This window comes from Cetorhinus maximus, chromosome 21 (assembly GCF_964194155.1).
Source record: "Cetorhinus maximus chromosome 21, sCetMax3.hap1.1, whole genome shotgun sequence".
Taxonomy (NCBI): domain Eukaryota; kingdom Metazoa; phylum Chordata; class Chondrichthyes; order Lamniformes; family Cetorhinidae; genus Cetorhinus; species Cetorhinus maximus.
In genome coordinates, this window is record NC_135899.1 from 86799076 (window position 1) to 86860023 (window position 60948).

General features: G+C 42.6%; 1 protein-coding gene across 1 annotated transcript; it reads right to left on the reverse strand.

Moving 5' to 3' along the window:
• Window positions 1-30333: 30333 nt before the first annotated feature.
• stx12 (syntaxin 12) lies at window positions 30334-59893 on the reverse strand. The gene is made up of 10 exons (XM_078567386.1): window positions 59821-59893; window positions 48232-48418; window positions 45062-45131; window positions 41997-42090; window positions 39788-39925; window positions 38859-38911; window positions 37845-37950; window positions 37195-37267; window positions 36059-36141; window positions 30334-32373 (listed from the first exon to the last, which is right to left on the reverse strand). The coding sequence occupies exons 2-10, from the start codon at window positions 48341-48343 to the stop codon at window positions 32281-32283; spliced, it is 822 nt and encodes a 273-aa protein (XP_078423512.1). The 5' UTR covers window positions 48344-48418; window positions 59821-59893; the 3' UTR covers window positions 30334-32280.
• Window positions 59894-60948: the final 1055 nt, after the last annotated feature.

A 60948-nucleotide genomic window follows, 5' to 3' on the forward strand; every position in this document is an offset into this window, starting at 1 on the left:
ATCACACAGTTATGCTTGGGATCATCCCATCTTTCATATATAAAACTCTTTAAAGGGTTGAATATGCCAAAGCTTTCAGTGGTCAACCTCACAAGTCCAGGGACACATAGGTCAGTTGTAACACTTCAACAGCTGCCTGGCTGAGATCAGTTAACTAAGCACAGTCCACAGGACCTGGGTCCTTTCAATCTGAGTTCAAATTGAGTATGCGAGGGGTGACTTAATAGAGGTCTTTAAAATGATGAAAGGTTTTGATAAGAGCGGATACAGAGAGAATCGTTCCTCTTGTGGGGAAGAGCAGAATTAGAGGCCGTCAATATGAGATAGTCACCAAGAAATCCAAGAGAGAATTCTGGAGAAAATTCTTTCCCCCAGAGAGTGGTGAGAACGTGGGACTCTCTACCACAGGGAGCGGTTAAAGCGAATTGTCCAGATGCATTTAAGGGGAAGCCAGACAGGCATTTGAGGGAGAAGAGAATAGCGGGGTACGATGATAGATTTAGATTAGGAAGATGGGGGAGGCTCAAGTTGAGAATAAAAGCCAGCATGTACTGGTTAGGCCGAATGGCCTAATTCTGAGCTGTATATCCTACTCTGCTCAAAATGAAATAATTTAACAGCATCAAAAAGAAAGGGTCCAAAGATCTAACCTGACAAAGGAACATATTTTAAACCTGCCGGTTATTGATGGTCACAGCGCTCGTTAACATGCCAGATAACTGATACGCCCAGCACGCTTTACAGACAGCGTACAACCCAGTAAAGGAGACTTCCTGCCTCTCAGCTTAGCAGCTGAGAAACACCAGGCTCCATCTTTCATCGCTTCTGAAGCTGTGATTTGTTTCGCCGTGATGAAAATTTCAGTGCTAATGTGTTTACCCATGCTGGTATTTGTTTGGTACAATGAAGTCTGTATTCCACCTCCCCCCCCTGCCCTCCACCCCCGCAACCCCCCTGCCTCACAGCAGCAGGAGGCTCAACCACCATCTGGCCTGCAGGTGCAGAGCTGTTCAATCGGGCCTTACACTCACTTCCCCGCAGCCGTGTTTTGAACTTTCTCTCTCCTTTCTTCACTTCCAATTTCCTGGCATCTATTTGCGTTGGACAGTTTTCCCCCGTTTAAAGCAAAATCAGCTTCCTTTTCAAACGATGGGTCTAATCTCATCAAAACCGTTGAGGTTCAAAAAGAACCATCACGTATGATGCTTTCCAGATGCAGTGAAGTCTGACGGAAAGCGGAATAGGTGGTTACAGAATAATTACTTTGCAAAAAAAGTATTGAATGACTGTAATATCGTTTTTGATCTACAAACAGTCGTCCATTTACTTTAAGGATTCTCAAGTACGTTCTCAGTTATAGAGTGGCAGAAAGCAAATATACAGTGAAGCCTATGCAAACCTCAAATATCGCACATTTTTCTACGCAGGATTTGAACTGCTTCCTCCTCTTGCCACCTGAAAGAAAAGCAAAGAATGGCAGAGGTTTTTTAAAAAAAACTGCAATCAAAACATCAGGCATTTTCTTTGCATTTTTTAATATTTTGCCTTCCGCTAAAAAAAAATGCATCTAAACGTTAACAGAGAATAATTGGAATAGCTAGAAAACATGTAGAATGCCAGTGATCAGTAGAGTGATACGCCTAATGATGCAGATCAAAGTTATCAGTCCTTTCAAACCCTTTCCTCACAGTACATAAAATATTGAAATTGGTGGCTACAGCGACCTGATTCTGATAGTTGGCTTTTCCTGCAAAGAATAAATTTATATCATGAATGAGGCAAAACGATGCACTGGAGGTTTCATACCCTTTTTTTTCTATGGAAACTATTAATAGTTCAGGCATGCTGTGGAACACCATGAAGTGAACTCTCCAAGCACAGCTATGGTTGGTGGAACTTTTTCTCAAGGTCTGCTCCATTGGAATGGGTACAGTGGCCAGAGACCAATTGCTCCAGGGAAGTCCGCTGGGTCTGGGAAACCGCAATGTCGAAAGGATATTTGCAGGGTTTGAGGGGAAAAATCCTGAGTGGTGGGGTGGGTCGAAGTGGATAGCTTTCATAGTGCCAGTATGAACATGATGGGCTGAATGATCGCTTTCTATGCTGTCTGATTCTACGAGTGATAGGAATGGACTGTAAATGCTAGCCTTGCCAATGATGCCCACATCCAATGAAAGAATAATGAAAAGGTGCTGTTAGATAGAACCATGTTACTAGGATCTCTCCACTCGTGTGTAATTGAGATAACCTTGACTCCTAACAGCTTACCCTTGGCTTTCGTTATTGGTTTAACATTTCACAAGCAGGGTACACAAGTTATGGAAGCCCAGAGGAGTTTACAACAATAAATCTGACAAAGGCATTCCAGGGAGGAGACTGGACAGTATTAGGACAGCGACTGTGTCTAGAGCTAATGGTGATTCCTGCAGGCAAGGTAGATGGTTGAGAATGTGAAAATGTGCCAGTATGTCTCAAATAACATACCCTTTAATTTTTTTTTGTGTGCAGCCAATTTTTTCAATGTGAGGTGCCTTTAATTTTTGTGTTAATTGGGTGTCGTATTGCCTGTACATTGTTGTTGATACTTTCATGAAGAATGCGTAGACATTTTCTGGTATTTATAACTCCTGTCATGCCCAGTACAGGCATGAAGATATTACAAATGTTCAGACCATGTATTTTTTTAAATGGACACAACACTTGTTAAGGTGGTTGACAGCACACCATGTGACTTTGGCATTCTCAGTTCCAGGCAAATATCTCTTTAAAATATGAAGAGTCTTAGCCACTTGTGAAACTCACAAGTCCTTTTGTTGAGGATGATGCTGTGATGGTCCCTCAACTCAAAACACTCAAGGTGTGAAAGGCCACAACATGGGATTTGTGTCAGTCTGACCCGCTACCTTATTTAAGAAAGGTCTTTGGACTTGTATAGGTCACATGGTTAAGGCAGCCATGTTTTTAATCTGCTGTTATAAGTTACAGCAGAAGCTGTTCGGATCAGAAACCTCAGAAATACCATCTGAAACATCATCTCAAAAAAACCATTGAACTGGCTGCAAGACAACCACGCAGCCAAGGTAAAATAATCATACCTTGGAAGTAAGAGAAGTATTCTCTCTCGCCCCGTCCCATCTTCAGGTCTACCTGAGAGCTAACCTCCTGGCAATTCAATTACAAGAAGCCTCACAGCTTACTGACCTCCACTCCAGCCAAAGCATGAATTCATCTAAGAAACTACAGGTCTGCTGAGAAAAAGACTGAAACAAAATATTACTCGTAATCATATTTCATTTTCTTTACCTGTATCTATCTTTTGTGTGTGAGAGACATCGCTTTAAACCTCCAGGGCAAGTGTATGTTAATAAATTGTCTTCTTTATTTTTAAACTCACAAAAGCTCACTGCTGGAAATTATTTGAATTGGGACAAACCGTTCTAAGGGTAAGAAAACACACTAACTTCACACATAAAAACACTTTGATCACAGAAAATAAGAAAACACATAAACTTTGTCCGTGACACTCATTAAACTTAGGTCTAATGGTTTATAATGGCAAAAACAAGTTCGGTAAATATTACACCCAGTAGGATTCTTCAACTCATTCACTATAAATAAGAAAGGAGTGAAAAGGAGAGACACTATGAATAATGTGCAGTTCATCCTGTCACTGTATGATGCCTCTGGACAACCAAAGTAGTGAAACTGCTCACAGTTTTCCACTTAAATTTTGCAAAAAATAATTAGGATTGGAATAAAAACATACAAAAAAGGAATTTTTACTGGCAAAGAGGTAAGGAGGATTTTTCTTTACTTTAAATTGCAAGTTAATGCCCAGATAGCTCAGTTGGTAGAGCATCAGAATTTTAATCGGGGGGTCCATGGCTCCAGTCCCTGTCTAGACATAGTCTTGCCCGCTTGATTGGCACCACATCCACAAACATTCACTCCCTCCACCACTGATGTACAGTAGCAGCAGTGTGTACCATCTACAAAATGCACTGCAGGAATTCGCCAAGACCCCTTAGACAGCACCTTCCAAACCCACTACCATCTAGAAGGACAAGGGCAGCAGACACATGGGAACACCACCGCCTGGAAGTTCCCCTCCAAGCCATTCACCATCCTGACTTGCAAATATATCGCCGTTCCTTCACTGTGGCTGGGTCAAAATCCTGGAACTCCCTCCCTATACCACAGGGACTGCAGCGGTTCAAGAAGACAACTCACCATCACCCTCTCAAGGGCAATTAGGGTTGGGCAATAAATGCTGGCCTAGCTAGTGATGCCCACATCCCATGAGCGAATAAAAAAAATCCTTCAGACTATCACAAATAAAGGTAAATATATTAGACAATTGAATGATGTTTTTGTGAATTTTTACAGAAAACAGGGTGAGTAGGGGATGTTCACCTTGATGGGCTGTGGTGTGGGATACTTTCCATTCTGGTCTATCAATGTCAGCAGCAAGCACTCCAGAGGCTGGTCCCTCGAATTCCACGGCATCTCAAGCCCAATTTCTGTGGGGAACTGGGCCAAATTCTGCAGCGCCAATGAGCCGCACATATTTATGTCTCGCAAATAGTGTAATGGCAGCAATTTCCGGACTAAAAAGGAAAACTGCAGTCTTGAGAGAACGGCAATCGAACTCACAGTCGCTGATGAGAGAAGGAAATGGAGAACAGCAGCGAAGCGGGAGCTGAGGCAGAGATTGCGGCAACCGAATGAACAGGAAATAGAGGCCCAGGCAGCCAGCCGAACAGCCAACTCCCATGCTTGCCACCCTGTGAATCCATAACTAGCCACCAGCGCACCCAATCTGCCAGGTGCCAGGCAGCCCACTGCTACAGAGATGGATGTCTCCAGTTACTTAGGTTATAGCAGCAGGAGCCATAGAAACTTGCAAACAGGAGACCACCATTCGGCCCATCATATTTAGTGCTGAGTCTTTTGCAAGGGCAATCTAAAACTAATCGCACGGTTCTGTTCTTGTCCCGTGCACTTGTGAGACTTTGTGGGGAGGCGTAGGAGGGTGTATATGATTGAGATAAAGACTTGGGGGGGAGATGTAGATAAAGGGTTAACATGAGAAGCACATGATGCTGATGTAATGTTGACGTAATGACACATGGCTAAGTAACAGAGACCTAGAGAGAGAGGAGAAGTACGGCCTTGTGCAGAATTACTGAGATGTACACAGAGCTGTAAATAAATAATAATGGTTTTTACAAACTAGTCTTGAGTAGCTTAATTATGGAAAGGAGACAAGCCCTGAAGAACCCCATCTAGACCGTGAGCACACGACGAAACATCTGTCATTCTATCTTGCAATTTGCACTCCTCCCTTCCTCTTAAAAAGTATCCATTCCAATTTCTGCCTCCTAAATTACATCACTGTCCTTTCACTCTTTGGGTCTCCAGTCTTCAGTTAGCTTTGCTCTTGAGGAGGCATTGTCTTCTCTCTTCCATTGAGGCTGAATTTCATGGAAAACTGGAACAGTAAGAAAAGTCCTGTAAAGGGGTTTCTGCTGTGGCTAAAACAAAGGAACGTTATTGTCTGTTTGCCCCAGAGTAGACGAAGAGGAACAATTTCCTCTGGTGTGGAAATCCAGAACAAGAGGGCATAATCTTAAAGTTAGAGCTGGGCCATTTAGAAGTGAAATCAGGAAACGTAGTGGGCATCTAAAACTTGCTGTCCCCAAAACATGGTAAACGCTAGGGCAATTGGAATTTTCAAGACCAAGATCCTCATGTTGCCTCTATTCCTTTTGCCAATCACCCTGTCCCCTCTAATTATCTAATTATCTAATCAACCCCTCAGATATTGGAAACGCTTTCTCTTTACTTACTCTATCTAAACCCTTCACGATTTGAACACCTTATCAGATCTCCTCTTAGTCTCTCCGTTCTAAGGAGAACAGGCCCAGCTTCTCTAGTTTATCCACGTAACTTCAGTCTCTCATCCTTGGGACCATTCTAGTAAATCACTTCCGTATCTTTATGTCCTTCTTAAAATGTGGTGCCCAGAATGCGACACAATACACCAACTGGGGATCAATTAGTGTTTTAATGCTTTGCATAACTTATTGCCTTTTGTACTCTATGCCTTTTCACAGTGCATTATTCTGGATATTCCTGCTATCATTGTTATTTCGTAATAACTAGGTTGCAGTTAATGAGTTACAGAAGCATGTTGAGCACTGTCCAGAACTCCCCACCTATTAGCTAATCACTCTGTCAGAAGTAAACCGTAATATTATACAGTTTGTCTTTAATTTGTTCTTGGGATGTGGGCGTCGCTGGGCCAGCAACGATTGCCCATCCTTAACTGACCTTGAGAAAGTGGTGATGACCCTCTGCCTTGAACCGCTACAGTGCACCTGATGTAGGTCCACCCACACGGTTTTTAAAGAGGGAGTTACAGGATTTTGACAATGAATTTTGACCTAATAAACATTTCAAGCTGATTCTTGTATGTAATAAATTAAGGTTTCTAATCTCTCTTAACACTAACACATCACAGGAGTTAACTAACCAGATGAAGGGGAGAGCTGTAGCCATATTGTCCAATGTCTCTACCTGTTGCATTAATATCTAATGAAACTAAGCTTTCATACTGAAGCACAGTTGTGATCTTCGATTGGTGTTTGCAGTGTAAAATATCGGTGCTAACTTTTTGTTTTTGAACAAGCTGAAGTAGGATATGACACCAGTTATTTGGCAACTTATTCAAGAGCTGTGAATCTGTAGCTGGTAATTGTTAAACCGGTATGTAATTCCATGTATATGTAAAATGGATTATGTGATTTCCCCCATGACTATCTCACTATCTCTGCTCTGACTTTAGTGCCTTGGCTCATTGCTTCCATAATGCATTGCAAAATTTTGCTATCAGAACAGCAAGTGCAGGATGCAGAATTTCATAACCTGATTGAAATTCTTAGAAACTAGTTTTATTGTAGCTAGCACTCTGGGAGTACCTGGAAACTGAGGTGGAGCGGCCTGATTCCAGTCATTGTCTTGGTTTAAAGATAAGAGCATGCTTTAATGATTTCCAGATGTTGGTTTAAATTGTGATATTGGACATGAACTAATGAGGCCGCCTTCCATCAATAAAGAGGTGTCAGCTGTGGCTCAGTTCATAGCACCCTCGCCTTTGAATCAGAGGGTTGTGGGTTCATGTCCCACTCCTGGAAACCAAGAACTGTGATTATACTCGAAAGAGTTGCAATCTGTGACTGTTGATAACTCGAAAGAGTTCCATCAATAAAGAGGTGTCAGCTGTGGCTCAGTTCATAGCACCCTCGCCTTTGAATCAGAGGGTTGTGGGTTCATGTCCCACTCCCGGAAAACCAAGAACTGTGATTGTACTCGAAAGAAGTTGCAATCTGTGACTGTTGGTAACTCGAAAAGAGTTTCCATCAATAAAACAAAAAATAAAGCTAAATAGATCCTCAGCCACCCATTAGACTGCCTGCAAAGTCTTTAAACTTAGCCCTGCATGGCAGAGTAATCATGTCTTAACATGGTTCCACAGTCAGATTGCCAGTCTGACTCCCAAATTAGTTAGTGACTTCACATCAAGACACATCCCTAACCATTTCAAATCGCTCACCAGTGCAAGTGATTGTGAAAGGAAACTTATGTATTAAGTGTGCAGTGTTTATTCATTGGTTTGTGTGGCCTTCACTAGAAGGTTAATCTGTGTGAACGAAAGCTCCCATAATTTTGCTGGGATTCCTCAAGTGATGACAGAAGGTGTGAAGCAATAAGTGAGCGTTTGCTAATTCATTGTTAATAAACAAGCTGACAATCATTTAACTCCTAAATGATCATCTGAAACAGCCATAAGATACTGTTTCAAAAATCAGCAGCTGGGGAGAGCAATAAAACAAATGAAATGGCCATTAATTTCATCGTTGATGGTTGTGTGTAAATTGGTTGCCATGTCAAAAGTGACTACACTTCAAACATGCGTTACTGGCTGTGATAGACTTTGGAACATCCTCAGGTCATGAGGTCAAGGCGTTAAATGAATGAAGGTGAGTTAGGAAAGGTGGGAGGAGAGTCATGAAGAGTACGAACACCAACATGGACCAGTTGGGCCGAATGGCCTATTTCTCTGTGTTGTAAATCCTATGCAAGGTCTTCCTTCCTCATGGGAGGAAGACAATGGCTCAGGGAGGGAGAACACATTGGGGGCTGGTAGAAGATGTACTGATGAGTGCATGGGGATCAAGAGGGTAGCTGTAGCCTTAGCATTAGAAGCAGTTTGGTGGAGGACAGATTGGTTGTGACGAAATGCTTCACCAATTACTCCAGTGTGGCCCTATTAGGAGCAAGTGCATTTTACTCATTGGTTTGTTTTGTGAAGGATAGGTCTGATTAGCACTACAGCTCTACGTATGTTTAATTTTTAAAACTTCAGCAGTGCATGCACAAAGGGTTTTTAAAGCACAGGTGTTATATTAATGCTTCATCCCTATTAAGGTTGCATCCCTGGTGGTTAGGGAGTTCACAACAAAACAGATGGGAGCTGCTTCATTAGATCCAGGGCTTCACCGCCAATGAAAGGGCTCCATCTACTGCTGATCCTGGGGTTTAACTAATGAGGATCATCCTTAAAGAGGCAGGAGAGAAGAGGGTATTTGAAATTTTTATTTTTTTTAATTGCTGAATTATTTTTGCCAATTTATGCTCATTTCTGTCAGTGCCCAGCTGGAGGAGGAGGATTAGGCTCGGCAATCCAACAGCATTTCACTGTTTCACTGTTGTGTATAATAGCCTCCATGTATTAGCGTTGACACACTCTCCTTTCTTATTCAGCTGTTCCAGCAATAATAAATTCTCATGGGGCATCATACCCTTGGGTAATGGCAGGCACGGTATCTGTAGCTTAGTGCAACCATACGCATATTACAATTTAACAAAGGCTTTTCCAGGAGATAAAAACAAAAAACTGCGGATGCTGGAAATCCAAAACAAAAACAGAAACAGAATTACCTGGGAAAACTCAGCAGGTCTGGCAGCATCGGCGGAGAGGAGCACAGTTGACGTTTCGAGTCCTCATGACCCTTCAACAGAACTAAGAGATTCTAAACCTTGAACTAAACCTTAGTTCTGTTGAAGGGTCATGAGGACTCGAAACGTCAACTGTGCTCTTCTCCGCCGACGCTGCCAGACCTGCTGAGCTTTTCCAGGAGGCTCCATTTCATACACTGAGGCAAAGGGCAGAATTTTCCATGCCCGCTGGCATCGGGCATGTTCTGTGGCGCGAGTGGACAATATGGCGAGAAGGCCAGAAATCAGTTTCACAATGTCATGAAACCAGTTTGCGATCGTCCGCTCTGCTCGCCGATGGTGGGCCGCGTTTCCCGCCATCGGACATTGGGAGATTAATTGTAATACACCTACATATCATTATAAGACCAGCCCGCTGGATTCATTCCCCTCCCCCCCCCACCCCCCTACACCCGCTGGATCGTCCGACCCACACCGACGTGTTTCACAACAGCATATATGAGGCGTGCACTTGGCGTGCTGCACTTTGAGGGGAGCTCGGAGGTGAGTGCACTATAACATTATGCAGCGCTCGCCCAGGTCCCCTTTTGGATGCCAGGGTTGAGGCGCATTCGGGGGGGTGGGGTGCAAGGGCTGCCCTGCAGTTGAGGCGAGTTGGGGGGGGTCGGGGGGGGCCAAGAGTTGCCCTGCAGTTGATGGTGGTGCACAAGCACATGTGGGGTTGGCGGGGAGGGAAGTGGCCATGCATTAGGGAAACCTTGTATAAAGTGACCATTCCTCCACAGCTGAGACAGTCCAAATGCAGCCACATTAATATGTGTGGGATCAGGCCTCTCGCTTATCTGCCCCCTCAAGCAACGCAGAGGCATGAAAGTGCCACCAAGTGCTCCAGAGCTTTTCACCCCTCGAGCACAGACTACAAACTAATGAGTGTTTTAGTGGACTGCAGAACAGTTGGACGACTGGGTACGTTGTACAGTCTCCTTGCTAAGGCTGGCCATGGGCAGTCACTGGTGGAGGTGCTCACAGCCCCTTTACAATGTCATCATCTCGGTTTGGACCAGTCTCCCCCATGGTTCAAGCTAACAGTGCAGCCTTGCAGTGCAGGTTAGGAGAATGCCTGTGCCTGAGCTGAGAGCACAGCATGCAGTCCAATGGGCAAAGCTGCTGCCAATCGGTCAGGTTGAGTGGGGCGGAGGAGGGTGGGGTTTCGGACAGCCATACAGCGCACTAAACTCTGAACACCCAAGTGGTCGTCAGCACTCTCCAGAATTCGTTAAGGGGCCTTCAGACCTAACCAAAGGAGGTTCTGAGAACACCTAAGCTAATCCACGTGTCTCTCTCTTTCATCCTGCGGGAGGAGTACATCAGGAGCATGGAGCCTGGTGACCTAGCTGTATGCCTCACCGTGTACAGAGAGCAGAGACGATGGAGGAGAGGCCAACAGAGGTGCCTGGCTGCGCAGAGGGAGGAGCAGCACCCTCAGCAAGAAGAGGCGGCTGCAGTTCCCGCACACGCTGCTGAAAAGCCACAGTGAGCCATTGTCAGTCGGTGCCTAGCGAGACCCAGGGTCTATAGACACCACCTTTCATTCTGGCAAATGACTGACAAACAGTATCACCGAAGTCTGCGCATGTCTAGGGAACTAGTTGGTCACATCTGCCATCTACTGCAGGATTTGGCACCACGGGGACATGGAGGGCATCCACTGCCAGTGGCTGTGAAAGTGACCACGGCGTTCACTTTTTACACCAGTGGCTCTTTTCAGGGCTCCACAGGTGACCTGTGTGGGATCTCACAAGCCTCCACCCACAAATTCATCCATGAGATCACAGATGCCATCTTCGCGAGGGCACATGACTTTGTGCATTTCACTGGAGACCAAGAGACCAGGATGCAAGAGCGATTGCATTAGCCCAGGTCTCGAGCCTCACACATGTGCAGGGTGCCATCGACTGCACTCACATGGCGCTCAGATCTCCATCACAACAAGGGGTAACTATGTCAGCCATAAGGGATTCCATTCGCTGGATGTGCAGCTGGTGTGTGACCACCACAAACCCATCCTGCAGGTCTGCACATGGTTTCCAGGGAGTGTCCACAACTCCTACATTCTCAGTCAGTCACTGATCTCTGACAACTTCCAGGGTTCACAGAAGCTGCAGGGTTGGCTCCTTAGGGACAAGAGCTACCCACAGAGGCCGTGGCTGATGACACCCAGGCAGTGGCCTCAGACTGGAACAGAGGAGGTATAATGAGGCTCCTACTGCAACTCGCACTTTGGTGGAGCAGACCATCGGGATGCTGAAAATGGTGTCCCAGTGCCTGGATCTGTCTGGTGGAGCCCTGCAATACAGTCCACAGAGAGTGTCACACATCATCATCACCCGCTGGGCACTTTACAACCTGGCACTGCAGTGGGGAGAGGAGCTGGTTGAGGAGGTGGAGGAGCTGGACGTCTCCTCCGATGAGGAGGACGTCGACAGTGATGAGGGTGAGGAGGTCCTTGGAGGCGACGATGATGGGGATGAGGCCAACGTACTGGCCAGATGAGGCAGGTACGCTTGGGAGGCCCTCATAGCTGCTAGATTCATGGAGGATGATTGCATCCAGAGGGGAGATATCATATGAACGTTTGACTCCAGTCTGGCTGATGGCAGCACACAAACCCTCTGCGCGGATGCTCCTGTCATGGGGCTACGGTGGAAGCCCTAATAGCTGCTCAATTGCAGGAGGATGATGATGATATGCAGTGAGGACACTCCATAAATCCTCACACAGCCTCTGAGAATGTCTGACTCCTGTCTGGCCGAGGGCAGCTCGCTTGCGCTCCATGATCAGGGTCATATCATAGAGATGCAGCCATGAAACTTTAAAAGCATCTGATCATTTGTCCACATTCAGCACCTGAGCCCTTCAGGAGCACAGCATCACTGGCCATAGATGCTGAAGAGATAGGGCCCACCCCCACCTTAAAGGCGCTGAGAGCACACGGAGAGACTGAGAGGACTCTGTGGCGCCTGCCCACTACATTCTGGCAGCAATGACAAACACCATCGAGGTGCAGACATCAGTAATGTGTCCAGGGCGTGTGAGGCTGGACCATCGCTGTGGTCTGAAGGCTGCACAGAGCACAGGGAAGAGGCCCTGGACTGAGACACCTGCCTTTTATCTTGTGCAGAAAGGTTTCACATCTGAGTGACAAGAACACTGCTCAGCAGAGCAGAGCCAAAGGCAGGGAGACATTCTTGGGAGTTGAATTACAATAATGAACATTATGTACAGGTGATTAACACCCGTGCCCAGGATGTGCAACATCTTCTTAACTTTCCTAACCCTGCCACTACATCTCGGTGTTCCCCCGACATCCACAGCAGAGGTGGAGGCAGCCTGCTGTCTGTCACGTCCTGTCTGTGATGGCCTTGGCAGGCGTCCTCTGGAGGGCTGAGACCTCGGGGCCCCCGGCCTGCTTTAGGGGTCCTGCTATGTGGTGGTGGCACCCTACTCGGCCTGTGAAGCTGGAGCTGCTGGGGTAACAGGAAGAGGGGATTCAGATGGGTTGGACACTTCTGGAGTCACCTGGATGGATGGCCCTGGGGTGTGCACCCGCTGATCCTCCCCCCCTATGGGTGCCCAAGGACCCCCTGGCTGACTCCTTGAGGAGAAGGGGCAGCTGGAGTGAGATCGAGCTGCCCCACACTCCTCTCACGTACACATTGTTGGAGGCCAACTATGGCATCAGCGATGGAGTTCAGCCTGCGCAGCAGTGCAGGAGCGACGTCCTGGACCAAGGTCTCCATGGCAACTGCCATCCTCCCAGTGTTGACCTCAGTGTGTTGCAATGCCAGCGCTATCACCTCAGCCTGAAGGCAGACAGACACCTCCACTGTGCCTTGCAATCTGAGATGCAGCGGACATCCCTTCCTGATGTTCCTGAACTTGCCTTTACAGCTCCAGCAATTGTGACATGACCGATTCCAGAGGCTCCTCATCTGACTCAGACTCAGCAGATTTCTGGCCTCCAGCAGTCCTCCGAGTGCCGGACATCTGGGAAGTCCCTGTCACCACCTGCTGTGGACCAGACAGTGCAATGTGCTCACCAGATTGTGATCCCGAGGTTATTCTAAAGCTAGGCCCCACCGAGGTGTGTGTCTCGCGCTGGTGGAGGGTGTGGATGACGCTGTGACGGGACTTCAGGGAGGGTTTCAGCAGATTCCTCTTCTGAGTTTCCTCGGGGCTGGATTGGAGGCCCTGGGTCGTGGACTCCATTGGCTGTTTGGCAGGCGTGCTTGTGAAAGCAAGGGGAGATGGTTAGTGCCAGGCAGTGGTCTGTGAAAGAGGACACATCACACATGGTTGTCTGATGGATGTTGCACTGCTGGATCCTCACTTGGTAGAGCAGCACCGACCTTACCCTCAGCACAAGACCGGTCCCAGTCATCGCCGGCCAGCTGGATGGCTCTGTTTTCAAAGTCCATGAGGACCTTGATTTCAGTCTTTCCTCCACCAGTCTGAGGCCTCTCCCTCTTGTTGTGTGCCAGCTTGTCCTGTATGAATAGAGATGGAGAGACTGTAAGCAGGATGCCTGCCAGGCCAGATGATAAGTATGCCTAGCCTGTGCAGGTGGTGAGTGGTCCCATGGATGGGATGGGGACAATGATGGTGTGTGTGAGAGAGTGAATGGTGATGTCCCTTGCACTGGCAGTGAGTGTGGTCCCTGTGGATGTGTGATGGGTTTGTGAGTGTGAGAGTTGAGAGTGATGAGAAGAGTGACTTACCCTGGCAGAACGGAGGAGATCATTCATCCTCTTGTGGCACTGGGTGGCTGTCCTCTTTTTCAGGGTGTTGGCGCTGACCACCGCCTCCCAAGCCAGATTGGTGATGTTGCTGCCCCTCCTACGGCCAGCACAGGAGTAGAGGGCATCACGGTGGACCCCCATGGTATCCAAAAGGCGCTCAAGGGACAGGTCACTAAACCAGGGGGCTGCAGTCTTTTTGCATTTTGAAGCCATCCTGTCTTCTTTGCAGCAGCACCTGGGCTAGAAGCACGGAGAGGGGTGCACGTGGCTGCATTTTAAATATGACACCCGACGTGATGAAGTGGCGAGGTGATGGCATGGTGGGCCAACGAGACCTTGCCCACCATGGAAATGGCGTGTTTCCTGGGAATGCACAATTAATGCGCCGGGTTTGGGACAATACGGCACGTGAGAAGCCGCCATTGCGGCCGACAGGTACAACGTCATTTTCCCTGCCCACTGCCGCACTTAGTGCAAATCTGGGATGGTTCTGCCCAAAGGGTACAGCAGACTTGCACACAACAAAACTGACTGGAATAGTATTGTCTATATCACTAACTAAAAATTGGGTAATAAATTACTTTCATCATTGTTAGTTAGTTCCATATGCCTGGAACATAGATAGGGAGAAATAACACTTAATATCCTTGAAAACATGCTGCCTGGGTAAGGTTACCAACCCTCCAGATTGGCCTGGAGCCTCCAGGGATTGAAAATCAATCTCCAAGACACCGACCGACCTGTGCAATCCTGGAAAAATATCATAGGGACATTGAAAATGATTGTGCTTTTTGTCATTTTGTTTGAACAGATATAAAAATATTGAAAATGGGAAAGAGGCTGCTTGGCTGACAGTCCAGCATCATCCAACTGGGTAATGAGTCTTTTTGCTTTCCAATTGGCGTAGGAAGGCAGTGTGCCAATAAAGGGGTGAACGAGGAGACAGGCAACTACGCCAGAGTGAGACGGAGTCTGCATGCCTAGCGAATTAGATTCATGCAGTAAGTTCTGGTAAGTCCTTTTCAGGTTTTAACTATAGATTAAGAATCAAGATCTGACATAGGACTAAGCTTCAAGTAAGTTAGGTTAGCTTGTTAAACAGAGAACTGCCTGGAGTGGCAGTTATCTGTCAATCACCTGAAAGCAGTTGGTTGGAGTGGTGTTAATTACTGTAGCAGGAAGCTAAACTAGCTAGTGACTCATCAGAGGGTCTATAAAACAGACAGGCTTTTCAAACCACACGATCAGTAAGGGGTACACGAGGAGACAGGTGACCAGAATAGCAGGAAGGGGCAGAGAGATAAAACCTAAGAATACACCAATAGTCAAGACTAGATGTTACAAAGATAACAAAAAGATAAAACTAAAGGCCCTGTATCTGAATGCGCGTAGCATTCAAAACAAAGTAAATGAATTGATAGTGCACATTGAAGTAAATAAATATGATCTGATAGCCATTATGGAGACATGGTTGCAGGATGACAAGGGTTGGTTCCTGAATATTGAGGGGTAGATGACATTCAAGAAGAATAGGAAGCTAGGTGAAGGTGGAGGGGTAGCACTGTTGATCAAGGATGGCATTGGTGCAATAGTTAGAGATGACCTTGGTTCAGGAGATCAGGATGTAGAATCGGTTTGGGTGGAGATGAGGAAAATTAGGGGAAAGAAGTCACTAGTGGGAGTTGTCTACAGGCCCCCCAACAGTAACCACAATGTAGGACAAAGTATACAAGAAAAAATATTGTGTGCTTGTGATAAAGGGAAGACAATAACCATGGGTGATTTTAATCTACATATAAACTGGAAAAATCAGATTGGCATGGAGGAGGAGTTCATGGAAAGCTTTCGAGGTAATTGGTTAGAACAGCACGCCCTGGAACCAACCAGAGAGCAGGTTATATTAGACTTGGTACTATGTAATGTGACAGGATTAATTAATGACCTCAGAATGAAGGCACCTTTAGATAGCAGTGACCACAATATGATTGAATTTTACATCCAGTTTGAAAGGGAGAAGAGTGGGTCTAAGACAAGTATTTTAAACTTAAATAAGGGCAACTATGTGGGGATGAAAGCTGAGCTAGCTGAAGTGAACTGGGATAATAGGCTAAGGGATAGATCAATAGAGTAGCAGTGGCAGATATTTAAGGGGATATTTCAGAATACTCAGAATAAGTATAATCCTGCTATAAGGAAAAATTCTAAGGAGAGGACCCACCATCCGTGGTTAACTAAAGAAGTTAGGGAAAGCATCAAACTTAAGGAAAAAGCATATAACTGCGCAAAGATGAGTGGCAGGTCAGATGATTGGTCAGAATATAAAGAGCAGCAGAGAATGACTAAAAGGTTAATCAGGAGAAAGAAATTAGGGTATGAGTGGAAGCTAGTTAGAAATGGAAAAATGATGGCAAGAGTTTCTACAGGTATTTAAAAAGGAAAAGAATAAATAGAGTGTTGGTCCTCTAGAGAGTGAGAATGGGAAGCTAATGGTAGATAATAAGGAAATGCCGGATGAAATGAACAAATATTTTGCTTTTGTCTTCGCTATAGAGAATATCAAAAAACATTCCAGTAATAGCTGTAAATCAGGAGGTGGAGGGGAGAGGGGAATTTGGTGAAATTACAATCACTAGGGAAGTGGTACTGAGCAAACTGATGGAGCTGTGGGCTGACAAGTCTCCGGGTTCAAATGGATTTGATCTTAGGGTCTTAAAAAGGTGGCTAATGAAGTAAGTGCGTTGGTGTTCATTTTCCAAAATTCGCTAGATTCTGGAAAGGTTCCATCAGACTGGAAAGTAGCAACTTTAACCCCTCTATTCAAGGAGGGAGGGAGGCAGAATACAGGAAACTATAGGCCAGTTAGATGATTGATGTCTGTCATAGGGAAGGTGTTAGAATCGATCATTCAGGGCACTTAGGGAAAGGTAATCGGGAAGAGTCAACATGGTTTTGCGAAAGTAAAATCATGTTTAACCAATTTATAGGAGTTCTTTGAAGAAGTAACCTGTGCTTGGGTAAAGGGGAGCCTGGAGATGTGCTGTACTTAGATTTCCAGAAGGCATTTGATAAGGTGCCACATCAAAGGTTATTGCAGAAAATAAAAGCCCATGGTGTAGGGGTTAAACATATTATCATGGATAGAAGATTGGCTGGCTGGCAGAAAGCAGAGGGTATGCATAAATGGGTCTTTTTCTGATTGGCAGGATGTGACGAATGGAGTTCCGCAGGGGTCTGTGCTGGGGCCTCAACTTTTTACAATTAATATCAATGACTTAGATGAGGGGAGTGAAAGCATGATAGCTAAATTTGCAGATGACACAAAGACAGGTAGGAAAGTATATTGCGAAGAGGACATGAGGAGGTTGCAGACAGATATAGATTGGTTGAGTGAGTGGGCAAAAATACGGCAGATGGAGTATAATGCGGGAAAATGTGAAGTTGTTCACTTTGACAGGAAGAATAAAAAAGCAAAGTATTACTTAAACGGAGACGGCTGCAGAATTCCAAGCTGCAGAGGGATCTAGATGTTCTAATGCATGAGTCACAAAAAGTTAGTTTGCAGGTACAGCAAGTAATTAAGAAGGCTAATGGAATGCTATCCTTTATCCAGTTATACAAGGATTTGGTGAGACCACATCTTGAATACTGTAAGTAGTTTTGGTCTCCTTATTTAAGGAAGGATGTAAATGAGTTGGAGACGGTTCAGAGGAGGTTTACTAGATGATGAATGGGTTGTCTTATGAGGAAAGGTTGGAAAGACTGGGCTTGTTTCCACTGGAGTTTAGAAGAGTAAGGGGTGTTTTGATTGAAGTATACAAGATCCTGATCGGCCGGTGGACGTGGAAAGAGTGTTTCCTCTTGTGGGTGAGTCCAGAACTAGGGGGCACTGTTTGAAAATTAGGAGTTGCCCTTTTAGTTCAGAGATGAGGAGAATTTTTTTCTCTCAGAGGGTTTTGCAGCTTTGGAACTCTCTGCCTCAGAAGGCGATGCAGGCGGGATCATTGAATATTTTTAAGGCAGAAGTAGATAGATTCTTTTTAGGCAAGGGAATTAAAAGTTAACAGGGGTAAATGGGAATGTGGAATTCGAAACACAAACAGATGAGCCATGATCTTAATGAATGGCAGAGTAGGCTCGAATGGCCTACATTTGCACCTATTTCGAATGTTCGTATGTACATTACAAGGTTGGATGTGTTGGCCATTGAATGGCTGGAGCATGGGGGCAAGTCATGTGATGAAACGTCCAGGAACACATTTAATCACAGTTGGCGACCCTAGGCCTGAAACACTCCCTTTGTGTCACACACATCACTGACAGGATGCTTTTGCATGATCCTGACACAGGGAAAGCTTTGATCACAATTTTAAATAAAGACAAGGCAGGGTATGGCATTGAAAAATGAAAAGTAAATGACAAAAGTCATTCCTGTAACAGAACATAGAAACTGCACAGGGCGATGTCAGGAGAGAAACCATAAACGGAGCATAAAGATTTGGCAACCTTGATAGAAGCAAAGTGTCTCTCTGACAAAGCACATCAATAAAATGGCAATAATCAGCCAAATTGCTACTTTCTAGATGCTCTCATCTCTATTTTATTCAATCACTTAAATTGGAGAGCACATTACTGCTTGTAACATAATCTCTACCTACGACAAAATAACCCAAGCTTTACCCAAATTAGCAATAATGTCACAAGGAGCTCTGAGGTTTTTGTGACACCTCAGCTTAGAGGCCTCAGTTATGAGGAAATATCGCACAAACTTGGCTTGTGTTCCCATCCTCATCCATTCAGAAGATTGAGGGGCGATTTAATAGAGGTGTTTAAAATCTTCAGAGGATTCGGTAGTTGTAAGGAAGCTATTTCCTCTGGTGGGGGATCCACAACGAGGGGACATCATCTTAAAATTAGAGTCAGGCCATTTAGGAGGCACCTTTTCACACAATGGGCAGCAGAAATTTGGAATGGTAACCCCTAGGTAGGTTGTGGATGCTGTGAGACAATTGGAGCTTTCAAGACTGACATCGATAAATTTTGACTAAGGGTGTCAAGGGAAATGGAGCCAAGTTGGGTAAATGGATCCAAGATGCAGATCAACCATGATCTAATTGAATGGCAGAGCAGGCTTGAAGGGGGGTGAAAAGGCTTCCTCCTGTTCCTGTGCCGTTCCATCCTATTAATATAATAACATGTTCAAAGGACAAAAAATATGTAGAATTGGGTACGTTTGCTGTATTTTTTAAACCGGAAAATATATGCAGCTGGCAACAGCAGCATCTTACACACCCGAGATACAGATGGACATTGACATAATTTAAAAATCTGATAAAACAGCAACAACACTCTGACCTCACCTCTGACTTCAAGGTTGATCGGTATCGTTTGCAAGTTTGATCATCTTGGGTCTCCAAACCAGGTTGTACGAATCTATAGTCTAACCGTCATAGTTATTATACTATTGGTGTCTGAGTAATAAACTTGCATTGAGCCAACACACGTGAGCCCGAATCATGAGCAATTATTTAACTGCGTTGAAAGGATTTCTGAGCATACATGTGCCGATCGGTAACACCCGTCTTACACATTAACAGCCAGTTGAGCTATAATTGTAGTGGTGGGTAATAATCACTGTTCAAGCAGACATTGTATGCCTATTTCACATTCTCACCATTATCCTTTACCAAAACCATTCTCTTGTTCAAAAACATCCTGAACTTTAATTTGCCAAGCAGATTTATTTAAATGCAACTTATCATTACTACTATTGCTGTAGGAGATGTGGTGTAATAATTTTATAAAAGAAAATAGCTTCAAATTTAGGCTTTAAATTGCAGAATTTACTTTGCTATATTAATTAGCATTCTTTATGTGCAGATGTATTGTCTATAATTTAGATCAATTTACCAATTAAAGACAAGCTTTAAATTAAGGACATGGCTTTAGGGTGAAAGGAGAAAGATTTAGGGGGAACATTAGGGGGAACTTCTTCACTCAGAGAGTGGTGAGAGTGTGGAACGCACTACCATCTGACGTGGTAAATGCGGGCTCACTCTTAAGTTTTAAGAATAAATTGGATAGACACATGGATGGGAGAGGTCTGGAGTGTTATGGACTGGGTGCAGGTCAATGGGATTAGCGGAATAATATTTCGGCACAGACTAAAAGGGCCGAATGGCCTGTTTTCTGTGCTGTAGTGTTCTATGGTTCTATGGTTCTAAGCATTCCTGAGTGGTTAGCTGGCTTGATTCCAATCATGGAGTACATCATTTTTCAATTTTTAATTTTACTGTACATCACACTTATGCTGAATCTCAGATGCCACCATTCTGCCCAATTACAGTTTTAATTTAACCTCGTTTGTAGGTTGCTGTCTGAATTTATCAGACTTGACACTGGACGTGCTTTACATTGTGATAGCTGCGCGCTTCTGTTTAGCTGTAGGTGTCCCAATACTGGCTGGAAAAGGTAGTAAAGCAAAAACTGTCAGTGGGTTTTGGCAAAGGGATCAGCTGTGCAGTTGTCAGACGCAGCATGTGACAATTATGGGCAATTCTTTCCCGAGCATGATTCCCAATAGTGGAGGAGAAATGAAATATTGGACGCTATTTCACTCTTTCACAAGTCTATGTATATTTGGCTGAAAACAGAACAAGGTTGCCAAGGAATTCAAAGTAACCTGTAGCTTACTCTCTGCCTTTCCCCCACTCAAAGACACTGCTTGTGGATTAGAGCAAGCATAGACAATATAAAAGAGGAAAATTATGCCTGTGGCAATTACAAGTTGTAGTATTCCATTTTGGCACTAGAGGGTGCACACGCACCTAACAAAAGGTTCAAGTTGATAAAGCAAAGAACTGCGGATGCTGGAAATCCAAAACAAAAATAGAAATACCTGGAAAAACTCAGCAGGTCTGGCAGCATCTGCGGAGAGGAGCACAGTTGACGTTTCGAGTCCGTATGTCTCTTCAACAGAACTAAGGAAACAAGTAGATCTGGATAGAGGGCCAGTGATAGGTGGAGATAAACAAAAGATGTCATAGACAAAAGGTCAAAGAGGTGTTGAAGGTGGTGATATTATCTAAGGAATGTGCTAATTAAGGGTAGAAAGCAGGACAAGCAAGTTACAGATAGCCCTAGTGGGGGTGGGGTGGAGGGAAGGGATCGAAATAGGCTAAAAGGTAGAGATAAAAACTGAAGGGTCATGAGGACTCGAAACGTCAACTCTTTTCTTCTCCGCCGATGCTGCCAGACCTGCTGAGTTTTTCCAGGTAATTCTGTTTTTGAAATGTAGAGATAAAACAATGGATGGAAATACATTTAAAAATAATGAAAATAGGTGGGAAAAGAAAAATCTATATAAATTATTGGAAAAAAGGAGAATTGGAAAGGGGGTGGGGATGGAGGAGAGAGTTCATGATCTAAAATTGTTGAACTCAATATTCAGTCCGGAAGGCTGTAAAGTGCCTAATCGGAAGATGAGGTGCTGTTCCTCCAGTTTGCGTTGAGCTTCACTGGAACAATGCAGCAGGCCAAGGACGGACATGTGGGCATGAGAGCAGGGTGGAGTGTTGAAATGGCAAGCGACAGGGAGGTCTGGGTAATGCTTGCGGATAGACCGAAGGTGTTCCGCAAAGCGGTCACCCAGTCTGCGTTTGGTCTCTCCAATGTAGAGGAAACCGCACTGGGAGCAACGAATGCAGTAGACTAAATTGAGGGAAGTGCAAGTGAAATGCTGCTTCACTTGAAAGGAGTGTTTTGGCCCTTGTCGGTGAGGAGAGAGGAAGTAAAGGGGCAGGTGATGCACCTTCTGCGGTTGCATGGGAATGTGCTGTGGGAGGGGGTTGAGGTGTAGAGAGTGGACCAGGGTGTCACGGAGGGAACGATCCCTACGGAATGCCGCCAGGGGGTGTGAAGGGAAGATGTGTTTGGTGGTGGCATCATGCTGGAGTTGGCGGAAATGGCGGAGGATGATCCTTTGAATGCGGAGGCTGGTGGAGTGATAAGTGAGGACAAGGGGGACCCTATCATGGTTCTGGGAGGGAGAGGAAGGTGTGAGGGCGGATACGCGGGAGATGGGCCGGACACGGTTGAGGGCCCTGTCAACCACCATGGGTGGAAAACCTCAGTTAAGGAAGAAGGAGGACGTGTCAGAGGAACTGTTTTTGAAGATAGCATCATCAGAACAGATGTGACGGAGGTGAAGGAACTGAGAGAATGGGATGGAGTCCTTACAGGAAGCGGGGTGTGAGGAGCTGTAGTCGAGGTAGCTGTGGGAGTCGGTAGGCTTGTAATGGATATTGGTGGACAGTCTATCACCAGAAATTGAGACAGAGAGGTCAAGGAAGGGAAGGGAAGTGTCAGAGATGGACCATGTGAAAATGATGGAGGGGTGGAGATTGGAAGCAAAATTAATAAATTTTTCCAGGTCCAGACGTGAGCATGAAGCAGCACCGAAGTAATCATCGATGTACCTGAGAAAGAGTTGTGGGAGGGGGCCGGAGTAGGACTGGAACAAGGAATGTTCCACATACCCCATAAAGAGACAGGCATAGCTGGGGCCCATGCGGGTACCCATAGCCACACCTTTTATTTGGAGGAAGTGAGAGGAGTTTAAGGAGAAATTGTTCAGTGAGAGAACAAGTTCAGCCAGGCGGAGGAGAGTAGTGGTGGATGGGGATTGTTCAGGCCTCTTTTCGAGAAAGAAGCAGAGAGCCACCAGACCATCCTGGTGGGTTGACCTGCATCCTTTTCTGTGGAGGGTCATCGGATGTCCCTCATACCATTAAGCAGGATATGGGGGATGGTGCGGTAGGAGTGGCTTATTTATCTGATAAATGAACCTTCTGTCACCTCTCACGGCTCCCTTTATTCCCTGGTACAACTGTAATGATAGAACCTACCTTCACGGTGAGGCTTAGAGCAGACAGAAAGAGGACACTTGCAAGTGTCAGCTTTTGAAAGGACTATCTAATTCGTCCCACTGACCATTTCGTTCCCCATACGCCTGTACATTTTTCTTTTTCTAGTATACATTCAATTCCTTTTTGAAAGTTGTGTTCTACCAACACTGCCAACAAATCTCCTGACAAAGCCTAAATATACTTACCCCTAAACCTTCACTATGTAAAACAGGATCTCTCGCATATTTTAATTAATTCTTTCCTGAGCTCTGCGTAAAATGTCATTCTAGGTTGCACTAGGCTCCTTGTGAACAGGCTATGCTCTCCCATGACCCATGATTGTGCAGTCCAGTACTAAAATGTTCCCTATTTAGTAATAAATAGCATGCATGGGAACAAACACTGTATCTGCAAAATCTACCAATCAAAAAGGTATAAATGTCATGTATTAGACCCACCCTGTATAGCTAAAAGCAGATTCAGTTTATGCATAGAAACAATTATATTAGCCAAATACAACACAAATGTTTGGCAAAACGTCTTTGAACAGAACCGTTGACCTTTCCTCAAACTTCACCTTGGCTCAAGTCACTATTGCCCTTGAGTCAAAGTGATGGGTTCAAGCTCTGCCAGTACCATCTGGGTGTCATGAAAATATAATAATTTTCATAAGGTTATTGGGATTTATTCTGAAGTAGGAATAGTGGGGTCTGGATAGTGCGCGTGTGTGTGTGTGTGTGTGTGGTGGGGGGACTTAATTGAATTAAAGACAGCTGGTCTGAAGGCTTTGATGTATCAGAAGTGAAGCTAGGTTTGAAATGTTAAATGGGTAAACATGGCTGAAGTTTTAGAATGTGAGGTGTAAAAGGAAAATTTGCATTTTGAGATAAACCAGAGTAGCTGTGAATTTCAAAGCGAGGGTGAAATGTTACACTTAGCCCGAAGAAACCAAACAGTGTGTTTATTTTTCCCAAAGCTTACGGATAAAATTGACACAATGAAAGATTTTTATTATTAGAAAGGTAAAGTCCAAAGGCATATTGAAAAAATGGGATTTACATTAAAAAGGGAGAAACATGTATAAAGGAGATGAGGTTATGTGTAAGGAAAGAAGGAATTTTAAGATCTAACAAGTGTGAAAAGCCTCCAGCCTCTGTGTACCAAGCTGCTGCCTATAGGAGCCGAAGCTAAGAGAATTCACTGTGAATATCCCTGTCCAGGGTATCGTGCGCTTTACCTGAGTTTGTTAAAATCTATTTTGTTTTTACTGTTGTCTTAACGGAGGTGTAACTGGGAGTCAGATTAATCAGGAGAGCTAGGAGTTATCATAGTAGTATCTGTAAGCCCATGTATGTGCTTAAAATCTTTTCTTCTATTAATAAATGTTTAATTTGGTTTTGTTAAAACCTCTAAGACTGGGTGGTCTTATTACTACTGAATTCAAGGCATGCATCTCAAAATAAAAATACAAATTGCAAGAACAGTTGTGGCAGCTGTTTCAAGTTTCTCTCTGGGATTTGAGCAGTTCAGCATTTACCATCCACTGTGCAATAACACTGGACCGATACGACTGAGCAGCAGTGCACAAAGATGCTGTTCTTGTGCGATCCTGCTCAAAGGGAACCTAGTGAGATTATTCACTTTGGTACTAAAAATAGAAAAAACAGTATTTTATTCAAAGGCATGAAACTTTTAAATGTCGCTGTTCAGAGGGATCTGGCCATATTCATACAAGGAATGTTGGAATGGAGGTACAGCACGCATTTAGGAGTACAAGAATAATAATGTTTGTCATGAAAGTATAATAATTCTCATAATATTATTGTGATATTTTGTAAAAGTAGGTTAATAGTGGGGGTTGGATAGTTTGTGTGTGTGTGTGTGTGCGGGGGGATTTAATTGAATTGGAGCTGGTCTGGAGACTTTGACTCATCAAAGGAAGATAGGGTTTGAAATGCTAAATACTTAAACATGGCTGAAGTTTTAGAATGTGAGGTGAGGAGAATTTGCATTTTTAGATAAATCAGAGTAGTCTGAATTTCAAAGAGATAATAGGATGTTACACCTAGCCAGAGAAGCTATGCCAAACAGTGTGTTTATTTTCCCCAAAAGTTACTGATAGTGTTAGCACCATGAAAAGATTTATATTATGAGAAAGGTAAAGTTCTAAAGGCATAGGGGAACAATTGAATTTGCATTAAAAGGGAGAAACATGCATAAAGGAGAAGAGGCTGTATGTCAGAGAGGAAAAGCACTGTAAAATCTACCACAAATGTGAAAAGCCTCCAGTAGTTGTGCATTAAGCTGCTGTCTACAGAAACCGAAGCTGGGAGGAACCACTTTACTGCCCAGGGTATTGTGTTGACTTGCCTGGATCTGTTTAAATCACTTTTTTATTACCGTTGCCTTAGTGGGTGTGTAACTGGGAGCCAGATTAATTAGGGGATTTAAGAGTTATTAAAGTAGCAATTTGTAGACCTATGTATGTGTTTGAAATCTTTTGTTAATATATGTTTAATTTAGGTTTGTAAAAAACAACCTAGAGTCTTGTTGGGCTTATTACTAATGAATTCAGGGCATGCATCTCAAAATAAAATACAAATTGCAAAATCGTTGTGACTGTGTGATCAAGTTTCCCTCGTGGATTTGATCTGCCTGGCACACATCATCTGCCGCATTGTAACATGTTACCATTGTGAGACCACACCTGGAGTACTGTGCGCAGTTTAGGTTTCCATAGTTAAGGATATACCTGCCTTTGGAGGCATTACAGCCAAGGTTCATTAGGTTGTTTCCTGGGAGGAGAGGTTGGTCCTATTATAAGAGGCTAAATTGGGCCCATACTCTCTGGAGTTTAGAAGAATGAGAAGTGATGCCATTGAAACATACAAGATTTTGAAGGGGTTTGACAGGGTAAAGACAGACATTGTGGCTGGGGAATCTAGAACATGGGGACACAGCCTCATGTTAAGGAATCAATCATTTAGGATTGAGTTGTGGAGAAATGTCTTCACTCAGAGGGTCATGAATCTTTGGAATTCTCTACCCCAGGTGTTATGAATGCCCCATTGTTGAGCTTATTCAAGCTTGGATCGATAGATTTTAAAGAAATCGCTTATGATATCCAGGGAATATGGGGAGTGGGCGGGAAAGTGAAGTTGAGATAGATCATCAGCCATGTTTGTATTGCATGACTGAGCTGACGTGAGGGCTTTAACGGTCTACTCCTGCTCCGATTTCTTATGTTCTTAGAATGAAAGAACGTTAAAGAACGCATGATAGTGTTCTGAGGGTTAGCCAGGGTCTCTCCCTGGCTAACATTTATCCTGCAGCCAGACCACTAAAAAACAAATTACTCAGGTCATCATTTGCTGTTTATACATAAACATGAATGGTTTATGAATTAACTATCATGTTCAGCCATGACTCAATTCATAACTTTCAAAAGGAAATTGAATATATAGGTCAAAGGGAAAAACTGGGAATAAAGAACATGGTAGTCGGATTTAATTGGACAGCTCTTTTCATATGATGGACCAAATGGCCTCCTTCTGTGTTGGGCGAATCCGGAGGATGCAATATGATGTGGAAATGCTGGGCTCTTTTCCTCCATTTCATCAAATTCTTCCCCACATGGTCCCACTCTTTTAGCTCCTTGAAACGGAGAAGTTTCTCATGAAGGTCAACTATGACCCTGGTCAAACAGACTCCAGTCGCCAAGTATATCTTCAAGTGAGGTCGGTACTACTGGAGTATATGGACCTAACATGCTCACGGTGTCCAAAACACAAAATATATTAACCACCACACCAGAACGCAAAGCTAGCTCTTAGGTCTGGGGCATTTATATATTGTTTATGTATCAAAAGAATTGCAATTTATTTGAAGACTGTCCTTAATAGCCCATTTTAATGAGCTTATGGAACATAAAAAATTGTCGAGGTTGGTAATTGACATGTGAAAGCTAAAAAAAATTCATAAAATGCAGGAAATCATGAAAAAAGTTGAATTTACAAATTACTGGGTCACAATAGTTGAAAATCATTCCTGGCTGGGAAAAATCACTGTTTATCACTGAGCAATCATTTCAGCATTCAACAAAATGAATGGATTGAAAGTTTATTAGCCATATTTTAAAAAGTTCTTCTCCAGTCCAATAAAACAAAATTTTTAAATATTCTCTTCCTCATAATCTCCAGATTTAACTCAATTTTATCCTATTCACTACTTCTGAATTTACCCAGCCTTATCGACATCCTACACTTCATTAACTTTATCAAAAATTGAGCTGTAAGTAGTCAGAAAAAAGTGACAAAGGAAAGCATCAGCTGATGCTTAAGGTAACAGGAACAAGGAACATTGGGTTTATTGCCTATCACTTGGTTGAAAGTTTGAGTTTGTTATGGCTCAACATTCCACTGCAGTAGCATTTTGCCCTTCAGAATGAAAGGTTACAGCAAATGCAGAACTGTCTGCTTGTTCCAATTGATACTAAAGATCACAAAACACTATTCGGAGGGCAATGGGCTTGCTAGAACCAACATTCTTTGCTCAAACATCAGTCAGTTCTTGCTTTAAATCAGCACTTTCAACATTGTTTTGTTTTAAAGTTTACTCTTTGGTGCCTGGTTTTCCGATACGTCACGCTCGGTCAGCATGGCTTTGTCAGAGGGAGGTCATGCCTAACAAATTTGATTGAATTTTTTGAGGAGGTGACCAGGTGTATAGATGAGGGTCGTGCAGTTGATGTAGTTGATATGGATTTCAGCAAAGCCTTTGACAAGGTGGATTCAAAATTAGCTTAGTTGTAGGAGACAGAGGGTGATGATAGAAGGCTGCTTTAGTGACTGGAAGCCAGTGTTTCAGTGGTATACCACAGGGATCTGTGCTGGGTCCCCTATTATTCGTCACTTATATAAACGACATAGATGACTATGTGGGGGGTAAGATTAGTAAGTTTGCGGATGACACAAAGATTGGCTGGGTGGTTAACAGTGAGGTTGGGTGTCTTGGGCTACAGGAAGATATAGACGGGATGGTCAAATGGGCAGATAAGTGGCAGATGGAATTTAACCCTGAAAAGTGAGAGGTGATACACTTTGGAAGGAGTAATTTGACTAGGAAGTATTCAATGAATGGCATGACACTAGGAAGTTCTGAAGAACAAAGGGACCTTGGCGTGTGTCCATAGATCTCAGAAGGCAGAGGGGCATGTTAGTGGGGTGGTGAAAAAGGCAAATGGGACACTTGCCTTTATCAATTGAGGCATTGATTACAAAAGTAGGGAGGCCATGTTGGAGTTGTATAGAACCTTGGTGAGGCCACAGCTGGAGTAGTGTGTGCAGTTCTGGTTGCCACATTATAGGAAGGATGTGATCGCACTGGAGGGGGTGCAGAGGAGATTCACCAGGATGTTGCCTGGGATGAAACATTTAAGTTATGAAGAGAGGTTGGATAGACTTGGATTGTTTTTGCTGAAGCAGAGAAGACTGAGGGGTGACCTGATTGAGGTGTACAAGATTATGAGGGGCATAGACAGGGTGGATAGGGAGCAGCTGTCCCACTTAGTTGAAGGGTCAGTCACGAGTGGTCACAAGTTCAAGGTGAGGGGCAGGAGGTTTAGGGGGGATGCTAGGAAAAGCTTTTTTACCCTGGGGGTGGTGACGGTCTGGAATGCACTGCCTGGGAGGGTGGAGGAGGCGGGTTGCCTCACATCCTTTAAAAAGTACCTGAATGAGCACTTGGCATGTCGTAACGCTCAAGGCTATGGGCCAAGTGCTGGTAAATGGGATTAGGTAGGTAGGTAGGTCAGGTGTTTCTCGTGTCGATGCAGACTCGATGGGCCGAAGGGCCACTTCTGCACTCCCTGATTCTGTGATACTATTTTCGTTTTTGTGCCATTTGTCAGCGTCATCGTTGTGTTTCGTTGTTGCAGATCAGTAGACAGTGAGTGAACAGAAATCCTATTGACATGAATCTGTAGAAATTCGGGCAATGAATATTGGATACCCACCTGAAGGTGACTGAAGGGCCTCAGTAGCCCTCTGTGACACAGCATTTTGTTTTCTTCAAAGGGTGAAGAATGCAATGGAAAAGAATCATTGGAGCAACTAACTGTAACGTGCAGAGATAAAAGATGTGAAAATGTAATACAGTGTCTCATGATTGAAAGATTACAAATAGGTTTTTTAAAAAAATGCATTTAGCTGCAGAAGAAAGTAGTTAGGGAACAAGGTTTCTGAACCTTAGAGGAAAACATGGCAGAGATTTTCTGTGGAGTCTAGGGATAGGGTTAGGGAACTAGACTAAGAGGCCACTCCTCAGCCTCTAATCATAGAATAATCAAATTATACAACACAGAAGGAAACCATTCAGCCTATCATGGCTGTGCTGGCTCTTTGAAATACTCCTCTTTCCCCATAGCCCTGATATGTTTTCCCTTCAATTTATACAGTGTTTCATTTATGTTTAGTGACATTTTAGTTTGCAGGTTGTTTCAGCTGGGAATGCACAGTGCTGCACACACATGGCACAGTATTTCAACTCAAATTGATTTTTTTTCAGGCAAGAAATGCCCAGAGGAACCCAACTCCGGCTTTAACATTGATTCCTACGGGAACCCATGATTCACTTACAAAGTCACAATTTTCAGGAACACAACTACAACTTTAAGTGAGGACTTACTATATACATACATATATATTAAAAAAAGATCAACTGGTTCGTTATCTCTTAGCTCTTTATTGAATAAGTCTGGTAGAGAACAACTACGAAATCTTCCATCCAGGTTAATGGCCTTCAAACCTATTTAAATGTGAAAAATGTTTTGAGGCACCGACAATTACATTTATTTAATGCCTATTAGTATTATAACAAGGTCAAAGCGAAGTCAGATGGTTAATAGAACACTCTTTCTCCATGTCCAGTAGGATGTGTTTTAGTCAGTGGAGTTCTTTCCAGATGGAAAGTACTCCATTGATTGAGTTTTTAAATCAGGTTTAGTTAATAAAATGCCATGGGTCAGCAATCATGCAATGTTGAACTGAAAGACAATCATAAAAGGAAAAGGGTGGTTGAGGGGGGGGATAAGGTAAGTGTCTCAATGCAGTGATTTTCCTTAGGTGAATAAATTACCCGTTCCAGATGACACATGCACAAGCAAATGAGACACAAGCCGGTTTGAAAAACTATCCTTAGAAGTCAATTTTGATGATCTTATCAGAAATATTTCTAACCTTGGTAATTATACTTATGCTTTCAAGTTGAGGCAAAGCAGCTTTAGATGTATACCAACATGAAGATGGTCTCCAGAGTCCTAAACACATTGAAGACATGAGATGTACAACCATCTTGAACATGTAGGCTGACACTACTTGGGGTTTGTGTCAGGTGCAATGACATCCTAGTTTGGTATAAAGTCAACTTTGAAACATTCCCAGGTGGCCTACACGGCCAGCTGGACAATTCTTTAAAACAGGGGAAGGGTCAACACTTCTGATCAATTATGGACAGAGTCTGCCAGCTACACATCACACTCTACAGGACTGGTACCTGTGGTATAACAGTACCTTTACGCGTTTTATAAACGGAATACAAATATTTACATACAATCAGGGTGAGGGGATATTTATTCATAACAGAATACCAAAACAGACAGCCAAATGTTGGCTTTTTCATAAACTATTATATATGTGATATAATGTAAAGTACAGAGAATGGAATGGCTAAGTAGACATTTAGGGTTCAAGCTCCTACTGAGCATGGCCTCAAAACACACAAAAAAAATCAAAGCTGATCGTTTTGGTTATTTGTATTGCATTCTGCAAGAGCAATAAGGTGCATAGATATTCAAGGATTTATGTTCAATCTGGGAAAACTCTCCGAGAAAAACATTTTAAAAAATGCAGAACAGATTAGTTTGGTACTGCCAGTAGGTGCTATTTTTACATTGAGAAATGTGCATGATTTATTAGACAAGGAAAAAAAAAAACATTTTCTAAAACGACACCTAATTTTATATCAACTTTTATTTGCTTCTTCAAATTTTTTATTCTGGAGATGTTAGTTCCTTTTCACCTATCATCCTGCAGATGAAGATTATCTCTCAATTTCTACTCCATTCCCAATGAGTGGCTCTATTACCTTGTGGTAAGTTTAGTGAAATATCTTGCATGGTCCCACCGAAGGTCAAAACATATATATATATTGCTCTGATTGAGAAGAGATTCAGCAGAGGTCCTGAGGGAGTCAAATTCACAAATCATCAAAATTTACACTATTAGACCAATTTTCACAGGTCTGTTATACCTCAAGTAATGTAATGACAGCTACATTAAATAATCAAGCTCACTCCATCCTAATCACAAAGCTCTGATGACAATGACACTCAGTTTGTGCTCCCTCTGTTCCAATTAGGACAATTGAAGTGCTTTTTTTAAAATAAATCTGGTATACTGCTATCAGGCAGACAGATACTTGTGCTTTATAGAACTGAGGTGAAAGGAAGTTTAAGGGCGACAGAATCAATTCCTCATTCCCTATTTCTGCTATACCAGACTTGGAATTAAGCCATAACACTGGAAGAATCATTAAAATATTAATGGTTTAGCAGAACTCTACTCAAGCCACACACAATAGACACAGCCTTGTAAAAGGCACCTAAAGTGGTTCTAAGGACGAGAACTAGTTTCACATTTTTTCAATCATCATCACAAGCCCTTTGGTTTGATCTTGGAAAGCTACCATTGGAAAACTAAAATATGAAAATGATTGAAACAAAGCATTTTGAAAAACTGGAAGACTGAAATCCACATGAAGGTTTGCAATGTACATGTCTGATTATATTAGACAAACTAGGAACAAAAAATGGTGATCAACTCAAATCTGTTTGACAGTAACGATTTTTGTTTCTGCTTTCAAATCACCGGGCAGGAATCAGTGATCTAATGTTTGCCAATAAAAATTGCATCACTGAAAAGCCCATCATGATCTAGCGGTATTGTGACAGATGTCAAAAAGATTGATATTCCATTGCCAATAATCCATATTTTACACTGTAAAGCATGAGGCAAATTTAGGACAAATAGGTTAAGAAGGAATTTACAGCATAGTGGTATTTGTCCAGATGGAGAGGAGGAGAGCAATGGTAATTGGTTTTTGACTTGCAAAAATTGATAAAAAGGATCATTGCCATGTTGGACTCCCCCAAGTGTAAAATCTAGCCGAGTGACATTGAAAATCCAAGCCACTTGCACATCATTACAAAACACAACTGATGATATAGCTTTACAGACTTTGTTGCTTTAAACAAGTAGCAATTCTTTTTAAATTCACAGTGCACAAACGTATGGAAACAAAGGGTAAATATTACATTGTTGTGCACATAAAATAAATAGCGTGACCACTTTCTAGGTGTTGGTTCTCATTTCATGAAATTCACGACAAATTGTTAAGTTACACCCTCAGTGAACTTGCAGAGAAAATCGTCCATTGACTTCCATTGGTGTACAGTTTTAATTTTCACCATGTTGCGAGGTGCAGTGTTTTTCATGGAAGCTCTATTTGGATGCCCACCAAATGAAAAGGCCCAAAACGACGCCAGCCACTGCAAGAACTAGAACCAGGATGCACAATTTCTTGCGGGATTTTTTCTGAAAATGCAAAAATACGAGGATGACCAAGTCAATTTTATTCTGTGTTCAATAACGCAGGTGGTGTTATTGCTGGAAAAATTAACACCTATGTTGGGCAACCATCAGCTCCAAGCATTCCTATATATAGTGTTATTATTACATACGAGTAACTCTGCCTCATGTGCCCAAGCCTGAACCCAAGAAGTACACTTTCAATTGTACTAGAAAAACATTTCGACTTTTCCTACGTAGCAATAATGAGAGAAGCTGGTTAATTCAAGGAAAGCATTGTAGATCCATATTCACTAGGAAATGGAACAAGTAACTTTATACTTTTTTTTGGCGAAGGCAAGGCTTACTAAAAAAAAAATAGAACTGATAAAAGCAATGGAATGCCTAATACATTTGGAAGTGGGAAATAAAGTTAAAGGGATTTATATGGGTTGTGATTTAAGGGGATAACCTGTTGTGGAATAATATTACATAAAAAGATGACGACAACTGTTTGAACAAATTAGTAAATTTACTATTTCTCGTCGAGAGCAGCAATTATCAGAGTGTGGCAGAAAAGGAACTGATTAGCTGCCCTTTTTACCACAGATACACTATCTACATTATTTCATTTTAAATTAAGTGAAAGATCAAGGTCAGTAAAACAGAAGAAGATCTTCAATGTTGAAGAGAAGGTAGAAGATGCAGGAAGAAAAACAAAAATAAATGGTCAAGGCGGGGTTTAGGTTTTACACTGTTATAGAAAAGAACAAAACAGGCAGCAAGGGTCTAATTTTGCAGTGCAAGGAGTTAAAGTAAGAGATGGTACAATGAATCTCAATTTCAAAACCTGAGAATGCAAGATTTCAACAATATTACAATAATTAGGGCAGGACACTTGGAAGTCAGAGTAGAAGAGTAATACGTTTGCATAAAATTGATTAGGCTGCATTTAGAGTATAACTTTGGGGCACCCCATTATAGAAAGGACATTAAAACCAAAGAGAATGCCTCCAAGATTCATCAAAATGACACCAAGGATGGGTAATTACAGTGAAGGTGAGATTTGAAATACAAAGACTTACCACTGGAGCAAAGATAACATTTATATAGTGCCTTTAGTGTAATGAAATGTCCCAAGACAGGGGCATAATAAAACAAAGTATGACACAGAATTCCAGCAGCACAGAGGCGGCCATTCTGCCCATTGTGTGTGCACTGGCTTTCCAAATGAGCATTATGACCTCTTGCCATTGCCGTGCCTTTTCCCCACAAAACCCCTGCACTCGGCCACAAAGTGGAACAATTAAATTGGGGATGCACAACAGGCCAGAATTAGAGAAGCATTGAGATATCTCAGAGGGCTGCGGCGCTGGAGGAGGTTACAGAGTTAGGGAGGAGCAAAGCTACGAATGGATTTGAAAACAAGGACAAGAATTTTTTAAATCAAGACACCGTTTGACCAGGAGCCGAAGCAGGTCAGCAAGCACAGGGGCAATAGGGAAACGGGACTTGCTGTGAGTTAAGGCACGGACAGCAGAGTTTTTGACGATCTCAAGTTTAAGGAGGGTAGAATGCGGAAGACCAGCCAGGAGCATATTGGAATGGTTGAGTCTAGAGGCAGCGAAGGTATGAATTAAGGTTTCAGCAGATGAGCAGAGACAGACGTAATAGTGGTTTTAAAGCTATTAAGGGTTCTGGTAGGGTTAACAGGGCAAGACTATTTCTTTGGTTCAAGTCAGTGATGTTTGTTCAATTGTTCAATTGAAAAGTGTTATTACAAGAGTCGGGCGAAGTTAGGGGACATTTCTCTATGTAGTAGGTTATTAGAGCAATACAGTCAATACAATACAATTATAGCAATACAGACCCTTAGTCAGAAACGGGGGAAATTATAATGGTGAACATAGAAGTGGCAGAATGATTGAACACATTTTAGTTCTGCCTTCACAAGAGGACACAAATAATTTCCTGAAACATTAGGGAACCAAGGATCTAGTGAGAGGGAGGAATTGAAGAAAATCAGTATTAGTAATAAAATGGTGCTAGAGAAATTAATGGGGTTAAAGGCTGAAAAATCCCTAAGGTCTGATAACCTACATCGCAGAGTACTAAAGGAAGTGGCCCTGGAAATATTGGTGGTCATCTTCCAAAATTCTATAGGCTCTGGAGCAGTTCCTACAGTTTGGAGGGTGGCAAATGTAACCCCACTATTTAAAAAAGGGAGAGAAAAAATAGAATCACAGACCAGTTAGCCTAACATCAATAGTGGGGAAATGCTAGAGTCTATTATAAAAGATGTGGTTACAGAACATTTGGAAAGCATTAGCAGGATTAGACAAAGTCAGCATGGGTTTATGAAAGTGAATCATGCTTAACTAATCTACTAGAGCTTTTTGAGGATGTAACTAGTAGAATAGATAAGGGAGAACCAGTGGATGTGGTGTATTTGGATTTCAGGAAGGCTCTTGATAAAGTCCCACATAAGAGGCTAGTGGGCAAAATTACACACGAGGTGCGAGTTGTGAGGAGAATGCAAGGAGGCTTCTGGGCGATTTAGGCAAGTTGTGTATGTGGGCAAACATGGCAGATGCAGTATAACGTGGATAATCGAGACCTATAACCTTCGGTGTGAAAAACAGAAAGGCAGAGTATTATTTAAATGATGATATATTGGATGTACAAAGGGATCTGGATGTCCTTGTACACCAGTCAATGAAAGTAAACAAGCAGGTGCAGCAAGCAATTAGGAAGGCAAATGGTATGTTGGCCTTCATTGCAAGAGGATTTGAGTTCAGGAGTAGAGATGTCCTACTGCAGTTTACAGGGCCTTGGAGAAACCACCCCTAGATTATTGCGTGCAGTTTTGGTCTTCCTACTTAAGAAAGGGTATACTTGCCATAGAGGGAGTGCAGTGAAGGTTCACTAGGCTGATACTGGGGATGGCAGGACTATGGTATGAGAAGTGATTGGTTCAACTGGGCCTGTGTTCACTAGAGTTTAGAAGAATGATGGGGGGATCTGATTGAAAATGTATAAAATTCTAAAAAGGCTAGATGCAAGGAGGCTGTTTCCCCTGGCTGGGGATTCTAGAACCATGGGCCACAGCCTCAGGATACTGGGTAGGCCATTTAGGACCGAGATAAGGAAAAATTTCTTCACTCAGAGGGTGGTCAACCTATGGAATTCTCTCCCACAAAAGACCATGGAGACCAGGTCACTGAGTATACTTAAGAAAGAAATTAATAATTTTTTTGGATATTAAGGGCTTCAAGGGGTATGGAGAGAAAGCTGGAATATGGCGTTGAGATAGAGGATCAGCCTTGAGCATATTGAATGGGTGAGCAGGCTCGAAGGGCCAAATGGCCTACTCCTGCTCCTAGTTTCTATATGATATTGTAACAAAAGGGGTTGAGGTCGAGAGCATTGAATCTATTAAATGAAACTTGGAAAACATATTCTCCATCTTCCTGTTTCAAATAAGTGAGGTAATGCGATTAGTATTGAATTATTCTAGCAAAGATTTAACATAAATGGCTATAAATAGCACGTGGTAATTTGCTTTAAATTGCAAGTTTCCAGGCATTACATCCTCAAACCATTGACTTCAGTTCTAAAAACTCAGAAGAACCAGAGATTTATTGTACAAGAAGAGGATGTAATGCCTGGAAACTTGCAATTTAAAGCAAATTACCATAATGTACAATTTTACCTGATAATAAGCTGCCCTCTGCAACTGGTGAGTTCCTTGTTCAACATGTACTTCTGCACTCTCCACATTTGCTTCTATGCTATCTGTAAGAAACAAGAAGTAAGAAAGCTTTAACTGAATGCAAAGCTTTAGACACGGCTGTCACAGAGCAATATTTGAGGGGGATAAAAAAAAGTGTTTGGTATGAATTAGGAAACAGTTTCTTTGAGGCATCTTTAACAATGGTGATATGGATGATCCATTTTAAATCAGGGATAGGGGAGGCCACAAAAAAGTTAACAGCTGATGGTGGACTATGAATGCAGCCACAGATAAGAATGTGATAGTCATCAATTAGATTTGCTAAATACAAACAACCAGACTTTCATTAATCTGTTTATGGTATGACTGGAATGAGGTTGTGTACTTGGAGGGACACAGGAACACAAATTACAGCTCAAAGGAAGCCATTTAACTCACTGTACTTGTGCTGGCTTCAACTGAAGCCATTAAGGCTAATTTCCTAGCTCTTTCCTGATACCTCTTTACAAATAGTTATTTTGCAAAATCTTCCAACTCAACGGCTGTTTACTTCCTCTTTATGGGACAACGACATTACTGCACAGATTGGAAGACAGGGAACCTGCAGTCATTCAGAATGTCACTGAAAAGTAACTGGAATTGCACTTGGGCAAAAAGTTCACCCCCTGCAGCTTTGTCATCAGGTCTGTAACATTTTAAAAACATGAAACCACCTAGTATCTGGTGATATTGGGCCCACAGTACAATCATAACTACAGTAACTGCACTTAAAAGTAGTTAATTGGCTGCAAAACACTAAGGATGTCATGAGGTCATGAAAGGGACTTTTATGAATGCAAATGATTTTTTTTTAAAAAACCAGGCACTAATTGGCAATCTTATTCAGAGCAGCTGTAGGTTGACTGGTGTGGAAAATAAAAGAAGTTACAGGGCCAATCATACTGGTTCTGTAGAACAAAAGAATCTTTACTCTGCATCCAGGAGTGCTATAAGATGGCCTGGGGTTCCATGATGCTGACACAGGGGGATTTCAATTTCTAGCATCAACAACTCTCAACTTGATGAATGCAAAAAGTTGAACAAAAAGAGAGAAGTATTCAAGAGACTTAATTTACCAATCATATCTCCTTGATCATGGATCATCATTGCTAAGTCTTTAAAAATCTGGTTGACATCCAAAATGTTAGCCTGGATAAGAGAATAAAGTAGTTTGAACACATTGCTTACACTTCAAGGTGAAAGACTATGCACTTCACAACAGAGGTCAAGGTGAAAGACTATGCACTTCACAACAGAGGTCGAGGTGAAAGGCTATGCGCTTCACAACAGAGGTCAAGGTGAAAGTCTATGCGCTTCACAACAGGGGTCAACAATTTGTAAGAGGTGTTTTAATTCACTCTGAAGGGACAATTTCCAGTATTGGTGAATTTGTCTATGTATAAAATGCCATTCATGCCTGGCACATGTACTACATTAGGTGGGAGGATGACAAGACACTAGATCAATTCAAATCTGGTGATATTATATAAAGCAACAAATCACTGCTCACAGCATTCTCTTCCTTCCTCCCCAGAAGCTACACAAATTCATTTTGAAAGTGGAATTGTGTAGTTTCAAACACAAGGGTACCAAAAGACCTGTGCAAACGTAAACTGATAATTAGCAGAAATTAACAGAACTTCCATCAGTCAGCCTGTTACGCTTGCATCCCCCCCCCCCTAAAGACACAATATTTATGTACATTTTGATGAAATGAAAACCAAACCTCCAGTTGCTGGATTGCTGTCTCTCGTTCCTTTATAAGTTCCAGGTCTTCTTCAGTTATTGCTACCTCCTGTGAGTGAGCTTGTGTCTGACTCCAGTCTTCATTACTAAGAAAATAAAAACATCAAGGATGAGGGGGGATTTGATTGAAACTTACAGAATACTGAAAGGCCTGGATAGAGTGGACGTGGGGAAGATGTTTCCATTAGTAGGAGAGACCGGGACCCGAGGGCACAGCCTCAGAGTAAAGGGAAGACCTTTTAGAACAGAGATGAGGAGAAACTTCTTTAGCCAGAGAGTGGTGAATCTATGGAATTCATTGCCACAGAAGGCTGTGGAGGCCGGGTCATTGAGTGTATTTAAGACCGAGATAGATAGGTTCTTGATTGGTAAGGGGATCAAAGGTTACAGGGTGAAGGCAGGAGAATGGGGTTGAGAAACTTAGCCATGATTGAATGGCGGAGCAGACTCGATGGGCCGAATGGCCTAATTTCTGCTCCTATGTCTTATGACCTTGTGATCAATCATTCTTTCACAACTTTGAAAAATGTTCTTCTTTGATGAATTTGTGTATTTACCAAGGTTAGTGTTGGTTTATGTTACCAAGGTAAAGTACGTTAGTGCTATGGAATGGTCCACTATGTGGTACAAAGGCATTTGACGTGCCCCGTATTTTACCCCAATTGCTTGATTCATACCTCAAAAGCAACCATATAGCAGTAAGAATCTTGTCCAAACATCAGGCCATCTTATGAGTCACAGCACCTATCTGATTAAAATTTACAGTCAATCCACTAGGAACTAGGTTGAGATGACCTCAAATATGTTCATGCCCTACATCACAGGGCCGGGGGAAGGAACCTTTATTCAATTAGTCTAAAGGTGAATTTGTAAATGGATCGCGGAAGTAAAAGAAAAAAAAAAGTGTCCTATTCTTATTTTAGCACGCTATACCCCACAAATATTTCAAAGTAAAACGTTTAAAAGAGCTTTTCTGATAAGTGCACATCCGTACCTTTCAAACGATACAAGCGGTTCCTCCTTGTGCTCGTCATCACTGAAGCCACTCTGGAAAGAGATAAATTTTGGGAACGATCAAGCTATAGTATTATCCAAACGTGAGAATTTGGGGAGGGGAGGGCTAGGCTAGAAAAGAAACATACATCCAGAACTTGACTGAAAAAAAAGTGTCCCGGTCCCCAGTCCAAATCACACACAAGCTCAGTGTTGTACTCATGTAGTGTCTCACTTCTGCCGGGAAGCAAAAGGAAAAAACTGCACTAACATAGACTGCTCCAACTAAACGAGTGTGCCTAGCAGATGAAGTTTTTTTTTGCCCATATTACACATTCAGGTTTGCAATCCAGATTACTGCCACTTGCTCAATTACCCAAGGTCCTGCAATGACCAGCCAAATTACAAATAAAAATACTGGCTTATTCACAATTTTCCATTGTAATTAAAAACAAAGAATTGCAGAGCATAGAATTACCGATAACTGACATTGGGCTCCCCAAGTAAATAAATTGTGGAAAATATAAACTGATTAGTTATTGTTCACTGTTGTTCCAGATTTTCATGGGTATCCCCTGAAGACACAAAACGTCCAGAAATGTAGACCGGGGTCTCAATGGTTCCTTAACAATCCCGGTCATATTTTCAGTGGTTGTTTAAAAACGGCATTTCCCAATCGCTGCCCCAAACCCAAGCTTAGCGCAGCATTTTACGCTGGCAGGATTTTACCATCCCGCTGAAGTCAATGGAATTTTGAATGGCTCGCTGCATTTTACGGTCCCACCACCCCCAAAAATTCCGCTCCTAAAATTAAAGCTAGATACAAAATGGCTCCGTTGTGCGGTATACTACAGGTTTTTGGGTGTGCAATGGGGGAAAGAGAGATGGGCAGGAAGATACAGTTGGATTTCATGGACTGTTCACACTTACTGAGAGGCGTGATGCTGCTCTCGCTCTCGCTACAGACTCTCTCTCTTTTTCTGCAGCTTTCCTCTGCGCTACTTGGAAGTTGTTCAGGGCTGCAGAAAATTCATTCATGAGACGTTCCTTCTGCATTCGCTGCTGTCGCTAAAGTTTCAGAAGAAAAATTACTCTTTAGAACTCTTTAAAAAGTGCATGATATATTTTACATACCAACCCTTGACCTTGCATGCTCTGAAACAAAGCACTGGATTTAAAGATTTAAACTTATTCTACTCTTCCAATTAACATTATCACAGAATCACAGAATGTTACAGTGCAGGAGGCGGCTATTTGGCACATTGTGTCCGCACCAGCTCTCCGAATGAGCAACTCACCTACTGCCCTTCCCCTGCCTTCACCCTGTAACCCTGCACATTCTTCCTTTTCAGAAAACACAGTCTAATGCTTTTGAATGCCTCAATTGAACCTGCCTCCAGCACACAGGCAGTGCATTCCAAACCCTAACCACTCGCTGCGCAAAAAAAGTTTCTCCTCATATCACTTTTGCTTTTACTAATTACTTTAAATCTGTGCCCTCTTGTTCTTGCTCCTTTCATGACTGGGAACAGTTTCTTCCTATCTACTTTATCCAGGCCCCTCGTGATTTTGAATACCTCTATCAAATTTCCTCTCAGCTTATTGATTCTTTCTACAATTATTTTGAAATGTCATTCTAAGTAGAAGGTGGAATGCTTTCAACTTCCAAAATACTCAATTCTCGCATACTCCACACTTTCTATTTTAAAATAGCTGAAGACGGGTGTGCTGTCGACACGCAGCGATGGTTCAAGTTTGTCGGATAACTTATTCATGCAGGGGCTGCCTATGTGAGGATCTACTTGATACATTTAGCAAAGATCTGCCTGGCCAAACCTCCAAGATAGCGTTTTCAGGCTTGGATTCAATGCCAGAGTGACCAATTACGTAAAAACACTATTGTCTGATAATCAGCCTATACTAACGTTCTATGCAGAGAGGTTAGAGCTTTTGGGAAAGAATGAACAGAATGAAGTTTAAGAAAAAGACTTAAGAGGTAGCCCGAGAGGTCTTTAAAATTATGGATGGTTTGGACAGGATGGTGTGGAGGGAATGTTTCCACTTATGAGGGAATCCAAAACTATGGGCCTTAAATATAAGACCATAATAAATCCATTAGGGAAGTAAGGAGACATTTCTAATCACTCTCAAATGCAGCACTTGCTACCACAGAAAGTTGAGGGAAATAAGGTTAGATGCTTTCAAAAGGAAACTAGATGAATGCATGAGAGAAAGGGAATTGAAAGCTATGCTGGAAGGTTAAGGCAAGGTAGACAGAATGGGAGGAGACAGATGTGGAGTATAAATACTGGCACAAACTGGTTGGGTCAACGGACCTGTTTCTGTGCTGCATATTTTACATTTTTTTGGGGCGAGGATCGGGGGGGGGGCACGGTGGCAGGGAGAAGAAAGAGGTGTGAAAGGCCATCAACCCAGAGCCATCAGTGAAAGTCACTCATTGATGTATGTCTTTTGGCTCTTACACCTTGGATATTTTATCAAAATATTTTGCTCAACCTTTCAACAATACAGAACACTAAAATGCAAGAGGTTTATACAAACTATATACAAAGAAACTGCTTTGGTCAAATATTTGGGTGTAATCATAACAGAATTCTCCTCATTCTATACCTCTATTTATGGTCCATAACATGGGAGATAGGTTTGACAGCCAGGGGCATGATATCTCTAACTGCATCGGGTTGCTAATCATCGAAATAGGGTTAAAAGACCAATAGAATGTATTTCTAGCAACTTTTAGGCAGAGATGTCAAAATACTTAAAGACAATATACAAAAACTAAGCTTTGCACTGAAATAAATCTGTTCAGGTGAATGGCACATCGGATTTAATGAACACAATTTGGCTCCAAACTCAGAATTACTCCTCAGTCCATTGGTGATGCACTTTACTCCCTTGTCCTCTACAGTTTTGGCTCAAGAGAAGAACAGTTAAATTCATGCCAGTTACTAGCTGGTCTGAGCTGCTTTGCATCAACTGGGAGCTGTACCAAGATGGTGACTCATTTCCATTTTAGACTGCCAAGGCTATAGAAGTGAGGACCACCATTTCATTCTGTCTGGATTGTATTCCAGTTCAGAACCCCGTGACAGGTTATTTTCTGTACAACTAAACTTGCCTGTTCATTGTACGTTAAAGGCAGGGATCCAAGTTCTTTCAGGTGTTTATTGGTTTCCTTGGCGAGCTGATTTGTGTAGTTCTGCAGCTGTTGCCTATAAAAAGGAGGATAAAAACAGTTAACCGAAAAAATTCACGTCAGCCGTCTATCAGCAATTAGATATTTTCTAAAACTTGGGAATGCTAATCAGAAATACTAGTAATACATAAAGGGGATAAGTCTTACAGTAATGTAATTAGTACAAAGGAATTTCTCAGTTGGACAATTACTGTATTAAAAAAAGTCAATTACTTGAATGTCAGTACATTGCACGTCAGCTTCTTTCCTCTACCAACACTCTCAAACCCCTTTGGTCTGCCGTCTCTAACAAGTGACTTCTGTCTAAAAGATGGAGATCTCCATTCAGCAATCCCTGTTTCTCCCCTAGCTCCCTTCCCACCAAGTCAAAGCTACTCACCTAAGTCATGACTCTGAAACAATCTCTCTCTAAATTCTCTCCCATTTCCCCTCATGTCCTCACTCGGCTTGACCTGAACATCTCTTCCTTCTTTTACCTTATTCCTACTAAACTGCTGACTAGTCCAACTTCCATTCCTGGCCTAGAAACAAAAATGCTGGAAAAACTCAGCAGGTCTGGTAACATCTGTGGAGGAAGAAGCAGAGTTAACATTTCGAGTCCGTATGACTCTCCTTCAGAGCTGTATTCCTGGCCTCACTGCTGGTTGACAGAATTGCTCCGGCACAAAGAGGCCATTTGGCCCATCATGTCTGCGTCAGCTCTCTGCAGGAGTAATTTAGCTAGTTCCACTCCCCTGCCTTCTCACCATAGCCCTGCACACACTCTCTTTTCAGATAACAATCCAATTCCCTTTCAAATGCCTCGATTGAACCTGCTTCCACCACATTCTCATGCAGTGCATTCCAGATCCTAACCACTTGCTGAGTGAAAAACCTTTTCCATATCACCATTGCTTCTTTTACCTATTACCTTAAATTTGTGCCCCCTTCTTTTCAATCCTTCCACCAATGGGAACAGTTTTTTCCTAACTACTCCATCCAGACCCCCCATGATTTTGAAAATCTCTATCTAACCTCCTCTCAACATTATCTGCTCCAAGGAACACAGTCCCAACTTCTTCAATCTATTCTCCTGTCCCGATATCAAAATAGATAACTGCTGGGCTGATAAAAATGGCTGCAGCTGATCACATGCTGGTTTCTGAAGACTCTAAGCTGTTGCAATAGATAAAGGCTACCTCATCCTCCTGGAATGTGACTTGTATCGTATAAACATTCAAGCCAAGCCAACACAAAGGATAATAGACGATAAGTCTGAACCAGCCAGCTTCAACAGCATTATCTCTGGGATTCACTAAGTATCTAGCCCTAATCAACAGAAAGACCAAAATCACTGATGTAGGCCACTGCTACAAACTGCATTGCCCAGATTCCATCCTGACACAGCCACTGTTGTGGCTAGATAAATTGGTTTCAGCAATGTTCATCTATTTGACAGAGTTTAGATTCTGGGCCCACATCTTCTCCACCAGAAAAGACGTCCACCTCCATTATATTGCTTGCCTCTGTCTCTATCTCAGCCCATCTGCTGCTGGAAACCTCATCCAAGCCTTATAACCTCTGGACTTAACTATTCCAACGCTCTCTTGGCTGGTACCCTACCTTTCATTCTTCATAAATTACAATTCATCCAAAACTCTGCTGCCCATATTCTCACTCATCATTCCCATCTTCATTAGCCTACATTGGTTCCAGGTCCCCAATTTAAAATTTCCTCATCTTGTGTTTAAATCTTATGTCAACTCTGTAACCTCCTCTAACCCTACAACTCACACCACAAAACTCTTTCCTTCAACTATGGCCTCTTGTGCATCCTACATTTGGCCATGGCCCTTCCTTAAAGGGCAGCATTTCATAGTATGCTCTTCTTTTAATGAAGAATGTTCAAGTGATGCAGATAAAACCAAGAATATTTCTAACCCTCTAGACAGAATCTTGAATAGGCATAAGTATTTCATGGAGCTTGCCTCAAGAGCTACTGAAGAACTTATGATCTCTACCCTGCACTTTGCCAGTTAACCATGTGACTTATAAAGAAGCACCAGCAACACAAGAAATCCAAACATTCTGAATGCATGACAAACCAACTCAACTTGAACTTGGCAAAAAATGTTTCAATATTATACATCCTCAGTTATTCCATGAGACCATGAGAATTTCACATGATATCAATGCCCAAACCTCTAGATGTCAGGACAAGTGGATGACCACAGTTCAAAAGGATTGAACTATAAGAAGTTGGATTCTCATCCCCAAGCTCTGAGGGACAATAAATAAGGAGTTACTTATATAAAAAAAAGTTCTGCTTTTGCCCAATTCACTTAGCCTAGATTTTCCATCTATTGTTCACGAAGAGAGCAATTACAGGGACTGTTCTATCAAAGCTAATTATGCTTTGCAAAGATCAAATCTGTAAAATATTTAGGAGGCAACAGGAGAACACAGCATCCAAAAGAAACAAAAATTTGTTCCTCAATACACCATTTAAAACATTCCCAACTGCAAGAACTGACATTATTGTGACAACACCACCATTAATCAGGTTAACTAACTACACATATCTATTGCTGAGTAAGGAGATATAACAAAGTTGTTCACCCAGCCCAGAGGGTTGTGCATACAAGTTTTTAATCCTTCTCAATTTAAACTTAGACCCTATGGCTCAAGAAAATGAATAATTAAAGTTTTTAAAATTATGCATTTTTTCCACTTAGGTAGCTGCTTCTACAGAACAGATGTTCTGACTTAAAGAAATAAATGCCTTGAGTGCAATATCTATTCTGCAAATGATCCTTGAACTTACCAATGGAATTATTGATAAATTTGTAATTTAATTGCACTCATAGGTGTATTATAAACAGGCATTAGAAATACATGGTCATAGCATCACTCAGTTGTACAATCTGGCTATAGGTTTTCAAAATATTTTGATAAATTGTGTATGATTGTACTATAACTTAACTGTGCATATTCATGTATACACTTACAGTCTGTCCTGAAGTTCACTTGTATCTTGTTGTGTTCCTAGTTGTTGCACTATTGTATTTATCTGTGCAGCTGTAGGCAAAAATAGATTTAAACACAATTACAGCAAATTCCTGAGACATTAAAATCTGATCTATGCAATTACACATTTAGGCAATTTTTGTCCTGCATAACCACTGCTGAATTATACAGTAACAGAACAATTTGATTTTATCCATTTAACTGCTTACTAAAAAAAGGGGTATGTTGCCCAGGACTTTAACATCGTCCTTATATCAAATTGTTGTGCTGGTAGGTGCAGTATTTGTAGTAGTGTCAAACTTATGCTAAGATTGTAGAATTCAACTTATAATTCTAGGTTTTGAAATATGAAGTAAGCACAATGAGAACAGTATACACCAAGTTCATGAAGTTTGGTACTATAAAGGAATTTTTTTTGTGTTCATTTGTGTATACATCCAAGAGAGGGAGAGGAAGGAAGGGAGACTGACAACTTGTTCCATAGCTTCTCCTATTGGAAGATCCTAGAGCTATTTTGTCACAGGTTAGTGTACAAGGAAAGCTTCCATTTGGAAATGTTAAAAGTTGAACTAAATGTCCGACTAGAAATTGCAACAGGGAATTGGACAACAACTATAATGAAGATACTGAGTTAAGTTTGAATCATGCTCTATTCCTCGATTTATAATATACCCCTTAGTCTGATCAAAAAAAGGAAGTAGTGCTCAATTTTTAGCTCAGTTGACTTTCTTCAACTTGAACACTATTAATAAAAAGGGATGAAGCTAACCCATCCTATGTCATCAGCTCACTTAGTAGATTGTACAGCGTTAACATTTTGTTAAACCATTTAACTAGACTGGCAGATTTCCCTGACACTACAGTTCAGACTGACTTCCTTTTTTTAAAAAAAAAATGTGCAGTCCTGGAAGTCTATCTCTAAGTATTTCTACTGGTGGCAAAGTTTTTTCTGCACTTTACAAATCATGTTGATGCTTTCTGTGACAAGTTTGCACATATGACGCTACAGGGGAACTTGATGCATCTTAAAACTTGGTGGCAGTTAGGGAGTGTCATGTTTACATGTTTAGGTCCTTCATCCTTCTCTCCACTTCCTCCTCGTCCCTAAATCAAGGCAGTCTTAGCTGCAAGAAAAAGATTTTTTTTAAAAATAACAGGGACACATCAGCCCTACCAACTACGGCTTCTCTTTTCCAAGATAAGAAACTTAAAAGGTGGCCAGTCCATCAATGCAAACTATACAGTATAACTGACTCATATTTTGATCTTAGAGGAGAGCGACAGTGCAACCTTTAATGACAGTACAGTTTGCGGCTATTCTTATTGAAAGCAGTCTGCTACATGGGTGCCAGCAGGATCACAGGCTCACCAGCTCCAGTCTCTATGGAGCCTATTTCCACACATTCAACTGACAGCTCAAAACAAGAACAATTATATTGCTACACTTCAATAAAGAAACTAAACTAAAGGCTTCTTCGTTCATGATTTGTGGGATTAGAAGGGAAACGATGTATTTTGTTCTTCTCATTTGAATGGTCTTCCACATACTAACGATGCATGTTAGAATGTATTTTCCCCCTTTGGCTTTCATTTCATTTTCTTTGGGAAGCTCTCTTAGCAAATCACTACCCCGCAGCTGGGACTCCAATACAATTTAAAATTTAAACAAACTTTGCTGAATGCATCAGAGTCCAACATGGGTTATTATGTGTAATGATATGAATTCTTTACAATGGAAAATATTACAATCTTGAGATAAGCACTGATATTAGATAATTCAATTTTTGCAGTGATTTCCATATTGTTAATATATACAATTCATATTTTTAAACTTGCAGGGAGCTATGTTAGCTATCTGCTAACTTGATTGGATAGCTTAAGATAATAATAGGCAATAATAAAATCCAAAGCAAGCTGATGCTTGTTGGATGATTTTGTTTTACCTCAACTTAAAATTGTTAGTTCATAATGTTCGGTGCTGGAAGCAGATTTAACAATAGCTTTCAAAAAGGAATTGGATATATACTTGAAATGGAGAGATTTTCAGGGTAATGGGGAGAACGCAGGGGAATGGAACTAAATGAATGGCTCTATCAAAGAGCCAGCAGATGTGATGGGCCGAATGGCCTCCTGTGCCATATGATTCGATAGTAAACTGACAAGTCACGGGAACACTTAGCAAAGTACGGACAAATTTCAATAAACATTTTCTCTCCCGAAAGACAGGCTATTCATCAAGTTTCCCAAGTGGTAACTGGGTTCAGGCCAATTAACCTTGCCACTGAGAATAACTAAAATTACATATCAATTAAGGCAGCATATTACACTGGGCTTTGGCATTCTAAACTAACATGCAACTGGCATTTACACTTTCAAATGTTGCTGAAATAGCTTATGAATTGGATCTGTTGTGCATTGACCTTGCCTAGAGTTATAATGGAATGGAGAGGTTTTACTGAAGCCTCCATGCGAAAACAGTAGAAACCAACACTAAAAAAAGGTATCAGTCATTAAGCAAGTGTTGTGTTCCAATTGATACTTTGTGCTAATCAATTAGGCAGGTCTCAGCATAAATTTATGTTATTGGGAAATACAGAACTAAAACCCTCTTAGCAGGAGAAAAGTAGTTTTAAAAAGAGGGAAACTAAAGCCCAGGTTTCATCAGTAAACAATATTCTAGCCCCAGTAACCTGCGGCAGGAATCCATTAACACCCATAATGCATTGCCCATTATTGCTTCTGTGCACCCACAGACCGGAGAGATATCTTCCCTGCAGCAATTTCCATGTTATTAAAGTATGGCACAGCACACTAACTTTTCTTTGCTTTTCTGAAAGAAGCCAAGAAATGCTACAATACCGTATAATATAATGTAAGTTCTGGCTAGATTGCAGCGCCACTTTGTAACTAAAATTTATTGTTTAAAGCTTCATGCACCTTGAAGCAAAACTGATCTTATTGAATCAATATTAGACACTTCATGCTGAATGTAATGTCCTTTCATTGCACATGTAAAATTCTCCCATTAGAAGCTAGCTTGCTTCATCAAATAGCAAAATAACCATAATCCAAGCAGGCTTTGTTTAGCTGAAAGAAAGATTACAGTATAACGTTTTCCAAGGCTCTTGCAGCAGAACCGACTGCAACTTACTATTCCGTGAGATCTTCTGGATGTTGGCGCTGCATGTTTGAATGAGGCTGTTGAAGTCCTGGGATTGAGCGTGGTAACTGAAACGACCATCTTCAACCCGTCCATAAGACATGGCTGCATAAGAGGCCAGCGCTGACCCAAAACGAGCAACAATGAAGAGTCAGAAACCTCGGCACTTCCTGCAAACCTACAAGAATAAGATTAGGGAAAATATTCAGAACTTGATACACAAACCTAAAAAATACCTGGTAAGACAAAATTGGTTAAATACAAAGCACCATAAGAACATAAACAGGAGCAAGAAATTTCTCTCCATCTCAGTTGTCACGACCCACTAGGGATAGCGCGCTGTAATAACAAGTCCCACTGTTCCCCGAGCCGTGACAAATGTGAACGTTTGACCAAATCACCAGATTTCCCCAATTCTACCCAACTGTTTAATTTAGGTTAACAGAATACAAGCACCAGGTTTGTAAACTTAATAAGTAAACAACTGTTTATTGAACAAATTGTCTTTAACTAGTAGCAAAAGAAATATGAACTAACTTTTAACTCTAACCCTTCTGAACCCCTAGACACAAACACACAAGATATACAAAAACATGGATTTTAAGGGGGAGATAAATCAGTTCAATAGCACCAATCAGGAGTACGGGATTAGATGGGTTAATTTTGATTGATGTCTTTGCAAATTCCTTGCAGTTTGTTGTTAATGATACGAGATGGTCTCCAAACACTTTCAGTCTGTGGTTCACTGGTTGAAAAACTTGCTTTTCAATGTCTCTACTAGCAATTTCACCCCCCCCCCCTTTTCCTCTTGGCAGGGGTTTTCAGAGAAAGCAGTTTACAGAGATACGAAGAAAAAGCCAGCTAGCTAGCCTTGTAGATTTACCGGAATCTTAAACCTCTCTCCTGTGTGTTAGAGGTGTTCTCTTTTCAGGCTAGGATCTGTCTGCTCACTGCTATCACACAAAACCTTGGTCACTTGATCAGGAGCCAATTAAAATGTTGTTGCTAGGCAGTTCCCCTTGTTTCAGGACGCCTTTCCAGCACCATTTTGCTCAATCTGGCACACTGTTCCAGGAGATAGCAACATTGCATATTCCTCATCCTGTTCCAGTGAACATGTCTTTCAACTGCAGCCATGGTAATTTTTAACGCCACAGTCCAATTTTTAAAACTACATTCCCACAGAAAATAAAGAAAAATAAAAAGATATGCTTCTTACATAGTCCTAAATGCCAAACCATTATTCTGAGATTGTAACCCCTTAATATTAGACTCCCAGCCTGGGAAATCATCTTCCCAGTATCTACTCTGTCAAATCCCTTAAGAGAGTTTTATATATTTCAAGGAGATCACCCTCATTCTTCTAAACCCCAGAAAATATAGGCTTAGACTACTCAACCTCTCCTCCTAGGGCAATTCTCTCATTCCCAGGAATCAGTCTCGTGAACCTTCACTGCACACCCTCTTAGACAAGTATATATTTCCTTTGGTAAGGTGATCAAAACTATACACTATATCCTAGGAATAAAAACAGAGTGCTGAAAAAAATTCAGCAGGTCTGGTGGCATCTATGGAGAGAGAAACAGAGATCAAGTCCAATATGACGCTGCTTCAGAACTGAAGAGAGGTAGGAATATGATGAGTTTTATGCTGTTCGGTGGGGGGGGGGGGGGTGAGGAGAGGAGGAGAAGCACATGAAGCAAAGGAGAAGGTCAGAGATAGGCTAGAGGACAGGAGAGATTAAATGACGAAATTGTCATGGAACCAAAGATAAAGGGAGTGGTAATGATAGTATTAAAGACAAAATATTGATCCAGAGTAGGTGTGAATGCTTTGTATCTTTATTATCTTTTAACCACTCCCTTTGCCCTTGATTCCATAAAATCTTTGTCATTTAATCTCCCCCATCTTCCAACCTATCCCAGACCTTCTCTTTTACTCCGTGTGCTCCTCCCCCCTTTTTCAACAGCATAAAATCCATCACATTTCTATTACTCTTCAGTTCCAAAGGGGAGTCATTTTGGACTTGAAACACTAACTCTCCTCATAGATGCTGCCAGACCTGCTGAGTTTTTCAAGTTTTTATTTCAAACCTCCAGCATCCAGTATTTTGCTTTTATCGTTATTCCAATGAAGGTCTCACCAAGGCCCTATATAATTATAGTAAGATATATCCCTCACCCCTGCTACCTTCAAGAATGAAAAACAATAAGTTGTATTTTATCGATTTATTACCTGCAACATCTGGCAAATTAAAATAAAATCTTGTTAGAAGAATTGTACTACACCAGATAAGTTGCAGAATTTAGCAGCACAAGAGGTGACCATTCAGCCCATAGCACTCACGGCCTTGGTTGAAACTGTGGGCATCCTCACTTAAGTCCTATGAAGGTTTTTGAACAAGAGGCATCTTTAGTCCTAGTCTTCAGTTGTAACAAAACAGAAGTGCCAATCCCTAGGGTGCAATATCATTCCTGCTGCCTTCATAACAGATGATGATCCATTCAAGAGAGTGAAATTCAGTGACACAATTCACTTACTTAGCTGGCCTGATTTTCTTCAATTGGGACAGTTTTTCTGATTGCCATTGATACAGTGAGCTCCCATCCACCAGAATGAACATATATAGAGGTTGAAAAACAAGTCAAAGTATGACTATCCATACTTAAATATGGCTTCAAAATATGGGTACACATAGTAGCAAATAGGTAAATCGATGGATTTGGTTCTAGGTCACTTCCCATATTAAAGATCAAGTCTCGGGCCAAAATCTTGAAGAAAATCTGACTAATCAACAGCCTCTGCCCTAGCTAGTTGATCAGTACCATTTCCAGAATGGAGATCGAGTACCGCCTAGAATCTGATGCTGCCAGAGCATTCATCACCAACATGGAAGAGACCATGAGGCAGACCCAGAACAAGGTGGGATGGCAACAAGACCTATTCTGATAAGGAGCATTTACCAATGAGATATGTGAAGGTGCTGTAACCCAACAGTTCAAAGCAACTGATATATCCCATACACAACAACTTGAATGTTATGAATCACAGAATCAGAGTGCAGAAGAGGCCCTTCGGCCCATCAAGTCTGCACCGACACGTGAGAAACACCTGACCTACCTACCTAATCCCATATACCAGCATTTGGCCCATAGCCTTGAATGTTATGAAATGCCAAGTGCTCATCCAGGTACTTTTTAAAAGGATGTGAGACAACCTGCCTCCACCACCCTCCCAGGCAGTGCATTCCAGACAATCACCACCCTCTTGGCAAAAATGTTTTTCCTCACATCCCCCCTAAACCTCCTGCCCCTCACCTTGAACTTATGTCTCCTTGTGACTGACCCTTCAACTATGGGGAACAGCTGCTCCCTATCCACCCTGTCCATGCCCCTCAATCTTGTACACCTCGATCAGGTCACCCCTCAGTCTTCTCTGCTCCAACGAAAACAACCCAAGTCTATCCAACCTCTCTTCATAACTTAAATGTTTCATCCCAGGCAACATCCTGGTGAACCTCCTCTGCACCCCCTCCAGTGCGATCACATCCTTCCTATAATGTGGCGACCAGAACTGTACACAGTATTCCAGCTGTGGCCTCACCAAGGTTCTATACAACTCCAACATGACCTCCCTACTTTTGTAATCTATGCCTCAATTGATAAATTATGCCTTTTTCACCACCCCACTAACATACCCCTCGGCCTTCAGAGATAAATGGACACACACGCCAACGTTCCTTTGTTCCTCAGAACTTTAGTGTCACGCCATTCATTGAATGCTTCCTTGTCAAATTACTCCTTCCAAAGTGTATCACCTAACACTTGAGCCAGATTCCAGTAAGAACTATCCAAGTACAGTGCCCCTTAAAGGGAAATAGAAGCATCGACAATTATATGTATTCTATATTATTGTGCGGCCTTTGGTATACTGCGCAAACTAAACAAAACTTGAATTTGACTCAAATAGCCCACATTCTTGTTTCAAGTTGGCTTTGTATCAGGGAAGAGCTATAGACTCCGGTTTCAATCTACATACACTACAAATCTCAATGTGCGTCAAATTGGCTCAGTTAGTAGCACTCTGCTCTTCAATAATACTTTCATCTGGGAGTTAAAAGGCTGTGGGTTCAAGGTCCACTTTGGGACTTGAGCAAGTTTTTTAGACTGCTACTTCCGTGCAATACTGAAGGAGCACTTTGTCAGCAGCTAAAGGCCCCATCTTCCTGTTGCTATTCGAAACTAAAGATTCGAGTAGCACTATCTTAAGAGCACCGTGTTTCCCCTCATGTCCTGGTCAACATTTTACCCATAACCCTATGAAAAACTGCTCATTTCACTGCCGTCCATGAGATCTTGTCTGCAAGGTGGTTGTTGCATTAGACATCATTTAAAAGTAATTAATTGACCCATTATCAGGTCATGTTGGCATACTGCTGGCTGCAGTTGGACAAGAATCCCAGAAAGTATTCAAGATAAACATAGTGCTTAATGACCCAGGTTTTGCAGTGGTAACAATGGTGAAACTGTTAGTGTCCGTTGACATCACTCCACAGCAACTTCTGGAGTCCGTCTATGTCTGGAATAACGCCAAATTCAGAAACCGCTGCCAGTGATTCAACACTTCTCCAGGAGATTGAGGCACCCCCAGACTGCAATCAATGGAAAATCAATTGAATTGAGGAGAACTTCCACTTTTATTCTTTAGTTGCACTGTAAACACGCTCACTGGCTCCGAGAAACTAAATTTTATAATTGTGGAATGTCAAATTGTCCCACAAATGATAAAAATTTCTACATTTTTAAAACAAGTTTCTTTATTTTAGCTTACATCTTAATCCAGTCATTTATTTCTCTGAAAATTTAAAAAGGATATCAAGTTATTTTAACCTCCTGGTTTGCTCTGAGAGAGCACTTCAATGTGGTTGGTTTTTTAAAAATTCGTTCATGGGATGCGGGTGTCGCTGACCAGGCCAGCATTTATTGCCCATTCCCAATTGCCCTTGTTCAGAGGGTATTTAAGAGTCAACCACATTGCTGTGGGTCTGGAGTCACATGTAGGCCAGACCAGGGAAGGACAGCAGATTTCCTTCCCTAAGGGACATTAGCAAACCAGGTGGGTTTTTAACCCGTTTGCTGACTTCATTGCTGCTGCACCCCAAGACATTCCCCGACTAGGCACCTGATTTAAACTCTCATCGGGAAAGGGGAAACAGATCTTTGAGGGCAGCTTTCTTCAAGGACAGCAGCACATGCCCTTGCTTCACATCTGACTGAAAAATCCAGACCATTCTTGCAGTGAGATATATCTATTCAGGAACACAACAGTACTGTTTAATAACTAATTAAATTTCTAAGTGAAGCAGGTCACCTAAGATTCAGTTTCACTTACAACTTATGTACATAATTTAATGTGCAAATGCCAATGTTGTGAAAGATGCAGTGAAGTATCTTCTATATTTATGCGTGCAATCACTAGTTTACCCATCCACTGTTTATTTCAGATTGACTGCACTCGAGGATTTCTCTCTCAGTTACAGCGCTGTTTTCATTCCACTTATTATTTTCTCAATAAAAAAAACTGGAAAAGCCACAAACCAGCAACGAACAATTCACTTACGGAATCGTTACAGTACAGAAAGGGGTCAGTTCACTAATGTCCTTTAGGGAAGGAAACCTGTCATCCTTACCTGGTCAGGCCTACACGTGACTCCAAACCCCCAGCAATGTGGCTGACTCTTAAATGCCCTCTGAAATGGCCTAGCAAGTCACTCAGTTGTAACAAACCGCTACAAAGGCGCAAAAAAGGAATGAAACCGGTGGGACCACCCAGCATCGACCTAGGCACCGGAAACAACGGCAATCGCAGCCCTGTCAACCCTGCAAAATCCTCCTTACTAACATCTGGGGGCTTAGTGCCAAAATTGGGAGAGCTGTCTCACAGACTAGTCAAGCAACAGCCTGACCTAGTCATCCTCACGGAATCATAGCTTACAGATAATGTCCCAGACACCACCATCACCATCCCTGGGTACGTCCTGTCCCACCGGCAGGACAGACCCAGCAGAGGTGGCGGCACTGTCATACAGTCGGGCGGCAGTTGCCCTGGGAGTCCTCAACACCTACTCTGGATGAAGTCCAATGGCATCAGGTCAAACATGGGCAAGGAAACCTCCTGCTGACTACCACCTCCCACAGCTTATGTATCAGTGCTCCTCTGTGTTGATCACTTGGAGGGCACAGAGTGGCAAGGGCACAGAATGTTCTCTGGGTGGGGGAGGGGCTTCAATATCCATCACCAAGAGTGGTTCGGTAGCACCACTACTGACCGAGCTGGCCAAGTCTTAAACGACAAAGCTGCTAGACTGGGTCTGCGGCAGGTGGTGAGGAAACCAAGAGGGAAAAACATACTTGACCTCATCTTCACCAACTTGCCTGCCGCAGATGCATCTGGCCATGAGTGTCGGTAGGAGTGACCATCGCACGGTCATTGTGGAGACGAAGTCCTGCCTTCACATTGAGAAGATCCTCCATTGTGTCGTGTGGCACTACCACCATGCTAAATGGGACAGGTTTCAAACAGATCTAGCAACTCAAGACTGGGCATCCAAGAGGCGCTGTGGGCCATCAAGCAGCAACAGAATTGTACTGGATCACAATCCGTAACCACATGACCTGGCACATCCCTCACCCTATCATTACTACCAAGCCAGGGGATCAACCCTGGTTCAATGAAGAGTGCAGGAGGGCGTGCCAGCAGCAGCACCAGGCATACCTAAGAATGAGGTGTCAACCTGATGAAGCTATAAAACAGGACTACTTGCGTGCCGAACAGCATAAGCAGCAAGTGATAGACAGAGCTAAGCGATCCCACAACCAACGGATCACATCTAAGCTCTACAGTCCTGCCACATTCAGTCGTGAATGGTGGTGGACAATTAAACAACTCTCTGGAGGTGGCAGCTCCACAAATATCCCCATTCTCAATGATGGAGGAGCCCAGCACAGCAGTGCAAAAGATAAGGCTGAAGCACTCGCAACAATCTTCAGCCAGAAGTGCCGAGTGGATGATCCATCTCGGCCTCCTCCAGAGGTCCCCAGCATCATAGATGCCGGTCTTCAGCCAATTTGATTCACTTCACGTATGTCCTGTACACAAGCAGCAGGACAAATCCAACCCAGCCAATTACCACCCCATCAGCCTAATCTCCATCATCAGTAAAGTAATGGATGGGGTCATCAACAGTGCTATCAAGTGGCACTTGCTTAGCAAACCTGCTCACTGATGTCCAGTTTCGGTTCTGCCAGGGCCACTCAGCTCCTGACTTCATTACAGCCTTGGTTCAAATATGGACAAAAGAGCTGAACTCCCAAGGTGAGGCGAGAGTGACTGCCCTTGACATCAAGGCAGCATTTGACCGAGTGTGGCATCAAGGAGCCCTAGCTAAACTGGAGTCAATGGGAATCAGGGGGAAAACTCTTCACTGGTTGGAGTCATACATAGCACAAAGGAAGATGGGTGTGGTTGTTGGAGGTCAGTCATCTCAGCTCCAGGACATCACTGCAGGATTTCCTCAGGGTAGTGTCCTAGGCCCAACCATCTTCAGCTGCTTCATCAATGACCTTCCTTCCATCATAAGGTCAGAAGTGGGGATGTTCACTGATGATTGCATAATATTCAGCACCATTCATGACTTCTCAGATACTGAAGCAGTCCATGTCCAAATGCAGCAAGACCTGGACAATATCCAGGCTTGGGCTGACAAGTGACATGTAACATTCGTGCCACACAAGTGTCAGGCAATGACCATCTCCAACAAGAGAGAATCCAACCATCGTCCTTTGATGTTCAGTGGCATTACCATCATTGAATCCTCCACTATCACTATCCTGAGGGTTACCATTGACCAGAAACTAAACTGGACTAGTCATATAAATACTGTGGCTACAAGAGCAGGTCAGAGGTTTGGAATCGTGCGACGAGTAACTCGCCTCCTGACTCCCCAAAGACTGTCCACCATCTACAAGGCACAAGTCAGAAGTGTGAAGGAATGCTCCCCACTTAGCTGGATGAGTGCAGCTCCTACAACACTAAAGAAGCTGGACACCATCAAGGACAAAGCAGCCCGCTTGATTGGCACTACATCCACAAACATTCACTCCCTCCACCAACACACAGTGGCAGCAATGTGTACCATCTACAAGATGGACTGCAAGAATTCACCAAGGCTCCTTCTACAGCACCTTTCAAACCCACAACCACCACCTAGAAGGACAAGGGCAGCAGATAGATGGGAACACCGCCATCTGGAAGTTCCCCTCCAAGTCACTCACCATCCTGACTTGGAAATATATCACCATTCCTTCACTGTCACTGGGTCAAAATCCAGGAACTCCCTTCCTAACAGCACTGTGGGTGTACCTACACCACGTGGGCTGCAGCGGTTCAAGGCAGCAGCTCACCACCACCTTCTCAAGGGCAACTAGGGATGGGTAATAAATGCAGGCCCAGCCAGCGAAGCCCACATCCTGTGAATGAATAATAATAAAGAAAATTGAGCCTGTGGGGTCACTCTGCAAGAACTTAACTAGTCCCACTTCCCTATCCTTTCCCACACAAACTCACCACACTAGTTGAATTGTTAGACTCTTTTCTTACTTTTAGTCAAATAAGCAAATAGCTCCACATCTGATTTTCACAAGTGTTACAATTTCAAATTTGTATAGTACAGGTAATTTAAAATCAATAATAATTGATCTAATTGACAGCACCATATTCTGTTGTGACTACATACTGCTTTTAAATTATGGATCTTCCACCTTAATGAAATAAACTCAGCAGGTTACTGTTTATAGCATTCCATCTTATATGTGATCAAGAGTTCATTTGCGAATAAAAAGCGATAGTTCAATCTGAACTGTGAAATTGTGGTCTACCCAATCAGTGCCATTTCATTAGGCAAGTGATAGTTTAAGTAATTTGCTTCTGAAAAGGCACATCTGTCAGATTTATGCTCAGTTTGCTAGCTTTCTTGCCCTGACTGTGATAATGTTGCTGCTTTCCTTTGTGATTGGAAATAAAATTATTTTCCAAGGTTCAATTTTCATGTTTGTGCTAAATTAGCTGATCTCAACTGAGACAGCAATGGGGGTTCATATGGAGATAATCTGTCAGGATTCTCATTCCAAATCATTGACTAATTCCACTTGCCGTTGAGCGTATGCATCAAGGATGACAGGATTGGGCTCAGCTGCAAAACAGGAACCCAACAACAGTCAGCAAATTCAGGAAGGGGAAGGTGGTAAAAAGAGAGGAAGAACAATTTTTATTTTAATTGTTTGTGGTGTATTTATGAAACAGGGACTTGCAATTTACTGATGATTACATTCCTGGTCTCTAAACTAATTAACTCAATGAAATATAATTGCATCTATACTTTCACTTAACAGTTCACGCAGCATGACAAATTCTGAAATACATTTAGAAGCAAACTCAAAGAGAAGGAATATCCTGCTGATGTGTGTGTGTGATGTCCTTGCAGACATATCTTTACTCAATAAAGAGCTTGCTTTTATGTAATGTCACATATTCAACTGAGAACAAGTGCCTGTGTCTTGCAGCACTTTTCCAAACCACTAATTTTTCCACATGGACTTCTAAAATCAACTTCATCCCATTAGGTCATCTGGACAACAAAATACTGCAACATGACTAACAAAAAATGTGACGAGGCAGGCTTGATAGGCTAAAAGGCCTACTCTGGTGAAAGTCTGGTTCTATTCTGGTAGCATCCTCACCTGATTCAAGCCCCACTTCAGGATTGAAGCACATGATCGAAGTTGACACTCCAGTGCAGGGCTGACTGGGTACAGCAACGCCAGAGGTGCTACTGGTTGCATGGGGTGTTACACTCAGACACCACTGCCCGTTCAGCTGAATGTCAAAGATCCCAAGATATTATTCAAATTAGAGCAACAGAGCTCTGCCAGGGTCCTGGTAAACGTTCCTCCGTCAACAACCATACCAAAAAACACACTTGACCAGTCATTCAGGTGCTGGTTTTGGGACCTTGCTTTGTGCAGACTGGTGACACATTTGTTTCCATAGCAGTGACTACACTTGGGGAGAAATAAAGTCATTGTCTGTGAAATACTGAACCACCCTGGAAGATATGAAAGACAGAAGATATCTTCCCTGTTCCAATTACAATAGTATTCTAAAATACACTAACTTACCCCACTGGTAGCAATGGCAAGTGCTTAGGTAAGTTGAAAATAGGCCAAGTTAGGGGGGCCAGAGGAAAACAGCCTTTTCTTGTTCTTGACAAATAGTCAAATAAATCTTTTAAAAAAAAAAGTGAGGTTGTTTGCTGAAAGATTAATACCAACTATAAAATGTCTAATTTGAATCAAATTGTACTAAAAGGGTATCTGAAGGCATTTAAAACTTAACCAGCAAGGTCATTTTGCCTCACCTCAAATTCAGGCTAAGTGGATTGTCAGGGGTGGGGCAATATACATTTGAATGAGATAATAAATATTGGAAATATACAAGGTCCATTAAGGAACTGATAAAGAAAAACAACAGTAATATGTTGGATAGAGCCAGTTCAACAGCTCCACTAACCACACATTGACAATATTAATTCACTGACTCATATTGCCACCATTTTTACTGAGGAAATGCTGTCTTGGAGAAGGCCAGCTGCCCAGAATGATCTCATCTATTTTTTCCCCCCACTTACAGTATTTAGACACAATGGTCAAAGGCTACCACCCCCAGAGACACTGGATTATGGGAAGCTTCAAACCCCAGCTTAACTTCTGCATCATCTTCTCCACCCTCACTGAACCCCCACATCCATGCATGGTGTCGTTCCAGACTCAACTTCTTTAATAACCACCCCCCCACCCCGCCTTCATCACAGTTCTGAGCTTAGGGCCCACATAAAGTGCAAATCCTGTCCTACACTAAATCTTACTTAGCCATTATCTCTGCCCTTGAACTCTTATTACATCCACACCCCCAACACACTGAGTTCAAAATCCTTGTTTTAATTACGAGTCTTCCCCCAACCCCCCCACCTTATCTCTGCAACAGCCTCCATCACAGTTCATGCTTCAACTATGGTCTTTTAGTTTATCCCCCTGCCCCACCACACCTTTGACCCTGCCCCTTTCACAGGCTCAAAGCCCCTGCTCTAGCTCCTTTCTGTGAAGCAGCCAGGGCTGACTGCATTACAATCGGTGCGGTGTAACTGTCAAGTCACCGTTCGACATGAGCAGCGACCAGTCTGGCAGCAGGCCAACCCTGGGAGCTGCAGAATAATGTCCCCCTCCGCCCCCAGTGCGCAGGCGCGGTATCACCTGCCCAACTAAGGGCCACTATTTAGCAGCTGAAAGGAAAACCAAGCCCAGCCGCTGACACTGAGACAAGTCGACCCGGCGGCAAAGTGGGTGGGGAGGGGGGGGGAATAAACAGCTCACAATACCCCCCCCCCCCCCAAACATTTCTCTATCTCCCCCCCGGCCCCCAAAGGCCAAGGCCAAAGCGGGCGAGTTTATTTCGAGGGCTTCCTACCAGCAGTGGGATTGTTTTCCCTCTGGGAAGCCGTCGCCGACACCGTCCGAGCTGTTACCGTCACGTGATATGCGCGTCACGAACGTGGCCACGCCCTACCAGTGCGCGATGACGCCATCGGGACCCTGTCAATCACTCTCTCTCTCTCTCTCTCGCACACACACACACACACACACAAACAAACAAAAAGTGCTGGAAGAACTCAGCAGCTCTGACAGCATCAGCGGAGGGAAAGACAGAATTAACGTTTCGAGTCCGTATGACTCTTCATCAGAATTAAAGAGAAGAAATATGTGGTGAAATATGTACTGTTTAAGGGTGGGGGGTGATGGGACAGGTGAAGCTGGATAGACCAGTGATAGGTGGAGGCACAGGAGGGAGTGGGCAAGATGTCATAGACAAAAGGTGGAAGGGGTGTCGATGGTGGTGATACTGGTAAAGACCATAAGACGTAGCAGCAGAAATTAGGCCATTTGGCCCATCGAGTCTGCTCCGCCATTCAATCATGGCTGATAAATTTCTCAACCCCATTCTCCCCGTAACTTTTGATCCTCTTACCAATCAAGAACCTATCTATCTCGGTCTCAAATACACTCAATGACCTGGCCTCCACAGCCTTCCGTGGCAATGAATTCCATAGATTCACCACTCTCTGGCTAAAGAAGTTTCTCCTCATCTCTGTTCTAAAAGATCTCTTTACTCTGAGGCTGTGCTCTCGGGTCCTAGCCTCTCCTACTAATGGAAACATCTTCCCCACATCCACTCTATCCAGGCCTTTCAGTATTCTGTAAATTTCAATCAGATCCCCCCTCATCCTTCTAAACTCCATCGAGTATAGACCCAGAGTCCTCAAACGTTCCTCATATGTTAAGCCTTTCATTCCTGGGATCGTTCTTGTGAACCTCCTCTGGACCCTCTCCAGGGCCAGCACATCCTTCCTGAGATACAGGGCCCAAAATTGCTCACAATATTTTAAATGTGGTCTGACCAGAGCCTTATAAAGCCTCAGCAGCACATCCCTGCTTTTATATTCTAGTCCTCTCGAAATAAATGCCAACATTGCATTTGCCTTCCTAACTACCGCGTCAACCTGCAAGTTAACCTTAAGAGAATCCTGGACTAGGACTC

Coding starts and splice junctions, on each gene's coding strand:
- stx12 (XM_078567386.1), bottom strand. CDS start 48,343: ATGTCTTATGGACGGGTTGAAGATGGTCGTTTCAGTTACCACGCTCAA. Junction 38,912..39,787: donor GAGCAGCATCACGCCTCTCA/GTAAGTGTGAAC, acceptor ATCTCTTTCCAG/AGTGGCTTCAGTGATGACGA. Junction 32,374..36,058: donor AGAGGGCAGCTTATTATCAG/GTAAAATTGTAC, acceptor TTGCATTTTCAG/AAAAAATCCCGCAAGAAATT.